General features: G+C 44.1%; 3 protein-coding genes across 3 annotated transcripts; all 3 read right to left on the bottom strand.

The window, feature by feature from the left end:
* Nucleotides 1-284: 284 nt before the first annotated feature.
* On the bottom strand, nucleotides 285-761 carry LOC136526036 (uncharacterized). The gene has a single exon (XM_066518824.1). The coding sequence runs from the start codon at nucleotides 759-761 to the stop codon at nucleotides 285-287; it is 477 nt and encodes a 158-aa protein (XP_066374921.1).
* Nucleotides 762-30304: 29543 nt separating this feature from the next.
* LOC136527831 (protein-tyrosine-phosphatase IBR5-like) lies at nucleotides 30305-35188 on the bottom strand. The gene is made up of 5 exons (XM_066520674.1): nucleotides 34719-35188; nucleotides 31866-31965; nucleotides 31701-31758; nucleotides 31497-31603; nucleotides 30305-30859 (listed from the first exon to the last, which is right to left on the bottom strand). Exons 1-5 carry the CDS (start codon nucleotides 34956-34958, stop codon nucleotides 30507-30509), a joined length of 858 nt encoding a protein of 285 aa, XP_066376771.1. The 5' UTR covers nucleotides 34959-35188; the 3' UTR covers nucleotides 30305-30506.
* A 1508-nt stretch (nucleotides 35189-36696) lies between these two features.
* Nucleotides 36697-41056, bottom strand: LOC136528070 (65-kDa microtubule-associated protein 2-like). The gene is made up of 10 exons (XM_066520965.1): nucleotides 40891-41056; nucleotides 40070-40130; nucleotides 39767-39970; nucleotides 39144-39401; nucleotides 38820-39035; nucleotides 38581-38736; nucleotides 38181-38492; nucleotides 37963-38050; nucleotides 37654-37802; nucleotides 36697-37291 (listed from the first exon to the last, which is right to left on the bottom strand). Exons 2-10 carry the CDS (start codon nucleotides 40112-40114, stop codon nucleotides 36947-36949), a joined length of 1773 nt encoding a protein of 590 aa, XP_066377062.1. The 5' UTR covers nucleotides 40115-40130; nucleotides 40891-41056; the 3' UTR covers nucleotides 36697-36946.
* Between the last annotated feature and the right edge of the window lie 31033 nt (nucleotides 41057-72089).

Here is a 72089-nt window from a genome sequence, read left to right as displayed (position 1 = left end):
TTATGCTTAATCAAATAAACAAGTCATTCGTCCTTTTATTTGCTATCATACATTTTTAAACTTAAGTCAAATTTTAAAACCCGAGAAAATCGTTTTAGAAATTTTTCTTAGGCCTAAATCATGGTACTAAACGAGCTCGTAACACCAGGGGTGTTAAAGTCGGCAGGCGGGCCTTGGCTCGGGAAGCGTCACTTTTGGACGAATGGCTCAGTGATGGCCTTCCCTCATGGGGAAAGGTCGAAACTGACCTCGATTGGGTCAGCCCCTTATGGGGGACTGAGCGCCTAGATGGAGGGGCCAGCCGAGCACCGCTGCCACCAGATGCCTTGGGCGCGTCGCCGATGCTTGGTTATTCGAGCACCACCGCTACCTTGGTTGCTTCCTCCACCGGTGCCCCTTCTACATCGCGGCCTGGGGGTGATGAGTGCAGCTGCATGGGTGACATAGTCTTGCTCACAGTAGTAGGCTTGCTCGAAGCTACCTTCAACGGTGATGTCCGCCTTCGGGCCAGGCATCTTGAGCTTCAGGTATGTGTAGTTGGGGATGGCCATAAACTTGGCGCAGCACGGTCGACCGAGGAGGGCGTGGCAGATGCCGGGGAAGTTGACAACCTGAAAGGTGAGTGGCTCCTTACGGAAGTTGTCTAGCTGGCCGAAGGTGACGCTGAGCCTGATGCGCCCAAGGGGCACAGTTTCCTTCCCTGGCACAATCCTGTAAAATGGCGCCTTGCTAGAGCGCATGCTGCTCCAAGGGATGCCCATCTTATCGAGGGTTGTCGACATGAAATTTTGTCCCGTGCCGAAGGCACATGAGCAAGCCAGAAGGGTCCGCTCTTAAAGGATCAAGATGCCCAAGAGGGGGGTGAATTGGGCTAATTCTAAATTTTCTTGCAATAATCAAATCCTACGGTTAGCCCAATTAACCCCTTGTGCCTAAAAAAGTGTTTCTATTAATTTAACGCACAACGGACTTGCAACCTATGTTCCAAACTTAATCTAGCATGGCAATTCTATGAATATAAAGACAAGTATTGAATTGCTCAAAGTAAATGCTCAAAGTAAATAGAGAGAGAGGAACGCGGCGATGTTTTGCCGAGGTATCGGAGAGTCGCCACTCCCCACTAGTCCTCGATGGAGCACCCGCGCAAGGGTGTAGCTCCCCCTTGATCCGCGCAAGGATCAAGTGCTCTCTACGGGTTGATTCTTCAACACTCTATCGTGGTGAATCACCCAAAGCCGCTCACAACTTGAGTCGGGTCACCCACAAGCTCCGCCGGGTGATCACCAAGCTCCCAATCACCACCAAGCCGTCTAGGTGATGGCGATCACCAAGAGTAACAAGCATGAACTCTCACTTGACCACTCGAAGCCTAATGAGAAGATGGATGCACACTTGACTACTCTTGATTCACTAACGAGGCTACTCTCTTGGATTCTCAAATCTCAATCACCTCACTAGGACCTTGCTCTTCTTAGCACTCACAAACATGTTTCTCAGCTGTTGGAATGAGCAAAAGTGACTCCACACACGAGTGGAGCTTCTATTTATAAGGTAGCCTAAAAAACAAACCGTTATGAGCTTCTACCGGGTGATCGAATGCTCCGGTCAGTTCAACCCGCATTCCAGTGATAATGTGTTGACCAGACGCTGGCAGGGTCCGATCACCACTGATCGGACGCGTCCGGTCGCATTAAACCCTTACTGGAACCTTACTATACTCGACCGGACACTGAACCCTCAGGGTCTGGTCAGCACTGACCGGACATGTCCGGTCGTAGATTCCCTTCTCTGGAACCTTACTGGAGTCGACCGGATGCTGCCTCTCAGCGTCCGATCACTTGACCTCTCCAGCGTCCGGTCATACCAAACGTAGTCACCTTGATCAAATGAACTGACCAGACCCTGCGGCCAACGTCCAGTCGCACCAGAGCCAGCGTCCGGTCAGCATTTGACCCTCCATTTACTTCCAACTCTCAATCATATGTGAATAAAGTTTGCTCCAAGGGATCTTAGGCATTCGTAAGAGCTACCTAGAGCTAGTTTTAATAAGTGTGCACCACACCTAACTCACTAGACTCACCTAGGTCAAGATACCCATCCATACCCCCCTTAATAGTATAGCCACAGGAAAAACAAAGTCCTAAACTACTCTAAGTGTAACTCCAACTCCAATCGACACTTAGAACTAGTTATCCTTAACCTTGTCGTCCATCCTTTGAAACCGAAACGATTTCCATCGTAGGAGCATGACAACCTTGATTGCCCAATCGATCTCCATTACCATGACCTAACTCAATTGCCTCTGCAAAACATATGTTAGTCATAGTAATCTTATATTGTCATTAATCACCGAAATCCAACTAGGGGCCAAGATGCTTTCAATCTCCCCCTTTTTGGTGATTGATGACAATACCACCTCGAGTATGTGAAAGAGTGAGGTTTTTGATGGGCTTGGTTCATATAAGCTTTTGTCGATAAGAACAAAAGTGTTAGTCAAGCTTATATGACCCAAGCCAACACAATGTACTCAAAGGATATGAATTAAGTAAGAGTACAAGTAACAAAGCTCATTTGCATCAGAGTATAAACGCGGAAGCAAAGGCAAATGAGCATAACACAAGTGATATGACATATAAATTAATGTAAAGTAGAGAGCACATATGTCATATATCACAATCACGTCGATATCACTATCACATAGATATAATAATATGCATGAAAGTAACACACGAATGCATAATAGTAATAGTGTATCACACAAATAAAACTCCAAATGTATATAATAAGCTAATACTAGATAACTAGCTCCCCCTAAATGTCGCTCCCCCTGAGTCTACATACTCGAACCCTCTCCCCCTTTGGCGTCAAACACCAAAACCTAAGGGTCGGTCGGCGGGGCTATAGCGGACGAGCCGGGCGCTAAGGTACGAGGGGCAGGCTGGAACTAGGCGCCATCATCATCTAACCCTGAGGTCTGTACTGACTGACCCTCTAGGGTAGGAAGTGTCGCTGAAGCGGTTTGGGTCTAAGCTGGGGTAGGTGCGGCCTATGATGCTGCTGGTACGTCTGTCGTAGGATCTAAAGATGCGATAGAAGACGGGAGCCTCTGAGTAGTCATGACAACTGGAGCTGTTGTAGAAGGACCGGTGGCATGCATATGTGGAGGTGTAGGCATGCCAGTCAACTCGCTAAAGGATGCTCTAAGACTCCTAGAGATTGACGTGTTAGGCACAAATAGCGAGGAAGATTGATCTAGTGAGAAGCCCGTAGATATGGTGTGAACTACAGGGCTACCTCTGGTGAGGACAACCACTAGGACACCTGAACTGTGGGTGAAGCAAACAGAGCTGGAGGCTGTCCCTGACTCTAAAGCCCACTAGGCTGTACTACTGAAGTCATCATAGTGGTGGCACGCTAAGCAAGCTAGGGCGAAGGCTATGGCTGTGGGGCCCCAAGTGCTATTACTATATGCTACATGAATCCCATAAGCTGCTGCTGCATGAGTAACTGCTACTGATGCATCTGCTGCTGCTGCTGCTGAAGGAGCTGCTACTGCCACTAGAACTCGTCCTGATGAGCCTGAAACTGTGCGAAGTTGGCAGCGGTCTTCTGAGCCTGTCGTGCCTGATCCTACTACATCCGCTCAAGAATAGCAATTAGAGCGGGGTCTGTCTGCGGTGCAGGTGGAGCTAAGCTAGAACTGCCAGCCTCTACATCATGTCTGCGTGGAGGCATCTGAGGAATCGGCTGATAGTCATCATCCGAACTGTCACTAGACTCGGTCATCTCCTGCTGTGCCTCAAGCTGCTCCTCCTTAGTAGCGGCTATGCCTCTGATGATCTTGTCCTACTGAGCTACTAACTCTAGAACATCTGGACAATTACTGGGCTGAGTGGGTGCCTGTGGTGTGTTGTGCCTGATCCTCTGTGCCATGTTATAAGCTGGAAACTCTATGGTGGCACCTCTATACTCGGCAACCATCTCTAGGGTCCTAACCTGCATAGACTAGAGCATCAGGAATGTAATCCAATGTGCATATGGAAGCTGTCTACAACCCTTGAAACCCTTAGCTATATATCCTCCATCTCTGATAGAAGGAGGTCCCAAATGTCGAACATGGTCTGCTGCATCAGGGCGTTGAGGAGCTAGAGCTATAAGCGAGTTAGACCCTCTCTGTATCCCAACCTAGAAAGTAGTGTCCTCCTGATAATAGCCTCTAGTACTCGAGCTATAGGAGTCAGGTCACTGGGGTTCCTCCTTGATCCCTCACCAAAGGGCTCCTTGAAGCAATGTCGCACAAGATCAGTAGGGGGCACTAAACCTCCATGAGGACGCCTGGGAGGCTCCTGCTGTCCATAACATACCTCATGCAATCTAATAGGCTGATCCGGTAGCCTAAGTATCTCCCAGGCCCTAAAACTCATCACCCTATAATCTTTGCCATTGAATGCAAAGTGTATGAAGTTATGATGCGGGTCAACGTAGAGCGATGCGTAGAACTGCCAAACCCAAGATGGTACATACACTCCTGTCCGGCCAATCAGATCTGTCAGCCCTAGAAAATATGATAAGTAGGGGCGGATATGCTCTACGGCTGCTGCCACAATAGACTCTATACTGCATACCTGCTGAGATCTAAACACTGCCCTACTATTGAGATAAGCATTGTAGAAATCCTCCTAGAGCGGTGTATAGAAACCCTCTACTGCTCTCTCATCCCTCCTCAGAGGGAACCACACGTCAAACTCAACAAACCTCAGTTGGCGAACCTGCCTGGCCGTAGCGGCCCTCAAGTCAAGGTGTACCACTAGAGGCAGACCCTGTGGTCTAGGCAGTGGGTGTGAACCCCTAAGCTATGTAGCTGGCCTCGATGGAACTGTAGCACTGGTATGACTAGAGCGGCGTAGCTGGGGTGCCGGCTTGGTCTCCTCGGCCTGCTGGCCCTCCTGAGTCTCCTGAGCTGGCTGAGGCTCTGCTGATGGGGGCTGCTGCTGTGACTCCTACTGAGACTCCCCCTAACGCTGAGGCTCCTCAATAGCCAAATGACGTCCTGCCATCATGACAGTCCCAGGTGGACTACCATGAAGTCACTCAATCTCCCTAAGTCTACCCTACGCGTCTGGTGCCAGATGATCTACTATGACAACTCCACTACGAGCACCACCTCTCTCAGCACGCTCTGCGGCCTCAGCGACTGCTGCTACTCTCGCTATCTCTGCGTCGGGGTACTTGCGCTTCTTGGATGTCACCTGCTTCGTTGCCTTGCCTTTCGGTCCTATAGGCTGGCGAGGCGGGGGCCTCCGATCGTCATCTCCTGGACCACCACCAACATTCTTTGTGCGAGCCATCTGATCTGACAAGAGGATGAACTGTCGCTAACGAAGATCAACTATCAAACTAACACTCCCGAGGCTTGGCCTCATTCCGTACTCGCGAGCTTGGCTCTGAGTTGACTGACAACTGCCACAAGAACCTCAATGGCACCGACACGCTGCACGATGGAATAGATGGATATACAAATAAATACAATATATCTAATAGATGTGAAAAACCTAGGAAGCAAGCAATGTAGGTACGAAATTGAAGCGACGGGCATGCTACTTGATGAACCGGCGATCCGAGAAAAGAAGAGACGTCACGCGGGGAACCTCGAAACCGGCTAGGGTTAGGATTGCGAACCACTTCAATGAATCGGCAGCCTTGGATGATTTGAAATCAATGCTTGGAAATTGATCTAGGTCATAAGCGAAGCAAATTGAGAACAAGGATTTGGCCTTACCAATGAGGAGGCAGGGCTAGGGCACAGGAACAGCGGGCTTGGATGGCGCTTGGTGGCTGGGGAGCCGATGGCGGCGCACACGGCATGGCAAGGTGGCGCTGGGTCACGGGAGGCATGCGGAATCAAAAGCGCAGGTGGCGGTGGTGGTTCAGTGCGGGACAGCGGCGGCGTGGTTGTGGTGGTGCGCGGTCGCGCTTGGCTGGCGGCGCGTGGAGCTAGACGATGGTGTTGGCACTGGAGGCGCACGGGAACGGTGGTGCGAGGTGATTTGGGATTTGCGGCGGCTAGGGTTAAGTCAAACGATGAGATTGAATCAGGTTATATGAGGGTCCCCTCATGACAGAAATGGAAACAGAGTTAAGAGACCTGATGCCGCACGAGATCCACTAACCAGACACTCTGGTGGTAGCGACCGGACGCTACCACCCAGCGTCCGGTCGATTCCAGAGAGGTCCAATTCCTCTAGAATCACGACCGGACGCGTCCAGTGGTCCATGACCGGACGTAGGCAAGGTCCGGTCCACACAGCCTGTTTCTCCTTCAAATGACCGAACGCAGGATCCCTTCCTAACCGGACACACAAATGCAGCGTCCGGTCACTCCTTCAGCTTCTGTTCACCTCCTGTGAACTGATCGGACACTGGACTACAGAGTCCGGTGCAGCGTCCGGTGGTCCTTTTCTAGCAAATCTTCAAAGTTCCTTTGCGCTGCCTATTCCCAATCAAGTCCCAACTTGAATAAGATCCAAATAAACACCAATTGGGACTGATGTGAGTGACCTCTCTCAAACCCTCATATTTTTTCAAAAATATTTTGGCTTAGGCTATAATTCTTTTTAAGAAAATAGGCAATAAGAGGGTAAATGGAACAAAATGACAAAAACAACATCTATGCATATGAAATACTTGTAAGTAAATCTAGTTGCTTGTCAAGTTTGATCCAAGGTTAAGTTTCTTCACACACTTTTTGGCGGTTATCTTAACCATGTTAGACAAGCCATATATGCATTACCAAAAATCAAACATGTTGTATATTACAATGAATGCAAGAGACAACACAAGCTCAATTTTTAGTGAAGTTGCTAAAGTCAAGCACATTGAGCTCATTCCACAATCTACAAAATGTAGCCTCATCTAGCGGTTTAGTGAAGATATCCGCTAATTGATCTTCGGTTCTTACACCTTCTAGTGATATATCATTTTTAGCAACATGATCTCTTAGAAAGTGATGGCGGATATCTATGTGCTTGGTGCAAGAGTGTTGAACCGGATTATTTGCAAGTTTTACCGCACTTTCATTGTCACACAAAAGAGGTACCTTTTCTAGAACTACACCATAGCCTAGCAAAGTTTGTTTCATGTATAAAATTTGTGCACAACAAGCACCCGCAGCAATGTATTCTGCTTCGGCGGTGGACAAAGTTACACTATTTTGTTTCTTGGAGGACCAAGACACAAGTGATCTACCAAACAAATGGCACCCTCCGGATGTACTCTTTCTATCCACTTTGCATCCGGCGTAATCCGAATCGGAATAGCCAACTAATTCAAATATAGCTCCTTTGGGATACCAAAGGCCAATGCTTGGTGTGTGCTTAAGATACCTAAGGATTCTTTTTACAGCAATTAAATGTGTTTCCTTAGGATTAGCTTGAAATCTAGCACACATACACACACTAAACATGATGTCGAGCCTAGATGCGGTTAAATATAACAAGCTACCAATCATAGAACGGTAGAGAGTTTGATCAACCAGGTTACCTCCCTCATCTAGGTCAAGATGTCCATTGGTAGGCATTGATGTCTTGATTGGCTTACATTCATCCATCTTGAATCTCTTGAGAAGATCTTTTGTGTATTTCTCTTGAGAGATGAAGATGCCTTCATTCATTTGCTTGACTTGAAAACCAAGAAAGAATGTAAGTTCACCAATCATGGACATCTCAAACTCCTTCGACATCAAATCATCAAATTCTTTGCATGAGTCTTCATTTGATGATCCAGAGATGATATCATCAACATATACTTGACAAATGAAGATATGCCCATCGAGCTTCTTGGTGAATAGTGTGGTATCGACCTTCCCAATGGTGAAGCCCTTCTCAATGAGGAAGTCCCAAAGGCGCTCATACCAAGCTCTTAGGGCTTGCTTAAGCCCATATAGTGCCTTGGACAACCTATAAACATGATTAGGATATCTAGGGTCTTCAAACCCGAGAGGTTGATCAACATAGACTAGTTCATTAATAAAGCCATTTAAAATGCACTTTTCACATCCATTTGATATAGTTTTATTTCATGATGTGATGCATATGCAAGAAGGATACAGATGGCTTCTAATCTTGCAACCGGTGCAAAGGTCTCTCCAAAATCCAAACCTTCAACTTGAGAGAACCCCTTTGCAACTAGCCTTGCCTTGTTCCTCACAACAACACCTTGATCATCTTGCTTGTTGTGGAACACCCACTTTGTTCCAATGACTCTTCCACCTTTTGGTCGCTCTTCAAGAGTCCAAACTTCATTGCGAGTGAAGTTGTTCAACTCTTCATGCATGGCATTGATCCAATCTAGATCTTTGAGAGCTTCTTCTACCTTGGTAGGCTCATAGCAAGAGACAAAAGAGTGATAAGCAATAAATGAAGCAAGTTTTTGAGATTGAGTCATTACACCCTTTGATGGACTCCCTATAATAAGATCTTGTGGATGATCTTGTAGGAGAGGTGTATTTCTTCTATTGACCACTTGAGGAGGAGGTTGTGGAGCATCAACATCTTGTGCTTGTACCACCATTTGCTCATGGGAGATATGAGTATCTTCATTTTCTACTCTCCCATCTTTTTCACCATCTTGTGGCACACTTGATGAAGAAGGTTGATCAATGACTCTTGCATCATCTTCATCATCTTTTGGCTTGATGTCTCCCACCAGAATGTTCTTCATAGCCTCCCTCAATGGTTCATCACCTACATCATCAAGATTCTCATGTGCTCCTTGGGAGCCATTAGATTCATCAAATTCCACATCATATGTTTCTTCAACCAAGCCGATGGCATGATTAAATACTCTGTATGCTTTGGACTTTGATGAGTAACCAACAAGAAAACTAATATCACAACATCTTTGGAACTTCCCTAGGTGTTGCTGCTTCTTATAGATGTAGCATTTGCACCCAAACACCCTAAAGAAGGAGACATCCAGCTTCTTCCCATTGAGCAACTCATAAAGAGTCTTGCCAAGGAACTTTTGAAGAAATAGGCAGTTTGATGCATAGCATGCGGTGTTGATTGCTTCCGGCCATAGAGCTTCGGGGGTGTTGTACTCATCTAGCATTGTCCGTGCAAGAGTGACAAAAGTCTGGTTCTTTCTCTCAACTACACCATTTTGTTGAGGAGTATAAGTTGCAGAGACTTCATGCTTGATCCCAACTTCATCACAATAGGCTTTAATGTTTGTGTTGTCAAATTCTTTTCCATTGTCACTTCTTATCTTCTTGAGCTTCACTTCAAATTCATTTTGAGCTCTCTTGGCAAACTTCTTAAAGCAAGATGCAACTTCGGATTTGTCATGAAGGAAGAATACCCATATATACCTTGAATAGTCATCAACAATCACAAGGCAATAGAGATTCCCTCCCAAACTCTTGTATGTTGTTGGTCCAAATAAATCCATGTGTAGGAGTTCTAGCACTCTTGTGGTTGACATGAAAGCTTTGGTTGGATGAGTATTTGCAACTTGCTTGCCGGCTCGACATGCACTACAAAGCTTGTCCTTTTCAAACTTCACATCCTTCAACCCTCTCACCAAGTCATTCTTTATAAGCTTCTTGAGTGAGCTCATCCCAACATGAGCAAGTCTTCTATGCCATAGCCACCAAGTGTTGTTTTGGTGAATAGGCAAGTCTTCAAATTTGCATCTTCAGAGGTGAAGTCCACTAGATATAAGTTATTGTATCTAAATCCATTGAATATCACTTGATTGTCATCTACCTTGGATACAACAGCCTCCTTCTCAGTGAACAAGCACTGGAAGCCAAGATCACACAATTGTCCAACGGATAGCAAGTTGAAGCTCAATGAAGCAACATAGAGCACATTAGAGATGAAATGATCATTTGATATTGCCACTTTGCCCAATCCTTTAACCTTGCCCTTTGAGTTATCTCCAAATGTTATTTTCTCTTGTCCATCTACCTCTTCATCTAGTGAGGTGAACATATGAGGATCACCGGTCATATGTTGAGTGCAACCACTATCAATAACCCAATGACTTCCACCGGTCTTGTAGTTCACCTACACACAAGAGATTCAAGCTTTAGGAATCCAAACTTGTTGAGGGCCCTTCACCTTCTCAACAAGTGACTTAGCCACCCAAATCTTCTTAGGCCTATTCTTGTTAGGGGGTCCTAAGAACATGACTTTCATCTTTCCACTAGAGTCATTTCTAAGCATATAGTGAGCATTGAAGGCAAAGGGTCTAGCATGCTTGGGCAAGGGTTGTGGCGGTGGAGTTTTGCACTCATGAGCAAAATGGCCTTCTTGTCCACACTCAAAACATCTCTTTGGCTTTGGCTTTGGCTTTGATTGTTGTTGTTGAACTTGAGCCTTCTTCTTCTCTACACTTGCCACATATCCAATGCCACTTCTATCCATCTTCATGATAGTGTTCATGAGTAGCTCACTTTAGAGGTGCTTGCCTCTAGCAAACTTGCTCAACCCAATCTTGAGATGCTCTTTCTCCAACTTGAGCTTCTTATTTTCTTCCTTTAGAGCATCATCTTTCTTTTCTTCCTTGAGCTTCTTATTTTCTTCTTTGAGCTTCTCATTCACAAGGATCAACTCTTTGTCATGATCAAGAGTTTCTAGCACAATGGTGTTGTGGCTTTTCATTTCTTCAAGATCTTTCATGAGCTTTTCATTTGTGTTCTTGAGCTTGACATATTCATCATAGTCATTGCACTCAACCACTTGCTTGCCTTTGCCACAAGATCCTTGCTCAATGCTCTCATCAATCAAATCATCACATGATGTAGCTATATCAATCTTAACAACATGGTTAGTAGCATCATGTGGCTCATTTGGTAAAAATTCTTAAGCAATAACAAGAGTATCATGATTGATCTTAAGAGTTGTATATTCATCTTTTAGCTTGTTGTGGCTAGTGATGAGCTCATTGTGCACCCACTCAAGTTTATCATGTTTATCATTAAGCTCTTTCTTAGAAGATTTGAGCTCCTTGAGTTTGGATGATATAGCATCATTAGTTTCTCTAAGCTCATCATTAGCCTTTTCTAATGTGTCGCACTTTGCTAAGAGTGAATCATTTTTAGCATCAAGCTTTTCATTTGTAGCTCTACTCTTTCTAATGATCTTAGTGTATTTTCTTAGTATTTTGACAAGATCATCATATGAAGGTGAATCATCATCATCGCTATCGCTATCATCATCACTAGCTTGCTCATCATTACTACTATCATCATTCTTAGTTACCTTGCGTTCACCCTTGACCATAAGGCATAGGTGTGTAGAGGATGATGGCGATGGTGGTGGTGAAGATGGAAGGTCAATAGCAATGGCGGCCACCTTCTCATTGTCACTATCATCATCGGATGATCCACTAGATGAATCAATGTCCGTGAGCCAATCAGCGATGATGTAGGCCTTGCCACTCTTCTTCTTCTTGTAGAAGTCCCTCTTTTTGCCATCTCTCTTCTTGTATGGCTTGTTCTTTTTCTTCTCATCTTCATCTTCATTGCTTGAGTCATCTTTCTTGCCCTTGTTCTTGTTCTTGAACTTGTCTTTCTAGGGCTTGGGGCATTGATGTGCTAGATGACCAAGTTCACCACAATTGAAGCAATCCATTTCAAAGATTGGCTTTCTTCTAGAGCTTGTGAAGAACTTCTTCTTGTCATCGAACTTGATACCACTCTTGTTTAGCTTCTTTAGTATCTTGGTGGCTTTCTTCACCATGAGAGCGAGGTTTTCATCTTCATCTTCATCATCACTTGAGCTCTCATACTCAAGTCTTGCTTTGCCCTTGTCTTGACTAGCTTTGAATGCTAAGTCCTTCTCTTTCTTCTTGGTAGAGGATGAGCCATCTTATGGTGTGATGTGCATGCACATCTCATGAGCATTGATCTATCCCAAGATTTGTGTTGGTGTAGCGGTGGAAAGATCATCTTGGTGTAGCACGGTCACAATATGCCCATATTTGTCAATGGGGAGGACACTCAAGATCTTTCTCACAATGTCGGATGGTGACATTTGAGTAAGTCCAAGCCCATTGACTTCCTCTACAAGAACATTCAAATGTGAATACATCTCATTAGCAAATTCTTTGGGAAGCATCTCAAATGAATTTAGCTTTTTAATCACAAGATGATAGTGTTTCTCATGCTCACTCTTGGTTCCCTCATGGAGTGCACAAACATCCAACCATAGTGTATGGGCATCTTTGTGGTTCCTTATGCGGTTGAACACATCTTTGCAAAGGCCTCTAAAGATGGTGTTGTGAGACTTTGCATTCCATTTTTCATAATTAACCTCATCGCCTTGTAGGTTAGTAGCATCCTGAGGTTTTGGGAAGCCTTGTGAGGCGGCTCTAAGAATACCAACGTCTAGAGTTTCTAAGTACGCCTCCATGCGGATTTTCCAATATGGAAAGTCATCTCCCTCAAAGATAGGAGGAGGTCCATCCCCGTGAGACATCTTGCTCTAAGCGGTTAAGCTTAAAAACGTGAGCACGAGGCTCTAATACCAATTGAAAGGATCAAGATGCCCAAGAGGGGGGTGAATTGGGCTAATTCTAAATTTTCTTGCAATAATCAAATCCTACGGTTAGCCCAATTAACCCATTGTGCCTAAAAAAGTGTTTCTATTAATCTAACGCACAACGGACTTGCAACCTATGTTCCAAACTTACTCTAGCATGGCAATTCTATGAATGTAAAGACAAGTATTGAATTGCTCAAAGTAAATGCTCAAAGTAAATGCTCAAAGTAAATAGGGAGAGAGGAACATGGCGATGTTTTGCCGAGGTATCGGAGAGTCGCCACTCCCCACTAGTCCTTATTGGAGCACCCACGCAAGGGTGTAGCTCCCCCTTGATTCACGCAAGGATCAAGTGCTCTCTTCGACACTCCATCGCGGCGAATCACCCAAAGCCGCTCACAACTTGAGTTGGGTCACCCACAAGCTCCGTCGGGTGATCATCAAGCTCCCAATCACCACCAAGTCGTCTAGGTGATGGTGATCACCAAGAGTAACAAGCACGAACTCTCACTTGACCACTCGAAGCCTAATGAGAAGATGGATGCACACTTGACTACTCTTGATTCACTAATGAGGCTACTCTCTTGGATTCTCAAATCTCAATCACCTCACTAGGACCTTGCTCTTCTTGGCACTCACAAACGTGTTTCTCAGCTGTTGGAATGAGCAAAAGTGACTCCACACATGAGTGGAGCTTCTATTTATAAGGCAGCCTAAAAAAACAAACCGTTATGAGCTTCTACGGGGTGACCGGATGCTCCGGTCATGTTGACCAGACACTTCAGTCAGTTCAACCCGCATTCCAGTGATAATGTGTTGACCGGACGCTGGCAGGGTCCAATCACCACTGACCGGATGCGTCCGGTCGCATTAAACCCTTACTGGAACCTTACTGTACTCGACCGGACACTGAACCCTCAGGGTCCAGTCAGCACTGACCGGACGCGTCCGATCATAGATTCCCTTCTCTAGAACCTTACTGGAGTCGACCAGACGCTGTCGCTCAGCATCCGGTCACTTGACCTCTCCAGCGTCCGGTCACACCGAACGCAGTCACCTTGATCAAATGAACTGACCGGACCCTACGGACAGCGTCTGGTCGCACTGGAGCCAGCGTCCGGTCAGCATTTGACCCTCTATTTACTTCTAACTCTCGATCATATGTGAATGAAGTTTGCTCTAAGGGATCTTAGGCATTCGTAGGAGCTACCTAGAGCTAGTTTTAATAAGTGTGCACCACACCTAACTCACTAGACTCGCCTAGGTCAAGCTACCCGTCCATACCCCCCTTAATAGTACGGCCATAGGAAAAACAAAGTCCTAAACTACTCTAAGTGTCACTCCAACTCCAATCGACACTTAGAACTAGTTATCCTTAACCTTGTCGTCCATCCTTTGAAACCGAAACGATTTCCATCGTAGGGGCATGACAACCTTGATTGCCCAATCGATCTCCATTACCATGACCTAACTCAATTGCCTCTACAAAACATACGTTAGTCATAGTAATCTTATATTGTCATTAATCACCAAAATCCAACTAGGGGCCTATATGCTTTCACGCTCGATGGAGCTAGAGGTCCGCCTAGCTTCATCGTAGGGATGGTCAATTCTGCGCACTCCTCACGAGACATGCCAGTCAATTTGACCCTGCAATTGATAAGGAGAAAAAAGCTAATCAGTAATTTAAGGCAGAACATACCGGTGTTGCCAGATAGTCCCGAATGTGTGGCTCTAAGAGCCAATATGGAAGAAAATCGACTAAACAGTCGATTCCAGTATACTCATAAACATAAATCAATTAAAACTCATAAAAGGTAAATTGGTTATAGCTCAGGATAGATCTCGTTATTTAGACAAATATTAGTCAATGGTAAGAGGATGTCAATAATGATTAGTTTATGCTAAGCCAATGATTATAAGTAACTGAATCCCTTTTGTATAAATGACATAGCTCACCGTCATTTAACCATTTAATAAAGATAAATCTAATGAACATATTAGATCTCATCTATTGCTATGACCAGTGGGGCATGAGGCAGACTCATGCAGGCCATAGAAACAATAATAGATTCAACGACCCTAACCTATTACCAATATCAGTGGGGCATGAGGCAGAATCATGTAGGCTATAATACCATAATAAGATTATGGGGCTAACACATCGTTCAACCTATCTTTACTTCAACAGTCTCGTAACGTGAATTATTCGTGAAAGCACTCGATATTGGCTAAAACAGTTGATTCAGGCATAGCGCACAGTTAAGGTCATGCCCTATCAGGAACAGATCTACCAACTAACGATCCTCACTCCATGGTGCTAACAATGGGGTGTGAGGCAGAATCACATAGACCGTGATAACGGGCCATCGAATGGTTTTCACTAGCCAATAGATCTACTCAAGATCAGACATGCCTTAACTGTACACTATGCACGATCAAGATTGACATAAAACAGCCGATAAAACATAACTCATCGTTTAAAGTACAAATTAGATCAAATTTGGATTAACAAATGATGAGTTAAAAAAGATATAAGGCCGATCTAGATCAATTCCAACCAGGCAAAGTGATATTGCTGTAATTAAATAAATAATGGAAGCAATAAGCAATATCGGTAACTTAATGAATCTATCCGAAGGAATGCCACCCTTAGATAGAGCTGATAACTTGACCTTAATCTAGTTCGAGCAGTGGAGGTCGACCGGATCGATGTAGCCATACTTGAACTAGACAAGAGTCGATAACTAGCTTATACCAGAGTCATAGTGGAGGTCGATCGGATTGATGCAGCCATATGAACAGAAGTATGAGTCATGACGGTACTTACAAACAAGCAGTGGAGGTCGACCGGATCGATGCAGCCGTACTTGCTGAAGAACTCGCCGAGATACAAACAAGCAGTGGAGGTCGACTGGATCGATGCAGCCGTACTTGCTGAAGAACTCATCGAGATCTACTCTACTCCTACTCCTAAGGGGTCGCCAGAGCCGAAAAAAGTAAGTAAGTTGTATTAGATTGATTGTGTCCTTTACAATAGCCGGGGTCCAATATTTATACCCAAAACCTACGCATGAATCCTACTTAAGCATGACTCATTACAATTTCTTGGCCTAAGAGAAAACATTCCTAATTTAAGATAACTTGGACTCTAATCTTTCCCTTTTTGTAGAGTCCAACATGCTTTGTTCCAGCGCCGATCGTAGCCTTCGTCGTTATCTGTTGGTGCAATCTGAAGAAAGCCGATTCTAGTGTTGCATTCGAATCAGCTAATACCAATCTGCACGCAATTGATTCCTTGATGACATGATCTTGGGAGCTTCTGAGTTAATGTGAATCTTCTTCCAAATTCTGGTGTAAACACATGCCTCCCAACTTTGGGATAAAAGTAATTTTATTCCAAAATTTTCACGTCTATACTCCCAATAGGTTCGTAGTCATGGGTAGAGAATCTTAATCTGGGGTCTATTGTTTGTCGCCGTCTATGTCAGCTCATGAGCTCATGCTTCAAAACTTTTACGAGAGCATCATTGCTTCATGGGCACTTGGATTCATCTTCCTAGGCCAGCTATAAAATCTCTATCTGACCCTGGCAAGAGCAACTCAACAATTCAGCTATGTTTCTCTTTCATATGCCCTCTCGAGTGCTTCTAACTCCGCTGGACCCTCCATGGTCTATCCTTTTGCTATGAAGATCTTGAGTGGTTAAAAGAATTCTTGTGCATAGGGTGATTGTGTCTCTCATTCTAGCGCCTTGTCGAGCAAGAGGATCAGCCACTGCAGTTAGAAGAATTCTTGTGATATCGCCTGAGTCTTCTCTCCATGCTCGTAGAGCTGTTCTAGTGTTTGCAAGGGCTAAAATGTGTGGACAACTTCCCCTTGTTTGCTCCACCAAACGCCCACCAGGAAAGCCACATGCTTCTTTCCCATGGTTCCCAGTTACCGAGAAATCAGCTAGGCATCTGTTAGGCAGGCGGCCTTTCCCCTTCTCCTAGCATAATTTTATCAACGGGCCAATGTGACTTGGTTCATGATGACTTTCGGCCTTGTGGGGTCCCGGACTCCCTTCAATCCAAAGAAGCCTTGGTGGGTTGATCTCTGGTCAATTAAAATTCTTCATATCCATCCCACGATATCTTGTAATTTGGGGAAGCAATAAGTCTGAATATGTTATCTCTTCGTTATCTGTCCTCTGAATTTCCGGAGTGTCGATCTATTTCCGTATCTGATCTCAATTTCACACCCCCGATGAAATCACTTCTCGGCCTTCCCAGGCTATATATACGGGCTACGGCTGTGGATCAAAAAACAAATCGCTTTGTCTCAAACCTTCTACATCTTTAGTATAGTTCCTGCTTTTTCGTAGGTTTGAGATCATGGAGAATAGCAAGAGGTCTACTGAGGAGGCCCTCAACGGATCTGCATCATCGCGCCAACACATCCATCACCAAGTGGGTGCAACTTGGGGTGCTTCAATCATTCCGAAGTAGAGGGCCGACTCTACCCAGCCTTCAGGGTCATCTTTAGCACCAATTTGCCACCAACTCCCCCGCTATCTGAGGAGGCAGAATGACAATGACGATCTGCTGGCCTCCATCAATCAGATTGATCAGAATCTAGCCAGCTGCCTCTCCCTTGTAGAACTAGCTCTGGCCATGATTCAAGGCCGATCACCCCCTGAGGCCAGCCTAGTGGGGGAAAGGTTGGCCAAGGCTGAAGCTAGAATCATAGGCGAGACGTCTACCACAATTTCTCTGTCTTCTTCTTAACTTTGCCTTCAAGATTTCTGATCATTCTTTCCTTAAATCTTTTAGATCTAACTGCTTAGTTGGAAATCCTTCGATCAACTGTGGATCACGTGATGGGATTTGTCAATGCCAGGGGTGCTGTTCTAGTGGTTCGCTTGCATGACATCCTAAATCATGTCAGGGAGGTCGCTCTTCATGGCGTTCATCATGGTGCTGCCATGGCACTGGCTGCTACACAAGCCCGCTCTGGCCACAATCTTTGTCTTCTTTCCCATGGTTTTTCGGATGCGGCGTACCCTAGGGAGCATGAGCGCTTGGTTGAGGACTTCCTTAGCGCCGCCAACTCTATAGCCTTCAACACCCTGGCTGATGATATAGTAAATAAAGTGTTTTTCGGCCCGTAGCTTGTAAAAGGTGATATTTAGCAAACAATTTCCTTGTATTGAGTGATTTCCTTTGTTTCGTACTTCATATTATGTGCATCACTTTGTCCATGTTTGCTTCACTCCTATAGGCGATACACATCGTACCGGCTCTTACCCCTTTGGGTTTATTTTTTTCACAGAGGCGATACCTTTCCAATATCGGCTATTAGAGCTGATGACCGAACAAATCAGTTATTAAGTATTGATCCAAACGCTAGGGTAATATTTCTTTAAATATTTCCTGTTGATTGCTCGGCCAAATTCTTCCTCTCCTCTTAGTGTTTCCAAAATATAAGCGTTACTAGGCGCACAATGTTTGATCCGATAAGGTCCATCCCAAATAGGTGACCATTTGCTAAATTTACTGTCCTTCGACCCGATCGGCAATTTCACTTTCCAGACCAAGTCTCCTTCAGAAAATTGCTTAATCTTGACTTTTTTATTGTAATATTTTGCAATCCTCAATTTATTGGCTTCAATATTTTTAAGAGCACGCAGGCGAAGGCAACTCAAGTCCTCTAAGCCATCTATCATAAGATTCTTATAGACTTTGGCTGACAAATCATTTTGCAATGTAACATGCCTTGATCCAATCTGAACTTCCCAAGGAAGAACTACATTATGGCCATACACAAGTTCATAAGGCGATGTTTTAATTGATCCATGATAGGACATCCTATATGCCCATAGTGCCTCATTGAGCATTGAATGTCATTTCCTCGGCTGTTCTTTAATCTTTTTCTTGATCAGCTTAATCATAATCTGATTGGACGCCTCTACCTGGCCATTAGCCTGAGCATAGTAAGGAGAAGAGTTTAGTAGCATGATTCCCATACCGGTAGTAAAATCTCTAAACTCCTCTAATGTGAACATTGTCCCCTGATCGGTAGTTGTAGTTTGAGGAATCCTATGTTCTTTGAGGTTACCGTCTTCAAAGGAATTACCTCAACCCATTTAGTGAAGTAATTTGTTGCTACCAATATGAACTTATGCCCTTTGCTTAAGGGCAGAAAAATCTAGCCAATTAAATCAATTCCCCAACCTCGAAATGGCCATGGCTTGATTATTGGATTCATGGCCGATGCAGGTGATTTCTGGATATTACCAAAGCGTTAACAATCCTGGCACCCTTTGTAATATTTAAAACAGTCTTCCAATATAGTTGGCCAGAAATATCTAGTTCTATGAATAATCCACTTCATCTTATAAGCCGATTCATGATGTCCACATATCCCTTCATGCACCCCGCCCATCAACACCTTAGCTTCTTCTTGATTTAGGCATTTGAGTAATACTCCATCGACTGTTTTGTAATACAGTTGATCATTCGGTAAAACATACTTAGTTGATTTATACCTTAGCTTTCTGGTAACTTTCTGTGATGGATTTCTAAGGTACTCGGCTATTTTGACTCTCCAATCTTCATTCGAGGCTTCACTACTCAAGACTTCTCGAAACACCCAATATCCTAACGCACTTTGAGCTAGACAATTAGCCTCTTGGTTTTGTGATCTCGGAATATGTTGGAAAGAGACATGAAGAAATTCTTTGAGCAACTTTTGGCACTCATCATAGTATCCTTTCAAAGTATCTTCTTTACACTCATATAGGCCGATCAACTGATTAATAATTAACTATGAATCTCTAAATACTTCAATTGCTTCGGCCTTTACTTCATGAAGAAGTTAAAGTCCCTTAAGAATAGCTTCATACTCCGCTTGATTATTGGTAATCATTGGTTCAGTTGGAAGAGCAAACTCAAAACTTGCCCCCTAAGGCGAAATAATAACAATACCAATGCCACCACCTTGCTTGCATGATGATCCATCAAAGAATAAGGTCCAAGGCATCAGCTCTACAAAACCAATGTTTGGCTTATGATGCTAGGTGACAAAATCAATCATTATTTATCCTTTGACTGCTTAGCCTAACGCAAGGATCCACTTTCCCACTCTCCCATTCAGTATTGGCATTGATAGCATGTGCTTGATCACATCAGCCTTGGAAACAACCATACATTCAGCTGATAATAAGTAGTGTCGCAACTTAGTGCAAGAGAAATATAAGCACAAGCATAACTTTTTGGTGGGAGAATATCTTGTCTCTGGATCCAGGAGCCTTCTACTTAGATAGAAAACAACTCGCTCTTTTCCTTCAAATTCTTGTATCAAGGCCGATCCAATTGTCTTGTCATCAGCCAATATGTACAACTTAAAAGGCTTACCTTGCTGAGGAGAGAGCAGCATAGGTGGACACTTCATGTATTCTTTTATTTCTTCAAACGCCTTTTATTGTATGTCACCCCACTTGAATTCTTGATCATTTTTCAACTTCAACAAGGGAGAAAACGATAGGAACCTTTCTGACAAATTTGAAATGAATCTTCTGATGAAATTAATCTTACCAAGCAGAGATTGTAACTCTATCTTGGTAGTCGGGGGAAATGCCTCATCAATTGCTTTTACGCTTTTTTGACCAACTTCGATTCCTCTCTCGTGGACCATAAATACCAAGAATTGTCCAGCCGACACTCCAAAAGCACACTTATTATGATTCATCTTTAGACCATGTTTTCTTGTACATTCCAGAGTCTCTCGCAAATCGGCTAGGTGCTCTTTGTACCCTTTGGATTTTATCATCACATCATCGATGTAGATTTCAACAATCCTGCTGATCAACTTATGAAAAATATAATTCATCGCCCTTTGATAAGTTGCACTGGCATTCTTCAGACCAAAGGTCATCACAACCCACTAGAACAAACTGATTGCGCTGGGGCATCTAAACATGGTCTTTGCTATCTTTCTCGGCCATGAAAATTTGGTTGTATCCTGCATTGTCGTTCATGAAACTAATAACCTTGTGCCCAACTGCTATATCTACTAACATATTAGCTATCGGCATCGGATAACCATCCATGGGTGTGGCTTTGTTTAGATCCCTGAAATCGATGCAAACTCTTAATTTTCCATTATTCTTATATACAGGGACAACATTCGATATCCACTCTACATATCAGCATGGTCGGATGAACTTTGCCTCCAGTAACCTTTCAGTCTCCTTTTTGATATCATCAAGCATGTTCGGGTTGAATCTTCTTGGAGCCTATTTAAATGGCCAATATCCAGGTTTGATTGGCAATCGATGTTCAATAATTGACCAGTCTAGACTAGGCATCTCATAGTACTCCCAAGCAAAACAGTCTTTAAATTCCTTTAATAAATCAACTAACTCCCATTTATACTCAGGGTCCAACTTGGCACTTACATATGTTGGCCTAGGTCTATCTCTAGAACCAATATCTACTTCTTCTAATTCATCGGCCGATGTGAAACCATGTCCCAGCTTGCCATCTGTACCATCTATTGGATTATCCATTAAGACAAATTTTCAAAACCAGCTGCTTGGATCGGCTGTTGGCTTTCATCGTTGATTCTAATGAAGCCTCCTTCCCATAACTTGCCAGAAAAGCATTTGAAGCCTCCTAGCTCCCAAAAGACTAGATCGGCTGTTGCGATACTTACAGACTTATCAGCACGAACCAGCTCGACATCATCTCTATGCCATTGAATCAAACATTGATGCATGGTCAATGGTACACAATAGTTTGCATAAATCCAATCATGACCAAGGAGCAAACTGTACGACCCTTTTTCCATCAATGACGAAGAATGTGGTGAGCAGAGTCTTACTCCCGATTGTTAGTTCGACATTCATTGCCCCCCGGGTCTTAGACACATTACCCCCAAAGTCTGTAAGCATCATGTTGGTCTCAATCAGATCTCCTGGTCCCTTGCCAAGCTTACAAAAAGTGGTGTGAGGCATGAGATTAACATAAGCACCTCCGTCCACCAACATCTTGTTCATTGGCTTCCCATCAACCAAATCTTTTACATATAAAGCCTTTAGGTGTCGATGCTTGACTGGTTTATAAAATATTGCTTGCTATATAATCATTAACTTGGCAACCATCTCCTCATACTCCGATTCATCAAAATCCGAATAAACTTCTTGATCTGCCAGAGCTCTGAACTCTGATGGCAACAGAAAAGTCATTTGAATATTAGCCGATGGTCGCTTTCTATCGGCTGTTTGCTTAGCATGCCATACTTGAGGTTTACCGGATGCCTGAGCCTATTCCAACTCTTTATTCCTTAGGCGTTGCACCCTTCTGTTCTGGCTTCTTGTTAAACCTCCTGGACACCATTGGCCTTCCTACCAAACATATTCTCTCTTGTTGCCTTCTTCATAATTAGCCCAATCTTGATCGACAACTCTTTTTCCCAGCCGATTATGAATACTTCCATTTTTTAAGCGCTGGTCCATGTTATTATGGAGATATGCATCTTGAGTATGGATAGACCGGCGGTTGGCTTGAGATTTCCTAAACTCTCCATACTGATCGCTGCACTCTGGACAATACTCCTGATAGGCAACTTCAAACCTTCATTCTAGCAATGTCTGAAGAAAGGACAATTCCAAAGCAATTCGGTTTGCTTTCTTTCATACCTCTCTTTCTCCTACTGACGCTGGTATTCTTGCTTTTCCAACCAATGCTGAAAATCCTTTTCCCTCTACCGCTGCCATTTATTCAATAGAATTTGAGATGTAACCCATGGCTTTATCGCCCCTTCCTTTGATGTTTCTCCTTGCTCACATCGGCTCTTTTGCTTATCGCGACATCTTTTAATTTCCCTATATTCATCGGCTGATATTTGCTTCTCAGAATCGACTGTTCTAGCTTCTCTTGATTTGGTTGATGTTAGGACCTTAGTCTTTCCCTTGAGCAGTCTAGCATCAACCATGTTTTAATCTCCTAGGAAAGGATTACCATCAACTTTCATCTTCCAAGGCGTGTCAAATTTGATCCTTCCTTGCTGAATAGCCCTCTGTATATGCTGCTGGAAAATTCTACATTCATTAGTAGAATGAGAGGTAGCGTTATGAAACTTGCAAAACTTCTTATTCTTCAACTGATCAGAGGGCAACATAACATGATTATCAGGCAACTTGATATGCCCCTTCTCAAGCAAGAAATCGAAGAGCTTGTCTAATTTTGTGACAACAAAGTCATAGTTCTCCTTGACTCCTCTTCCCCAAGGATTTGGCACCATTACTATCTTTTTGCCCTAATTCCATTCAGCCGCAGCAACCTCTTCATCTTCATAGCCGTCATTGACTGAGTCTTCGACCACTATGGTACTCTTCTGGAATTGGGTATCTCTGCGCATACTCTGGAATTGGCTATTGAGCGTTGCCACTCGTTGAGCCAATTGACCCAAGTTGTCAAATTCTTGTCCTAATAGTTTTTCTTTCCACATTGGCAGCATTCCTTGAATGGCTAAAGCAGCTAGCTGATCATTAGTTAAGTTTAATGAGAAGCATAGGTTCCTAGTCTCTTAGAACCTCTGAAGAAACCCAGTGCCCGATTCATTAGTCTTCTACCTTATAGTTGTTAGATCGGTAATCTTCTTTTCTCCAGTCCTAGTATAAAAATATGTATGAAATTTCTTCTTGAGGTTAGCCTAGTTGGCAATGGAGTTGACCAGCAGTGATGAAAACCAAGTGAAGGCTGGCTCTGACAGGGACAGAGAGAGGAAACGAACTCGATGGGCCTTCTCAACTGATGCCTCGCCCAATTGTGTAAGATACCAACTGACATGTTCTATTGTGCTTGTACTATCTTGGCCAGTGAACTTAGCAAACTCTGGAAGCCTATAATTTGCAGGAAGAGCGACCAAATCATACCATTCTGGGTATGGACATTTGTACGAAAAGGTCAGCCCTTTTGGCTTCAGACGAACTAATTCTTCATCATCTCGGTTACCTTTAGCAACAACTCGTTAGCATGTGATTTTGGATTTGTCTACACCTGCTGACCCATCTGTGGATTGAAATCACGTGTGCCTTGATACCATGGATTTGGAATCATGTGAAGGGTGTTATAATCTGTGCCATAATGATACCCTTATTGAATCTCTATCTACTGGGTCCTTTGTCGGTTCGCTGCTTGAAGTCTCTGGTTATAGACATGAGGATCTATATCTCTACGGATCCTTTGAACTGATGGTGCTATTTTTTGAGCCGATGATGGTATGTGGCCTGATGTGCCAAAATTAATCACTTGGTTCTAACCTTGCCCCGCCGGCTGTTGCACATGTTATACTGACGGTCCAGGATTATACTGTGTTTGATTTGTAGTAGTACCTTGAGCTTGTTCAGATGAACCCTAAACTGCTTAGACGTCATCATTACTAGCTGGTGCTGCTTCTTGATGGCTGGTACTGACTTAATTAGTCCCTTGGATCGACGGATGTGGAATGTTGTAATACGCCGGCCCAACTTGACCAACTAGAAACCCATGAACCGCCTCTTTCATGGCATTGTGGAATGTGTCCAAGAAAGCTTCATTATGGCTTGATATGGCATCATGAACAGATTTGTTTACAATTTTTGTAAAGAAACATCTGTCTTCAGCTTCAATTGTATCTATCTGCCCGTGTAACAGAACTCTTGGTAGTGGAAATTTCTAAACAATTGTGTTGTCACGTGTTTTGGTGTAGGACAACAAATACTTGTTCTGAAATTATTCTATAGCTTTGCCAATGACATCTTTATCTCCATCAGGTAGATCTTTATAATATACCATAAGGATGGCGTTGTTGTGAACCGCCATGACGATTGTGGTGTCCCACCGAGCGTGCCAAGAATGTGTGTCGGCATGAAATTTTGTCCCGTGCCGAGGGCACACGAGCAAGTCGGAAGGGTCCGCTCGATGGAGCTAGACTTCAGCGCAGGGATGGTTAACCACGCCCGGACCACCTCCAGCATCTCACTCTCGGCCTTTGAGGTGTCCCACTCTGCCATTGCAAGATGATCGGGAACAAACATAAGTGAGCTCGGTGGTGTGAAGGAAGGAGGCGATGGGAAACCTAGGAGTAGAAGGTATGACCACTCCCCCTGTCCTACCCTTTATATAACCCGAGCACGCAGGAGTGGACGTGAGCTAACCCAAGCGCGCTACCCACTCCACGCACGCCTACTCGTGGGACTTGAGGGGATCCAACTTCCCTTGGGCCCACCGACCACCATCAATGGCCTGGATCCACACACACTAAGTGCCACGCCTTCTCCTCTGCCAGATCTGGTCCACGTGACCCAATGTCCCATCTCCTAGACGAAGTGGGACGGCGTAGGAGTGCACGCCATAACTCCTCCACCGTGTGTGGAACCCCAGGTGCCATCGACCACCTGCACAGAGCGTCAGCGGAAGGGATGTGCCTAGAAGCCGCCACACCCATAGACAAGTAGGCCCCACAATGGCCTTAGGGGCTACACTGGCTCCCCAGATAGAGTAACCCGACCCCTCGATCGATGGACGATCGAGCAGCGCACCTCCAAAACCAACCAATCCTCGGAGTTGGGTTAGGAGCCACTGAGTGGTGGGCCCAACGAGGGTCCCTCACCTAAGCTTGATGTGCTCCCCATGCCCAACCTATGGCTGCATAAGGTCGGCCCAAGAAGGCCAACCTAAGAGGATCAGGGCCTATTACTGAAGCCTCTAGAAGGGTGTGGCGCGCCAGGTGATCAGGTGGCCTCGAGCCAGAGCCCAAACGCTCTTGATCACCAGACCCATGGCAGGCTCTGACCAAAAAGAAGGGTGCCTTGGGCCTAAAGTCAGTAACTCCCAAACGAGTTCTTCGAACCCTTGCTTGGGCCACAGACCTAGGCGACATAGGTCCAAAGAAGGGGTCAGCACCACTACCGCTCGGCCTCAATAGCCAACCACCCCTTTTCACTTAGGGAGAAGGCCTCATGTAGGGCATCGAACTCTCATTAGCGGAAGGCATCCCTACCATGGCTAGCTCGGTCACCAGAAGATCAAATTCAACCCTTTGTCGCCATCACGAACCAGGCCAAGTGAGGCCATGAAGGGCTCGGGGGCTCCTGACGAGATCCTAACATATGGGTATGTTAAGCCTCGGGATCAATGGTTCCCGACTGACCCCTCTAGGATCGCCCTGGGGCTCAGGGGCTATACCCATCGGGTACGCTTGAGCGCACCCTCAGACCAAGAAACTCGCTCGAGCCTAAGCATGTCGCTACCTTTGCTCGGAGCTCAGGGGCTTGCCCAAGCCTCAAACTCCCGATCAATGCGAAACCTAAGCCCATCCCTTGGCTCCTGCTCGGTCGATGACGCCAGCCAAGGCCCGGGCACTAGAAGATACACCCTGAGCCATCGAGGCTCGCGAACTCTGCGACTCAGCACTTTGGGCATGGCCTCACTGTCTGCTCCCCTGATAGGGTCACGCATGGGGCGTGACACAAGAAGACAACCTCTCCTCAGTCTTTGGGGGCTCAGGGGCTTCTAGGCCCATGTGTCAAACCCTCGAGCCGACCTCCCTCACCACCAAGAAGACTCTAGAAGGTGTGCCTAGGGGAGGCCCGTCCAAGCCAACACAGCCTAACACTCAGTGTGTCAGAACAAGATGCCCTAGGCTTCTTCGGCTTCACAACACCGCCATGGTCCACAGATCACCGCTACAAGACCCTCCTAGACTCCGGCGCATGTAGACCATAGGCTGAACCCCCCAAACCACCATGTACCTGACCTATCTCGATATATAAGGATAAGGTCGGACCCTAGAGGGGGGAGGATGATCCTAGATAGATCATTCCATTCCTCATCGATCTGCTCCTACTCAGCACCAAGAGTAGAGCAACCTAGAGAGGGGCACCGAGAGCTCCTCCACCGCACCCATCGGCTCCCTCCTCTCCGACAAGGGGAAGGCTCCACCGGCAATGAGACAACCTTGGGATTAGCACCGAGCTAACCCCTCAAATCTCTCTCTACCTCCTGTACACTCTATTGTAACCCCCAATTTTGGGTGCTCTTGTGTATAAGGATCATCAGCTGCTGGACATAGGGCATCGATCGGCCTGAACTAGGATAAACCGTTGCGTCCTCTCTGTGATTCTTATGTTCTTGAGTCCACCCGAGACACCAGAGACACATACTCTGACACCGACTCAAACAACAATGCTTGTCGTGGTTCCGACCCCGCGACAGGTGGAAACCCTAATTTTGCAATATATACAAGACATGAGCTCAAATCACAACAACAAGAGGCAAGACACAAGATTTACCCTAAGGTTCAGCGAAGCCACCAAGGCTTGCCTATGTTATCATTGTTGAGGGAGCCACATAGGCTTGGAGTCTCTTCTAACTCCTACCTTTTCTTAAGTGAACCATAAAGATCAAGCTTGAGGGTTTCCGCCACTAGCTTCACAAAGGCAATACAAACTTTTCAGTGCTCAACCACAACTGATTGGGAGCTCTCGGGCAACGTACCTCTAGCCATCAAGGAATCTAAGCTCCAAGAGTAATGAACTCAAACCACAAGCTAGAGGGAGAACCAAGTGCTCTAGATCTGAAGCTCTTGCTCTTTGGCTCTCTAATCCACTCCCTAACCCAATCTCGCAAGGGGAAATCACTTAGAACTCAAGGTGGAGGTTGGGTGGCCTTCAATGGAGAAGAGAGACCTTGTCCACGAGTTAGTGGGTGTCTAAATGCAGTAGGTGACCGTTGGAGAAGAAGGGGAAGAGGTATAAATACCCCTCCCCTACTTTCCAAACGGTACAGTTTAAGTGCGAAGGTTCCACATAAAAACGCAGAACTTCCGCATATATCCAAGTAACTTCTATGGAGGTCAGAAAGAATAGGAATTGTCTTTTCTGGCTTTGGTTTGTCCTAGGGCTTTTGATGTTTTGCAAGAACACATGGTTCCCTTAACCTTGCCATTTGTGTCCTCCTTTATAGTACGGCGCTTCCTAGACTCAAATTCAAAATAGAAATTAATAGAGTAAGCCTTCAGACATCCATACGCCGCTATGATTTGAATTAGGGGGTCTCATTGTGTTGTCATACTCCTTTGCATGATTACAACCTGTCCACACCTAATAGATCTCATTAGACCCTTAATTGTATCGTCATCAATGCGCCAAAATCCACTTAGGGGTCTAGATGCACTTTCAGTTATCAACTGCACGCGCAACGACTTATCTCGCCATGAAGGCTTATCCTTAGATGCGAACCAAGAACACAAGCAAGACACATAGAAGATGCAATCTAAAATATTTCTAATATAAATAAGCTCATAAGATGGGGTTCCACAAACCAACACGCAACGAAATTGTTCAATGACAGATTAATTTAAACAAAACTCAAGTCTAAAAGTGACTGCAACAAAGTATACAATAGTATGGTCGATGTCGGTGGCGAAGCAGCATGAGGTGGCCAAGGGGAGGACGTCCTAGGGCACCCTTGGGGCGTGCTCCACCTGGTTGGGGGCATGCTCCCACTTAGAGTAGGATCCTAAGGGTGATTATAAGGCTCAAGGGCCGATAAATGGTGACATAGGCACCCGACATAACACAACAATAACATGTCATGATGATTTCGAAACATTGCCAACGGGATAATGAGGTGGAACTAGATCCATTGGAAAGCTTATCAATCCATCAAGTACTCATGGGCCTGAATGAACTTTGGTGAAAGAGTTGTGGCTTTCGTAATAAAGTCGAGATGCTGGCAAGCCCAATGTTGGACTTTGGCATTCTATAATAGACCTTGCGCGTTGTGAATCTACAGCATATAAGCTGTACATAATTTTTTTCACTAATCTCTCCTTAGTTTGCTTAGTTGGTTGAGGTTGATATTCCTCATGCCTTGTTTCAAGAACAAGGCCAAGTTTTTTATGAAGCCAACAACTTTCTTAATGAAATACGAACTTTTATGGAGCCAAACTTCTGCAGCTTCAGGTACTACACAGTCTAACAATCAACTAATTTTCAACCAATCCTTTCTGAATGTAGACTTATTGATTCCTGCAGGCAGAAAATAAGGTAGATAAAGACCAGATAGCATCCCTATTGAACCAGAGGCCAGTTCAGACATACCTAGAAGATGAGAAGGAAAATATTACAAGAATCATTAAAAGATGCAGGCTGTTGGTGATATTTTCAAATATGAGAATTGGGTTTTTCTTTTTCTTTTTTTTTTGTTTGGGGGGGGGGGGTTAGGATGATAATCACTAGAACCTCCCAGCTTTCACCTTTGGTTGCAGTATCTTTTATCAGCATTTACTAATAACAACAAACCATCATGCAGTACTCAACTGAACAGCTCATCAAGGAAGCTGAAAAGTCTGGCAGAGTTCAAACAGTACAATCAAGACTATGCGTCAGGTAGCAGGTGTTTAATTCCTTGATTTGGGTATTTCTGGTTGAGTTCCTTGACTAAACTGCAGCCTAGCTATTCTTTCTGATTTAATTGCAATTTTCATTCTCTTGATATTATTTTTAGCATCTTTTCATCTCACGAGCCAACTATCGGTGAAGCATAAGTTCTATGGAAAAGGGGATTATCTTCCCAACCTTAATTTTTCCATAAAATGGAGAACCTCATTTGTGTGTATTTATGTGGGATTCAGTGATGCAGGTCAGGATGTTCTAAAGGCAGCGAAGGTGCTTGAATGGCCCAAGGAGACGTGCACGATCGACTATGTCAGGCGATAAGTCTAATGCTGCCAGGTCAAGGCCATGTTTAGTTGGCCACCGAATCGGTGCCGCCGGATTTCCTGGTGCTACAGTAACGTTTGTTTTTATTTGGCAATAATTGTCCAATCGTTGACTAATTAAGCTCAAAACGTTCGTCTCGCAAAGTACAACCAAACTGTGCAATTAGTTTTTGATTTCGTCAACATTTAGTACTCCATGCATGTACCGCAAGTTTGATGTGACGGAAAATCTTCTTTTTGCATATTGCCAAATTCAGAAATTGGGGGGAACTAAACATGACCCAAGGCTAGATCACTCTTGCAAATATACAAATAAAGGGAATCAAGAGTTCTACATCGGCTATGGTGTGACGTCCCCTTCTTTCTCTGGTGTGCTGTGATGTGGTGTGCTGGACTATGTGCACGATACTTTCTTTTGTCTCCATGAAAATGTAGAAGTGGATGCATGTGGCTGCTTGCTGTTGCTTCCCCTGCAATGTTCTTGGGCGCGAACAAACATTACAAGCAGGTTAAATTTCAAAGAGGACACAAGAGACCCACAAGAAGCGGAAAATTGTCTACAGACCCTGGCGATCTCAATTCCCAAGTATGGGTGCAGCTAAGCCCTACGCATTACCCAACCCTATGCATGTGTGAAGTCAACCTTTCACATGGCCACCATGCTGTAACACGGTCACACAGGAAGGAGTTTTTCTTGTGAAAACTCAGGAAGAGCAACAAAATCTAAGCAGTTCGATACAAAAGGAACATTTTTTAAGAAAAAGGAAATCCACAGAAAGCAATAGCAACTCTGCAAGGCATTCAAGTTGTATCAACAATCCCCAAATATGAACCTTTGTATTTATTTTCAGCACTATTGGAGAAGTTTGCAGCAATTGAGTTTTCTTACTGTATACTGCAATAATATGTAATCTGAATCTCCTATTGATGATGACAACTTGGTATGGATTTTGATTCATAGTTTCTGAGCCCACAAATCTGTACGTCTTAACAAGCACATGTGTAGCTTTTTGTTCAAACTATCCAGCGTAATTTGTTCACGTGAATTACACTAGAAAAGTTCCATAAAAAAGCACACTCATGGTTGTTAAAATGCACAGCAGCAATTGTAATAATACTGGCAAATATTGCGACATCCTATTACAAAAATGAATTTCTTTCTCAGAAATCAAAAACATCCCGAGAAACCTGACTAAATTTGCAATTGAGTCATTTCTTTTGTGTATCAATGAAGGCAAAACCATCGTAGGAGCTGTCCATCATGCTATCACTCCCAGACGAGTTTATCACACCGAAATTGTTGCTATCTGGAAGTTTCGCCTCATTAGTTCTTTCAGCTCCGAATGTGAAATTACTAGGGAAGCTGTTCGGGGTAACGCGCTCAAAGACAGATGCTGGAGCCTGCTGGTTAAAGGTAGGCACTTGGATGTCGCCTGCTGGTTTTGGAAAACCAAATCCAAGAGAAGGGAACGAATCCACTGGTGGAAAAGGTTGAGCTGGTATGCTGACATTATTAGAACCAAAAATCTTCGTTTCATAATCAATCAGCTGCTGCTGTGCTGCTGCAGAAAGCAAGTTCATCACTAATGTTAGCACTTGGTAAATGCACTATTATTTGTGTGGCTAGAAGGTCCGAATTTAAGTGTGAGAATTTGTATTAGCTAAACTACTGAGTTCATTCAGATAGTAATTCAACTCAGTAGTTGCAGCCTCTCCATGCTTTCAGTAGCTAGTAGACTCAAGAAGTCGTAAGGATTACTTGCTATACTTTAATAAACTAAATAAATATGAACTAATTTCACCTTACTTTGCACTTACCATGATAAGCTTTATGCTATTTATTACTGTGGTACTAACTGACATTTTCAGATCAGGGCTGGGTTCGACATGTCAGTTTTTTTCCCCTCAAACACCCACATGTCAGTTGTCAGCCAATGCAGAAACAGAATTAACATGAGAACAAGCCACTACAATAAATTCTGTGTTGCAACGAATGATGATGTATCATTTCACCTTGATATGCATACATTTGTGCATGCTAAGGGGTGGCCCAATCTTATTGTGTAATTCATACGCTCATGTAGCTAAGCATAACTATTTTTGTAATAAGAGCCTACTTGAGCATCAATCATCCTATTTTTCTTCAAGGTATCTGAGAACAAAAATGACAGAAAAGGTATGTGCAATTCATTAAGTTACCATCAGACAGTTGCACTTGTGGTCTCCGCTCTTTCACCCACTGAAAGGATTGTGCCAATCTCCAACCTCTTGACTTCATCAAGAAGGCTATTACAAATGCTGCCGATCTGATAAAGTGTTTTGATAACATTAGTCAAATCAGTGCCAGTAATATGAAAGATTATAGCTCCCAAATGGAAAAATATATATATGTACCATACACACCTACTTTTCCCTGACATGCAATGGACTAGGACGCGTGCTTTCTCCCTCTCACATTGCTCTGAAGTTCAACGAAGCATTTAATTAGGAATAGAATGAATGAACTTACCGGGGAAATGGTTAACCTACAATCAACAGGTACAGAGAAAAAGAGAATAGTGTGCGTACCTAGAAACTGATTTGCATCATCAAACTGCAGAGTCTTATCCTCTTGAAGGCAGTGATAAGTGAATGAATTCCGGTAAAGATTTTGGCATAAAGGTACAGTCTGCAAGTAAAGGGACATCAATGCCATTTCACATTCAGACAAGAACAAGCATGATGTGAAGTTTCATATGAAATGTCTAGACAATAAGGCATCAGTAAACTCTGATATTGGCAATCTAGGAAGCTCAAGTTGGTTGAGGATGTGGATGTACACAGTATGCCCAGACCAAACAGGTTAATTCATCATCAAGGCAAATATGGGAGCCTATTTTCTTCTTAATATAAAGCCACCTACTTCCTCCCAGATTGGTCTATTGACACATTGGTTATCTGGTTACTGTGTGCCCAGTTGTCACTGTAACTTGCAACAGCAAGCTCCCTGCCAGAAGATCAGCTTACTTCCAAATATACCTTTTGACTCTAGGTGCATGTAATGTTGAGTAGAGGTACATTGTGAAAATATTCGACGGAAACCACCCAGTAGAATCATGAAAACCCCGTAAAAGTCTAAAACATACTTAGAAGTTTTCAAATATTCAAAACTTGGCATATCCATAGTGCCATCCTAACTTCTGTGACATGTTGCATCTATGGATGCACTTTGGATGTGCCAAGCTTTGTTTTGTTTTTAAACTTGTAAGTATGTTTTTTAAGGGGTTTTCACAGTTCCACTGAATATTTTCCTGGTACTTCAGAGTAAAAGACCGTCAGAACCATCAATTGGTGAATGGTACCAAGTATGATCAATGGAATAATTTAGGTCACTTCAAAGTCAGAATTTGGCACAGCCATAGTGTACCCATAGATGAGACATGTTGCAAAAGTTGGGATGCAAACTTGTTTTAAAAAAATCAGAAAATGACAGATTTCAGGTGCATATGCACTAGAAATTTTGTCCTCTAGTGCACATGCACCTGAAACTGATCACTTTTTGTGTGAATTTTTCTAAAATGGTTTTGCATCCTAACTTCTGGGACAGTCCCCATCTGTGGATGGCCCAAGTTTTTTTTTTTTACTTTTAAGTATGTTTTTTTAGAGCCTTTCACGAATTCCATGTTTTTTAGAGGCTTTCACAATTCCACCACCAAGGTGGTTTCCACCGAAAATTTTCCTAGGTACTTTGACGGAATAAGTTAGGCCACTTCTCTGTTGCTTCAATGCAAGTTAATGCTACTCCGTGACCTATTATAGAGGATGAAACAGTGTAGTTGCACCCATAGGCGGAAGGGATAGCTTCTAGTACGCCATCTTCCAATTGCTTTTTCCCATGTTTGCATATGATTTTGAAAGGAACCTGATTCCCAGCTGTAAGATTTGGTTCAACAACAAAGTTTGCTTTTACCACATAATTAGTTAGGCTAGAATGTCTTGGGGGTTATTTTGATTTGTAATTTCTTTTATTTCTTCAAACTTAGCAGATTGAATGCTACATTTTTATTCAACATGAGATATTCACAAAAAAAATGATCTAAGTCGGTCTGTAACCAACATTGTTGCTGACCCACTAATTTTTTAATAAACTCTTCTTTAGTTTAGGTATTACTGTAAACAATACTGAAATGGTATACATGGTTAGTATCTGTGATGGTATAAATATGCAAATAGTGAAATGAAGTTGAGAATTTAAAGTGCAACATTACTGAAGCAGATGAAATGGATGCATAGCAGATTAGCAGTATAACACCAGCTTAGGCTTCCTGCAATCCAAGCTTGATTGCAATCAAAATCAGGATCACTAACTGAGGTAACATCAGAATGTGGTGAGATAATTAAAGATTCATTATCTATGTTGTCGTAATCAGCTCCACATTGTAACTATTATAAAAATATGTTAACCACCATCGATAGAGCACAGTAGATGCTCTGCCAGGAGCAGCTTTAACTTCCACTATGTTTCGACTTGTATTAATTAGGGTCATCTTGAACTTTTCTATGGCTGAATGGCGATTCTTCAAACAAGCATGTGCACACAATGAAACTATGAAAATGGTTCAGAGGCATCACTGCCGCACCAATATGGCAATACCTGAATATTCCATGCAGTGGGAAACCAGTAAAAGAGGAACAAGTACAACAACAACAACAAAGCCTTTAAGTCCCAAACAAGTTGGGGTAGGCTAGAGTTGAAACCCAGCAGAAGCAATCAAAGTTCAGGCACTAAAAGAGGAACAAGTAAAAAAGAAGAATAGAACAGTTCCCCAAGGACAATGCTAGTTCCATAAATGCTAGAAAAGCTCCAATGCAAAATCTCGCAATCTCAACCACCAAAAATTAAATGTTTCCAACTTGCATTTCACTTCTGAATTCATAACATCAGCCTTAACTATTAGTACAAAAAAAGATGACAACCCAATACTTAGTATCACAAAAAGTAAAAAATGCAGCCCATACTATCACTATCACCATGTTTGCTATTTTCCAATAGAATCATTTTCTGCTTATGCAATCCACCATCTGTGCCTCACCCAATCGTACCATGAAATCCCTCTATTCCATATTATTTCCAATACTTTAACCCACTGGACATTCAGATGGCACCTTACCAGTTACACATAGCCGAACTAAGCTTCAGCCCATCCACAAGAAACCAGGTAACCTTCCATCTTTGTGCATGCATACTAACTAACCCCTTTCATTGATTTGCTTACCAAAGCAAGCAACGAACAAGGGCTAGCATTCAATTCAACTCAGCCTCAAACCCTAGCACTAATCAGTCCTCACCGGATCAAGCACGAGTGCATTAAATTAAAGAAAACAAAAAGAAGGCTACCCATCCATGCAGGTAATAGTAAGGTGCGGTGTGAATAAGCATACATTGAGGATGTGCGAGACGCCGATGGTCTTGAGGAGCTCCGAGCGGGAGGCGTTGTCGTAGCTGCCGAGGAAGAGGAACTCCTTGAGGATCTCGGACGGGAACGCCGAGTCCTGCTGCCTCGCCCCAGCTGGCGACGCTGCAGGTGGGCGGTGCCCGCAGACGCCGCACACCTCCCCCTCCTCGTACTTGTGGTAGTGCCCACAGATCCCGCACGGGTTCTCTCGCTCACGCTTCCTCATCTCTCTCCGCCGCCGCCGCCGCCGCCGATGGAATCAAAGGAGATTGCGAAACGCTGTCGATCGAATCGGGAGCCCTCACGCACGGAGGAGTAAATGGAGGGAAGATCGATCGAGGTGCTGCCTTCTCCTTTTCCTGAATAGGAAGGGAGAGGAAGAGATTTTTTAATGGAGCTGAGACGGATAGGATCGGTTGGGGCGGGCGCCCACGGGGACGGCGGTGGAGTGACGGGACGAGGGAGACGTGACGCACGCAGACGCAAGAGACGGGTCAAAGGGCCTGTTTGGTTGCCAAATTTTTTGACGGAATATTACTGTAGTATTTTCGTTGTTATTTGACAATTAGTGTCCAATCATAGTCTAATTAGGCTTAAAAGATTCGTCTCGTAAATTTCGTCTAAACTGTGTAATTAATTTTATTTTTTATTTATATTTAATGCTTCATGCATGTGTCTAAAGATTCGATGTGACGGGAAATCTTGAAAAATTTGGCAAAATGAGATGGAACTAAACTGGCTCAAAGCACGGAGTCCGTAGAGAAATCCGAATCATTGGCAGGGGACGGGCATGATTACACGAAGTAGATAGGCCCGTGGGCCCGTGGGCCCGTGGGCCCGTGGGCCGTGGAACTGGCGTGCAGGTAGGATGGATGAGGATGTCCATACATCCGAAACATCTATTCGATTTAATCATGAATGTTAAAGGGATGTATCTAATATTCGTTTTTAAAGATTATTCTCTATATGATTCTACATCCGTATTCGATAAAAATGTACAATATATGATATTATTCATACCGTGAAGTACAAATCATTTTAAAACTATCTAAATCTTATAACTATGACTAATTAACTATGTAAATAAAAATAATTTAACGTAGTTTTAGTATTTTATTTATATACTTCTAGGATTTAGTTTTATTTATTTAAATTTAGTAATTAAGATATATTATCTATAGTTTCTTATATTTTATATATTTAATTATTGAAATATTGATGAAAATACTTTATTTTTCGTAGTTGTCTTTAACCACGGTGTTATATAGCCGGTGTATATAGCTACATATTTTAACCTTCATTTATAATTATTCTATTATACTATGAAACTATCAATAAGCAAATAGATACATTTATCTTCAAAATCAAGTAGATATTCAAATTTGAATCTGAATTCAAGATATCTGTTTTGTATTAGCATTCAACAATATTCGTATTCGAATTTAAATTGGGTAAATAGTGGTAGAGTCGGATTGCTTGTGTCCGCAAGCGTGCGGGGGGGGGGGGGGCCATCCTAGAGGCAGAGGAAGAAGTAACGCTTCCGCAGCGGCTGGGCTAAACAAGCGCAAGCCCAAACATCCTCCCAAACAAGTAGCCCCGCCGTTGTTCACATAAATAGAATAGATAGATATATCATAATTGCGTATACCAGTAAGCTGCTGATGTAGCTGGCTTGGATGTTAAGATAAAAGACTGATGGTACCCCAATCCATTTCAAAAATATTGATACAACTTTTTTTTTCCTCAACAAGCTGCTATGTCATTCAAATATCCGACTCATTCATTCCTTCAGAGTTAAGATCACAGGTAGCAAGACTTCAAATATTACAAGTATAGCAGCTTTGTGGAAGCAATCATTTAAGTGTACCTACAGAAATGAAATGCGCAATCCAGTTTGCAAAGAATATTGGAAGTAAGCTACGCTCACAGGGGTGCAAAAATCAAGGACGGGCACAACAAAAACGTTAGAACAGCTTATACGTCCAGCACACTGATTAATGACAAAACATCTCAGTAAGACTATACTACACCGTCTGACAAGTCAAAACAGCAAGGCCGAGCGGAACTAAAAACAAGAATTACACAATAAGTGCCAAAGCAGCTGACGGATGGGCATCATAATTACTCTACGAAGGCATTACAATATATTACCACAACAATAGAACATCAGAAAAAGGGGTCCCTTATATCTAATATACGATGCTAGGTTAAAGATCATGGTGTGCTCAGAACCGGATCGGTGACAGAAACTTGGGAGGCCGCGTCTTCTTTGGCTGTTGCTGCCACACCAACAGGTACAGCTGCAGCTGCATTGTTCCCAGGAGATGCTATCTTCGCGGTGTCTTTCTTGCTATCCTTCCCTCCAGACCTGCCATGGCCACCACCGTTCTGTTGGCCACTGATTGAGAGCCTTCTGTTTAGAGTGCCGTTTGAGATGCTGCCGTTCAACTTTGGGCCAATGGCCTTCTTCGAACTGGCAGGCCGATTTGGACTCACTCGCGATCCGAATGGCCCTTCATGATCAGTGTTCAGTTGCTGCTCAATGTAGCGCTTTTGTTCCTGAGATGTCGGGACACCATAGACAAAAAGGAGTGCTGAATCAGTTCATGTTCCCCAAAAGAAGGGGCGAAAATCACATACTTCAAATTGAAACAATCAGAGCATTCTCTGTCAGCATTTCCACAGCAATAATTAGATGTAACACCACCATCCAAAATGGAATTGAATTCAAAGAATAGCAAAATGCCAAATTGTTGAAGTCAAATGCAAAATGGAAAATGCAGTTATATAGTACCAAATATCAGCAACAGAAAAAAAATGACCAGACTCCAGCATAGGTCCAAACGGAACTTAATGGACAATAAATGAATTGGAATTCAGGTGATAATAGCTTCTAGATTTAAAGAGCATATCACACTAACCCGCATTCTTTTCTTCTCTTCTTCCCTTTCCTGCCTGAGCATAACATACTCATCCAACATAGCTAGAAGAGGTACACCATCATACATAAAGGACAGACCACGGTTCTCCTCCCATGCCCTGGTCTTTGCCACCAGAGTTTCAACAAGTGCTAGGATGAAAGAAGACATTTTACATCAGCAATCAATGGAACATAAAGCATACCTATCAGATCAAGATACAAGTCCATTGTACATAAAAGAAAATTTTCACGGCACAAACTTCTTCGAAGCTAAAGTAAAGGGCATTCATGCTATGATTTGAACTGATACCTGGAATCTTGTTAACAAGAATACGAGCTTTTTCTGCACGCTTCAGATTCAGGTGGGCACCTCGGGTAGAGTTATACCTGTTGTCATCCTGCTGAAGGCATTTTAATTTTGTGGTTAAAAGCTACTCCACAGCCAGCACAGCTTTGGTATTATCACATAAATGATCACAGGATACATGCAGCAGTAATTTTGACTCGCCGAACCAATTATTGCCATACCCGGTTATAATCTTCAAGCCAGCTCTCTTCTTCACACGCAGACATCCATCTTTCTACTTTGTCAAGAATGTCTTTTCTACTCAATGCTTCTTCCTTTGCTTTTGCTATCTGGGCATCCATATCTGCAATTAGTTCTGATGGTTCTATGTTACCTGCCTCAATCAGCGCCAATATTTTCTCATGAGCAGCAGCTGTGTCTATTACTATATGAGCACCAGCGTAGATATCTTCCAGCTCAGTTTGCTTCTTGAAAGCTATTTCTTTCATCTTGCTGTATTTCAGCTGGTCTAACCTTTGAACCTCAACCTCAGCCTTAATAAATGGAGAAGTAAATGTCAAGCAGGCCAAAGGAATAGTTCATATCAGGTGATGGCACCAAAAAATTATTACTAAGACTCACTTGTTCAATTAAATCTAGAGCAAGAGATCCCGGTGCTGTGACTTCATCCACAGATGCTGATCTGTTGCAGGTAACATGATCAAACATGCGCCTTTCTTCCTTGGGGGCATCCATGAGATCCCAAAGATCATAGAGCTGACCAGCGAGTTCTTGAAGCTGTGAATGTAAGCCAATGGTAAGATCGTGCACGTAAGCAGAGGGTGCAATTCACATTTATAGACTAGGAGATGTGCATTTACCTTGCTTAGACGCAACTTCTTATCTTCATTAAGTGTAGCTACCGTCTTGTCAAGTTTTGACAATGTATCATTACTAATGCTCTTACAGTTGTCGCCAACAGAGTCATCTAAACTGGGATGAACTTCAGTCACTGTGCTGAGAAAATCCATCCCCAAGACGGTACAAAGATCATGTACCATGCTCACATATTCAAGAACCTTCTCCAACCTATTACTCTGCAAACCAAATTATTTTCATGAATAAGAAACCAATACTAAAGCAATGGCCAAGTATGAAGCGCCATAACGTCATAACCAATAAAAAGGCAAAAGATAGAAAAATACCTTCTCTTTCTCAAGCTCCTGGAGCTGAGACCGAAAATCCTCAAGCCTCTCAAGTGTCAAATCATCCTCATTGACTTGGGGTGTTGTCACCTGCTCACCCACCTCTATGGTGCCAGCGATTTCACCACATATTTGATCAATTTGTGATTGTACATTAACAAACTCTCTTTTTCTTTCATTTTTCTGTTTAGTCAACTGCTCAAGTGTTGGCGCTATAGCAGCAAGCTGCTGCTTGATTGTTCCTGTTGTCTTCTCAGGCTGCATGGATTGAATATTCTCAATTGTATGCCCAGCAGTAAAGCAAATAGATTCAATTCTAAACACTTGGAGTAAGGCTCCATATGATTTCTGAGCTAGAACATTAAATCTGCTGCACAAGGCATTCAGTGGCAAAAAAATGTAATGCAGCTAGTTTCATAAGTAGACGCCAAACGCCAAAAAGACATACAATGTGATGACAAAATCTATAAGTAAAATAGGGCTATATAAGAAGGCAGCTAAATCATGCATAAAGATATACTGGTATTAGTTGACTGCTCTGAAAAGCATGCTATTGGGGTCAGAGTTACGGAAGACAGAAATGAAGCTGTGAATTTTCCCAGCATAGGCATATAATCACTTACGGTTCTTGCAATAGCTTTTTCTCCAAGAGCAGAAAGAAGCCTAGCAAGTTCTATCTTTGAGTCATCCAGCGCCTGGATCAGGAGATCCCTAGAGTTAGTTGCTTGGTCAACTTTCCTCTTGTAAACATCAAGGCATTCCTGGTCCAGCTGATAAAGAACCTTGTCACGGTCCTCCTCAATCTCGCCAACTTCATCCCAAATCAACTACAGTAGAAGTAGAAGCAAGCCATCATCAGCCACACTGTATCAAGCAAGAAACCATAGAATTGCTTGCTATTTGTGGACAACAAAATGCGAACATACCTGCAATTTTTGCAGCAAGGATCCGCATGTAATGTCACCGGCCATCACTGACCAGAGCAACCTGTAAGGAAGAAACATTACTTCTGAAAATTATAGCTTACCAGTTAGTACTACTAGAACAGAAAATGCATTTCCAAACTTGATGATTCCAAGCTTTTATCAAACAAAAGTGATGCAATAATCATGTTGGTCTAAAGTAGGCATTAAATCCACCACGTATAGGGAGCAAGACAATGAGAGTGGCATTCATGCTCCCTATGCTAACTAACTCATCCCCAAATTAGCATCACAAGTACAATCAAACACGGCTAATGACCCTACTGACACTAAACACACAGATAATGATCCCACTAACACTAAAATCCCCAATCATTGGCAGTATGAAATAATGATAGAGACCTAAAGTTTAGTGGGGTTACGCATCTAGGATTTCAGCTAAACCCCAGCAAACAACTCTGGTAAAACCCCCCAAAATCCCACACAAAAAACCCATGTGAACTCGCAAAACTGAAGTATTTGACCAAGCAAGAGAGCGCCCAAAAGAACGCAATCTGAACATGTCGCTATCACCTTTCCTTTACCGGATCAAATCCTTACGCCAGAACCCAATCGGAAGCAGATCCCCCAGTCAGGCATCAAACCCACCTCCTAATGCCCAACAAAACCGCCTAAAACCCACACCATCCGGAGCCGTACCACCGCATTAGTGCCCAGGTAGCCAGATCCCATCCTCCAGCGACGCCCCCCGACCCCCACCTCCGCCACCACCACGAATTCTGCTACGGGAAACAGAGAGAGAGGAAGCAGCCGGACGCTCTTACCAGATCACGCGGAGAAGACGAAGGCAACCGCGGAGCGGTGAATGCAGGTGCGCCGCGTGGTTCAGCGCTCCACTCCACGGGACTCAAATGCCGGAGGAGCTCGCCGGTCGCCGGCCGCCACCGCTGAGAGCTCTGAGCTGGGACTGGACTGGAGTGGAGGCAGTAGTACTACTGCTGCCGCTGCTGCCACACCACGGGGCAACCGAATTAATTGGGGGCGTTGAGGAGCTGGTGCGCGCGCGGCGGGGCCGCTGGATGCGACTGGTCGGGTGATCGGACGGCCCCGGTCGGCCCAAGGATTTACCACGGGTGTCGGTGAAAAAAGGTACTAAGACCATCTCCCACACCTTTTTTTTATATCTTTTCGTTCTCCGACTATTCTTCTATATCTCAAATGAGTCATTATTATCTTCTATTTTTAATTAGCAAAAAATTTGAAATAAAAAATAGCTATATTTAGATAATCGTTTGAAAGAGCTATTGAAGAATAGTTTTTTATTAAAATCTTTATTCCTTGAGTTTAGAATGGATATGAAAAGTCGTTGGAGATGCTCTAATACAGTGATCAGAATATATACGCGGGGACCACGTAGGCTAGGGTGTACTGTACGCAGGTGAGTTAATTTTAGGCGTTCAAAACTTTCGTTCTTGGTTTGCTGCTGCGCCTTCGGGAACTGTTTAATTACAATTTGTGGTGAGCGTTGACCGGTCAAATCTGTCTCCTTCCGTTCTGGGTTTGCTATCCTGAGGTGTTTTAGGGCCTGTTTGGTTCCAAATAAGTCATCTATTTATAAGTTAAAAAGTAAAATAAATGACTGATTTTGTCAAACACCACCAACTTATAAGTCATCCCTGCTTATAAGAAATAAGTTGTTTCACCCCTACTTAAAATTTATAAGCCACCCTTTTCCGAGTGGGGCCCACACCTTTCATTTAACAGGCATAAGCTTATAAGTCATCTACAACCAAACAGGCATGACTTATAAGTCACTGGTTTTCAGTCACCTGACTTAATAAGTCATCTGACTTATGGAAACCAAACAGGGCCTTAATGGGATTGTAAATTTAACAATTGGGTTTCCGAGGTTAGAGCTTGGAATTTCGTAGCGCCATAGTTGTCAAAGTACCATTGTCAATCAAGATTTAAAACTGATAACGTATATATCAGAAATTTGATCCACGGGGATTCATATTTTGAAGCACTTTCATATCAATAACATGTGACATATTAATACTTCCAAATTACGAAGTCGGTAAAAAAATGTTTCTTTTGTTCAAAGTCAACAATGGCACATTATGGTTATACGGGTTGTGTTTGAATATTCAAAGATCCGGTAAGTAAGTTTGTACCGAAAATAGTTTCAAAATCATATATATTTGTTTTGTGTGTTGTAGTACATATGTCCAAAGGAAAAATACAATTCTAGCAGAGCACCAAGTCAAACTATCTTAAATTTCACTGACTATAGATAAAAAAAATATCAATATTATAATATTAAATAAACATTATTAGATTTGTCAAGAGATATGGTCACATGCTATACTTATTTTGTGCGTAAACATTAATATTTTTACTTATACATTTGATCAATTTTAGAGACGTTAATTAAAAAACACCTAAAATCTTTTGTGAACAGAGGTAGTACATCCAGCAAAGCTAGTGGTTTTTTTAGATAGTGATCAAAAGTTAGCTCTAGAAAATAAGATTTGCAGTTTTCCTCTAGCAATCGGAGCCTGAGATGATGCAGTGTCACGGTGAGAAAGTCGGTACTCGGTTGACGAGGAGAACACAAAAACGTTGTTGCAGAGTCTAATCTAAAACTAAATAAAATACAAAGTGTCCCACAGACATCCTTCGTGTGAAAAGAGGTAAAGCCACGCAGTTTCTCTCGAACGGAGTGAGGCTCGCTCGGCCAAAGACGGAGCAAATTATTTGTACTAAGGCCGGTTTAGATTCCAAAATTTTTCACCATAAAGTGTCACATCGAATCTTACGGCACATACATGAAGTACTAAATGTAGACAAAAAAAACTAATTGCACAGTTGGGTGAGAAATCACGAGACGAAACTTTTGAACATAATTAATCCATAATTAGACACTAATTACCAAATACAAACGAAAGTGCTATAGTAGTCAAAACCAAAAAATTTCGCCATCTAAACGCGCCCTAAAAGGAACCGGAGGAGAGAGGGCTTTGTCACAGTACTGCTCCTCTGCGTAGGTAAGGAATCCGGGCCAGCCGATCAGATCGGTAGGCTTTTCAGTTGAGCACGAGATCAGATCAGCGGCGGCTCACCTTTGGTTCTTTATTAAGGGCCTGTTTGGTAGGGCTCCGGCTCCTCCAAAAACAGCTCTGGCTCTGGATCTTGTGCTGGAGCAGATTCTCTGATGGAGCTGGAGCTGTTTTGGGAAACCGTTTGGCTGAACAGCTTCTCATGTCTGTTATGATAGGGACAATATCCAAAATGCCCTGGCTGCTCATGTCTCTCCAGCCCCAGCTCGCGCCGGCGTCGCCCTCCGCTGCCCCGTCGGCGGCTCTCCCCTCCCCGGCCAGCCCCCACGCCGCGCTGCCGTCGACCATCCTCGGTCTGTGCAGCCGTCTGCCATCCCCGGTCGGTCCGCGCCGTCGTCGGCCCTCGGACACGAGCCACCTCCTGTGCCCGCGCCCGGCTACGGGCCACCTCCTGCGGCAACGCCCGGCCACGTACCGTCGGCCGGGGGCGCTCCCGGCCATGCGCCACCGCCCAGCCACGCGCCGCCGCTCGGGGTCAGTGCTGGCCAACCGGGGCGTGCAGCCGGCCATGCGCCACCGCCTAGGACCATCTTGCCTCTCGGGCTGCCGTGCATCCATGGAGGGAGGACGGAGCTGCTATGTATCCATGGCTCGCCTGATGCAAACGACCAGATAAGGTTTGGATGGGGGAGACGATGGCAGATTCTCTATTATTTCTCGTGAACTTTAGGGGCAAAGATGTACCTTGTCTGCTGTGTCTGACAAGGAGCCGATGAAAGCTACAATTTTTGGCTCCGGCTGACTGCACTCGCAACAGAGAGCGCAAAACCCGCAGCTCCTTCGTGGGAGCACCAACCTTTCTACCTGTTTGGCTGCGGGAGCCAAAAAACAGATCTTGGAGCTGGGTGAGAATCCCTACCAAAGGGACCCTAAGACTGTCTCCAACAACCTTTATCTAAAATACAAGACACATTCTACATTTAGATAACGCTACTGTCAAATAGTTCACTATCTATTTTTTTTTCTTCTCCGACAATAAAACCTAAAAAAGAACCCTTTCTACAAATAAATCTTCAGGAAAGATGATACTCAGATTTGGGTTATACCTCTTAGAAAATCTAAAATGTGTCTTTCATGCCCTGTTGGAGGCAATAGGTACCTTATAGATCTTCCGTTGGAGGCAGCCTAATCACAGCCAAAGTGCCTCATGTAGGCCTCGTTCGGTTTACCCCTATATTCGACTTGTTCGACTTCTTTTTTTAACCGAAACAGTGTTTTTCTCTCACAACAATTCAGTCAGAACAGTGTTTTCAGTCAAAATTCTGTCAGCCGAACGGGGCCATAGTAGGAGTAGATCAATCATCCAAAAAGCGATTACCGCCGGCCTGCCGCTCCCAACCAGATGCCGTTCTGAGCCACGCAAAGGCTCCTATCACTTCGCTGAAAAAACAAATCGAAACACTGTTTCAACTGATTTATTATGAAAAAAATACTGTTTTAACTAAAAATAAACTAAAACCAGGCCCGGCCCTGAGGGGGGGCGGGAGGGACGGCCGTCCCAGGCCCAGGAAAGTGATGGGCCCCCAGCCCCAGGTACGTATACATATACACTAGTAGCAATAGGAGATGACGAGATCCTCCGACTCCCTGTTTCCTATGACCGTGATCACGCCCGCAGCACCGCTCCGCACGGGTCGGGTCGCGACGCAACACGCGACCTTCCGCTTTCCTTCTGCGCTTGCGGCGTGGGAGCGTGAGGGGCCTGGCGGGTGGCGGCGTTCCAGTACCAGAGCAGAGAGGCGAAGCGAACAGGCAGTGGCAGCAAGGGCCCTCACGTGACGTGATCCCTAAATCCTGATTCCTGATCATCTAAATCCCTAAATCTCTAATTCCCTGTTAGGCGTCAGGTATGGAATCTGAAATTTAGTTACTAATTGACTAATTGTTTCTCACGTGATCCCTATTTTATTAATTTGTAGTTACTAAATGTTTCTCTAAATTTTTTAACAAAACAAGAGATACATTAGTTGAGAAGGGACCTATAAGAGAAGAGAATCTTGATTTTCCCTTGGGATGCCAATGATAGACATTTTCCCTATGCCTATTACTCTAGAAAAACGAGCAAGGAAGAGGTATATGATAGAAAATGGTTAGTTTATTCAAACACTTGGACATAGCATTTTGCTTCTGTTGTAAGTTTTTTGATTCTAACAAATCCAAGAGTTCATTGGGGAATGATGGGTTTAGAGATGGGAGGCATGTCAATAAGAGGTTGAGGGAGTATGAAATTTTTAAGGTAATTTAATATGTATATACAAATTATTTCATATGAATATTGTTTTTGCATTCAATTAACTACTTATTACTAACATTTGTATATGTGTGTATATAGTACCAATGGGTAGTATTAGTAGTATTATCATGTTCATATAAAAAGGTCCAAAATTTTAGCTTCGTTCTAGATCAAAATTTAGTTAATAATCACAGTTAATAATTGTTTCTCTAAATATTAGCAGGACCATGTCATCAAGAAAAAATGCTTCTCGCAATAAAAAAAGAAAGAAGAAAAAGCGAATAGATGATTTGGTAGAATCACAGATAGCGGCTCTTCATAAATTTTTTAAAGAGTAATACAAGCACTTCATGAGATCCTGATGCATATTGGCGATAGTTGTTGTGGATGGGATTGATATTGACACCAAAATCAATGACTTCATATCGAGAAATGTTAGAAAATTTTTTTGAGGTAATTTAAAATGTATACAAATTATTTCATATAAATTTTGCTTTTGTATTTAGTTAACTGCCTATTAATAACATTTTGTATATGTGTATATATACTATCAATGGATAGTACCAGTAATATTATCATATTTGTATAGAAAGGTCCAAAATTCTAGGTTCGTTCTAGGTCCAAAATAACTCAGGACCGGCCCTGACTAAAACGTACGGATTATAAGAAGCCAAGCGGACCCAAAGGCACAGCCAGCGGACGAGTCCATCCGTCCGGCTCCGGCATCAGCTTCCCGTTTTTTTACCGTCGATTCACCGGATGTCCGGCTGCCAAGCTGCGGTCCTGATGCGATGCGAGCAGGAAACTGGGAAAGACGAAACAGAAGGATGTGGATGTGGATGTGGGTGTGTGAGGCAGCTGGCGGGGCGCGTGAGTGAGCAGGAGAACCCCGCTTGTCTTGTCCTCGTGCGCGGGCGCGGGGGGAAACGGGTGGACGCCAACGAGTGCGTGGCGGGGCCCGCGGGAGCCCGGGGGAGGGGCGCCGAGCACATGGCCGTCCACGTGCTGCTGCAGAGATCTACCACCGCCACTCCCTCAATAATAATAAAAAAAGATCTGCCACCGCCACCCTCGGCTCCGCGCGAGGGCGTCGAGAGCCCCCGCGCGCAACGTACTATCGTGAGCCCGTCGCCGGTCGCGTCGCGTGACCGCAGCGACACGGCACTGCCACGAGGATTTTTGGCAGGAGAGAGCCGTCCGCCGGGTGTGCCGGCCCCGCGCTTCGGCCTTTGGCTTGTGGTTCGTTGCCTCGTGCTAGGAGTACCCGTGCAGCTGCCGTGTGCGATGGCCGCCTGATGCCAACGCCACGCACGGCGCGCGTCCTTTGCCTTGCCAGGGTTTCCTTTCGGGCTGGAGTACGCTGTTCCGCGAGCTGCCTTTTTGCTTGGCAGCCTCTGCACGTCGGCTTGCGTTGCGTCCATCATGTCATCCAGGAACGGCCGGAGCCGGACGGACGGGTGGGGACGGCGCCTGTCTGTTACTGCACCTGCATGGTGCGCTCCGTATCTGCCCGACCGGCTGCTCCTATCCTGGCGCTGGCTTGGTGCGCCTTTGCTTCGGCCATGGGTTTGGTTTCTTTTCTGCCCCACAGTCCACGTCACCAGTACAGCGCCTTGTTTAAGCGCACTGCAAAAGGAAAACGGAAGAGATGTGGCTCGTCACAAAGGCAGAGGTGTAGTGTAGGAGTAGGCGTGTAGTATAATATATCTCCTACATACATATACATATAACTAAAAAGAACAAAGTATAGACATCGTTTTAGTGCGTCCGTCTGCCACTCCATACGATCGATCCCACCTCCCACGCTGTCAACGGGCGAGCGAGATAAGGAAAGACGCAATAGAAAAAAACTATCATCCCTACAATCCCCGTCTGCTTTGAAGAAAACAAATCAATCACCAGAGGCCGCATGTATGGAAGGAAACAATAATCATGCATGGAAGAAAATAATAATCATGCATGAAACAATAATCATGCATGAAGGGAAACAATAATCATGCATGGAATGAAACATCAGTGGTGCCGAATAAAAGATGTGCAGGTTATACATGATGAGACTGGTGAACCTTCTGCAATTTCTTAAACGAATATCTCCACCATTAATATATAGGTCCATTTCTCTGCGTTTCTTCGTGCTCCCATTAGTATATAATATGAAAGTATTGTTGTGTTCATCACCCCTTCCAGTTGACTACTCCCATTAGCATATACTTCCTCTACCTAAAATATAAGTCGTTATGGAATGCGTGCAGATCAAACTTTCTCAACTTTGTCTAGGTTTGTAAAAAATACATGCAACATTTATATCTCCAAATAAGTTTATTATGAAAATATATTCAATGTTCTATGTAATGATATTAATTATGTATTATAAATATTAATATTCTTTTATATATAATTGGTCGAAGTTAAAAAAAATAACTTCTCGGGAAGCGAGAATTAATTCTATTTTGGGACAGAGGGAGTATATGAAAGCAGTGTTAAAAATATTTTAACAATCAAGTTCGTCTCATTCTGATTAGTAAGTTTAGACATCATAATGGCATCAAAAATTTCGACTCTCATAGACACCCTCATGGATAAGTGCAAAACATCACAATCCTACAGCATACATAAATGGCAACCTTAAAGTTATGGTATTTTCAAAGGGTAGACAATAAAGACCATCTTAGATGTTCTGGCATTAGAGTATATACGTGCAGACACATAGATATGGTGGTGTAAGTGAGTAGCCAGCGGAAGTCGAGAGTCAAGGGTGTTTGGATCCTAGACTAAACTTTAGTCCCTGTCACATTGAATTTTTAGATATCAATTAGGATGACTAAACATGAGCTAATTATAAAACTAATTACATAAGTTGTGGCTAATTCGCTTGCCAGCATCGTGTATAGGATGGTATAGAGATGTGGTGGAACTTATTCGTGGATTTATTGGCGCACAAAAGAAATGGATATCATAAATCTCTTCTTGCCGGTATAAAAAATGATCTTAGCCGCATCACGGAAAGATCTACACAGTAGAGTTTGTGAGCCGCGACGCCACGCTCTCTGTGACTGTGTAAATTTCACGAACTTAGCTTTTTATATTAAATATCACTTTAACGTCGGTCATATGTTTTTACAGTATTGTTATCTTATCGTGCGATCCGTGTGTTTTTAGTACAAAAGTTTAGCTGTCCTATAGGAATGCACGGGCACGAACCTATTTGCATATATACTCGAACCTGTATGTACATGATTATATGGAGATGCAGCAGAACTTATTCATAAATTTATTGGCGCATGAAAGAAATGGATATCGTAGAATTCTTTTTGCTGATATAAAATATTATCTTAGCCGTATCACGAAAAAGTCTATACAGTAGAGTTTATGAGCCAGCAACATCGCGCTCTCCGTGACTGTATTAATTTTACGAACTTTGCTTTTGAATTAAATGTCACTTTGACATCGGTATTTAATTTAACAGTATTATTATCTTATCGTGCGATCCGTGTGTTTTTAGTACAAAAGATTTAGTTATCCTGTAGCAACACACAGACACGCTACCTAGCTATAAAGATTAGCATGTGTAACAGTAATCGTTTGTCCGTTCTCAGGCTGTCTGCTCGGAAACGAATGGGCCCAAGGCCCAAAACTGAGATGGATAACGTGCTCACCTACCGGGAGCACAGCCCATTCTTCTTCTTAAAAAAACGAAGACAAGTCGAGCTGTTGGTTTCGCAAAGTCTAAGTCGCAACTGGTCGTGCTCGTTGGCGACCGTGCGACGCGTCTATAACAAGCCGGCCCAATAGTTGCTCCACGCCTTCATGCGACCTTTCTCATCGTTTCCATTACAGCCTCCTCCTCCTTTCCGTTTCGGCAGCACAGCCGGCCGCGGAATCCAGCGACGTAGCTGTCAGAAGCCGAGCAGCGAGCGGTGGGTGGGGCAGGTTGCTGCGGTTGCGGGCGACGGCGGAGGAACTGCTCTGATTTGTCGTCGAAGGTCTACCCTCTCTTCGCCCCGCGTCCAAATCCCCCTTCTTCCTGCATCTGGCCCGTCGTGGTTGGGTTCTGCATCAGCCATCCACGGCTCGTTCACCAGTTGCGGTGGACGACGATGGAGGAGCTGCTTCGACTGTCATTGAAGGCATCCCCTCTCTCCACTGCGCGTATTAATCGCTTCTCCTTTTTCTGCATCCGCTCTGACGTGGTTGTAGCTCCTCCAGGTGCCATCCGCGGCACCTTCAGCCATCCCATCCATCTGATTTTCAGTCCTTGTTAGCAAAATCAGTTGTCTCTTTTCCATTGAGCATTGTCTTGTGAGTTCTCACCAGACACAGCGTTCCAACCATCCCAAGAATCTGATTGCTTTAGCATCTGAAATTGCCCACCGGTGTTGCAACCAGATTATCCCAGGAGTTTTGTGCAGCAGAATTTGGGGCCTTCGTCTGCTACATTGTTCCAAGAATCATTCTTCTGCATTGTCACATTACTCCATGATCATTTATAGCTACTACCTTTTCCTATGAACCATCCTGAGTGTTGTTATTTTGCGAGTTGCACTGTTAACGTAGGAATCCTGAAGTGCATTAGTACCCCTTCTACCTTTTCAGGTTCACTATCAGGTAGTGCTTCACCTCCCATGATTGGTAGGTATTTCAATGTTTTCATGATTTCTTATTTTTCAGTTTTAGAGGTTCAGTTTCATCATTTTGCTTTGAGTTTTTTTTAGTTCGCTTTCAGTTTTAGAGTATCAGTTTTCGGTTAACTTTTTTTCCTAGTTTTTTAAGTTAGTTTTTAGTCATTTTTTTAATTTTTTAGTTTTAGTTTTGAGTCACTTTTTTTAGGTTCGGATGTCTTCTAAACCCTGCATATTAGTTGTCTCACCTACAATATATAAGGTGTTACAAAAGAGTAGCCATTGCACACATAAGTTGCCACAAAAGAATTTACCCCCACTTTAAGTTTTTAGTCAATATTTTTTTTTAGTTTTTTTTAGTTCTAGTTATTAGTCATGTTTTTTAGTTTTAGTTTTCAATCAAGCTTTTTTTAAGTTTTTTAGTTTCATTTTTCAGTCAAGGTCTTTTAGTTTCATATTTCAGTCACCCTCTTATGTTCGAATGTCCGCAATGTACCTCGAACCAGTGTACGGTGGCCACTGCCCCTCGTCTAGGTAAGGCTCGAAATGGGGAGACCAAGCAAGTACAAGGCTATCAACGTTGAACTCCCACGGTATCTTGGTCTCATAGGCAAAGTTGCGATGCTGAGATGCTACAACATAATGAAAACAAGGAAAGTGGTACTGTATGGTTCTCCCACATCTGCATGAAAAATTACTAAGTACTACAATATAACTCCTTAATGGCCGGACCTTACCATCGGACGTTGTACCACCCCTTTCCGTGACCTGGTACTTGCCACTGTTGTGGTCAAAACATTCGACATAATGTGTGAGAGCCCTTTCCTTTACCTTCTCTAGATGCTTCGTAGGTTTAGGTGTCTATGCCTGATTATTGTTTGAGCGTGTCTCTCATTAAATCATGCAAGCAACATATAGAAGGTGAATGATACAATGGCATTGATGGGCATGGCACGTATACCTTTAAGCACACTATTAAATGACTCCGTCATGTTGCTAGTCTAAAACTCGTATCTCCATCCACCATCGTCGTAGGCTCTTGTCTATTTTTCAAGTTCTCTCATCAATCCTCTCAGCCACTGCCGACCTTCTCCATTTGTTGTCGTTTTTAGCTGCTCCAAGTTCTCCTCGAAGAATGGCACCTCAAGCATGCGAGCAATTTTCTCGAATAGAGGAAAGTTGTCCTTCGTACCATCCTTCCAAAGTAAATTCTCAGCAAGGTGCCGAATGCACCAACGGTGGTGCAAAGGTGCATATCCCAGAATCTGCTCCTGTACGGCACTGAGTATACCCCGGTGTCTATCAGATATGACACCAACTTCCCTACTAGGGTCAATGACATGTATCCGAACAAGACGCAAGAACCATCCCCAGCTGTCTTTGTTCTCCCTCTCCACCAAAGCAAAAGCCAAATGAACCAATGTATTGTCTATGTCACAGGAAATGGTTACCAATAGTGTGCCCATGTACTTGCCAAGCAGAAAAGTACCATCATTGGATAACATTGGACGACTATGCCTGAAGGCCTCGACGCACTAGGGAAAAGCACCAGAATTCACGGAAGAATATTTGCCTTCCGTCCTTCCATTCATTTAGCTTTGGGATGTACTCATAATGCATGTCTAGATTTACTGCTTTTATTACATTGAACACTGAAGGCAACTGCTTGTACCCCTCCTCCCAGTCCCCATATATCATCTTCCAGGCCCATTGCTTTGCCCTTCATGCTTTCCCATACTTTATGTCATACTTAAATATCTCCTTAGTCATCTCCATAATTGTCTTGACCTTCAAGTTGGGCTGACCCTTCAATGTTGTGTACAACCTTTTGACAATGAGGGTAGAGGTCAACTGTCGATGCTTCTATTTTAGATCTTTCTTGAACTTCCCTGTGGCCTTCTGTTTTTTAGCACAAACCCTCCAATTGCAATCTGCATCCTTGCACACCACTATATAACTGTAACACCCTTGGTGTTACACAGTAAATCATTTACTAAAACATGTCATGAGCATCATGTTTATGTGTTAATGCATATGATAGAATGTGTAGATAAATTTTTGGTAACGGAAAATGATCAATAAAAATGTTAAACGAAAGTTGATTCAATAGTTCATATATATCAAGTAGGGTTTAAAACTAATTTTTAGTGAACAAAAATGCTATAAAACATGTGTATGCTACTTTAATAAAGTTTAAAGTACAAACTTTGTAGATAACAATGAAATACTTGCTGTCGAAAAATGATATTACTAGCTAATATTTCTACTAGCCTAGAAATTATAAATTGAAATAAAGTTCAGCTCAAAAACTTAGAACAATTCTAAGTTTGTCAATATTTAGACATTGCTATGTTTAGCAAATTATTTTGAGAGATTGGGCTAAGGGGTGGTGTAGTGTTATAGCTCATGGTGAAGATGGTTTGGCTCCTGAAGCAACCGTTTATTTTTTATAGGCGCTTTAAAATTCATGCACGACATGGTTTTGGGTTGGTTGGCCGCGTGGGCGCAGTCACTACTCTCGGGCGCTCGATGTCGTCGCGTTGGTTGCACGTGCACGTGCTGCCGCGTGCGGCCGGCCGTGGCCACCTCTGGCCTGGCTGTGGCTCGCCAACTGCTAGCCCCACCGCGCAGAGCTGCTGTTGCCCGCCTGTGCCACGACGAAGTCACTGCCGACGCTATCACCTCGCCATCGTGTCTGCCCACTGCTGCCTCGCCGCACTGCCAACCCACCTCACGTCGCGACGCAACCGCTGCCGTCGCATCATCATCGCGTCCGCGCCTATCTGCTGTACCCTCTGCGCTGCTACCGGCCTAGTGTGTTGCCACCTCTGCCGCGCGCACATGGTTAGGCTCGTCGTCGCCTTGTCATTTAAGACACTACGGCCGCGCGGGCCACGCCGGTCGGAAGCGCTCACGCCTATCTGCTAGCACCTACGCGTGGCCCTTCACGATCTCGCCGACCACATTCCACCATGACAAGGATGAGCCGAGCCTACCTACCGCGCCCCATCTCTCTCTTTCTCCCTCTACTGTCGCCATGAGCCATGCCATTCAATTTACCCAGTGAACGATCACCTCCATTCAATTCAGCGCATCCACATCTTCACCATCACGTCCTCTCCCTGCCCAACCCTACCCAGCTTTGAAAGTGAGCACGGCCAAGCCCTAATTTGGAGTTTCTTCTGCCGCCATGCCGATAAGGTCGCGTCCGGCCGTGGATGCGGGCAGCCCTCTCACCGTCCCTTTCGAGCCAATGCACCTGCACCACTAGCATCGCCTTGACTCCCTCTTCACCCTACGCACCTTAGCTAAACCGCTATCGCCCTTGCTTCATCGCGGACACAATAGGGCCACCGCGGTGCACCGCTGCACGGTTCAGCCACACGTGGCCAACCTTCCTCCATCATCCTCCGCTCCAATCGTCACCTTGGACTGGTCCATGGTAGCCTCCTAATGCTCACACACTAACCAATTAGGCCTGTAGCTACCCCAGCCCACCAAAACAGTGGCACCACCATCGTGGATGGCCACGCACCGCTGCAGCCTTCCCCAGTCGGTCATGTCACCCTACACCACCGCTTAGCATAGCCGCTCAGGTCAAAGATGGTGATCGACCCGTTAGGTGGGCCCGAGCAGGTCCTAGGTGGCCGGCGTAAGCGCCTAGCGACATCGCTCGCTGCGCCGCCATGCACTGAGTCGTCGGGGGTGCATGCGAGTGAGGGGTTAAGTGAGAAGTTTTGAGACAGGGGGAAATAGCGCTGGGACTTAGTTGTAATTCAGGAGAAGTGCGAGGTCTCTTTTGCAAAGTCGTCAACGCGCGCGAGATTCCTCGGCGCGGGTCGTCTTCGTGTGGGCCGCATCACGGGCCGCATGCACTCACGTGCACGCGCTGTGTCATCCAGGCCACGCGGGAGATTTCATTTTTTTTTCATAAGGAATTAGAAATAGTTTTCTAATTTAATTTTTGAGCTGATCTTTGGTAAACCATATAAAATCATGTAGGTGTCCAAAAATTGTGAAACAAATTTTGTTAGGTTCCTAAAATTGTGCTCTATTGGTTAGTGTATTTAGTTCATATATATACATGTTGATACCAGGAGCTATTTAATCATCTAAGAGTGCTTAATATTGTTAGGTTAAATATTGTAGGAATTTTTTATGGTAAATTGGTGATAGCTTTGGTCCTAAAATTTTTATGGTAGCTTCATTGTATTATTATGCGCTCACTATAATTTTTATAGCCTTAGAATACACCAAGCATTAGGATAGTTAAACACTCTTTGTTTCAATATGCATTAAATCATTAGTACAAATAAAGATATATCCTTCATTTGTAAAGTTAGGTGTTTGTTAGTTGAACCCAACACTTTGCTTGGTAAAGATGATAGTTAGCTTAGTATCTTAGTCGTTAGAGCTAACTTAGTAACTTAGTATGTGTATTCTTATTTTAAGAGTTGCTGTTGCATAAATCCTAAGTGTTGTATCATCATTGCATGCATGTAGAGAATGAGTTGGTGGAGATCATGACCATCGGCGATCACGAGTTCGAGGAGATCATCGAGGAATACAAGGAGATTCTCGTGCAGGAGGAGGTTCCAGAGCCACCACTGACTGACTCAGTTGACACCGCACCTGCCCAAGGCAAGCCCTGGTGCATAACTCTTATTTTTTATAATCACTATATATATGTGTATGTGTGTGATGTGCATTTACGTTACAAGAATTTTATGAAAACCACATGCATAGATATACCTGTCCTATGAGTCCTACTAGTACAATTTCGAGTAGCTGCTATACTTAGGTTTTTGATAGCGTGAGTAACCTACTGTTACTCACATAGGTGATTATTACAATTACTCTCATAATAAAATGATAAAAGGAAAAAATGAAGACAAGGCAGGGATATGGTATGGATATTGGTGGGTGTAACAGGTTGTGTCTTGTGGCCAACGGGGCTTTGCTTGGTCACACTGTTTTCTCTGTCCATATCGATTAAGGACCGTCCATTGCTGTGGATGGTAGTCAGGTCACAAACTTACTATCCTGAGCACATACTTGCTTATGGGAGCGAGAAGGCTCGTTACGCTCTTGTCGTGGGTTCCAGCTCTTTCTGGACTGACTAATTAGAGGCAGGGAAAGGTGGAGGTCTAAGCACCATACTGAGACCGGGTCTCAAGTGTGGGGGCTTGGAGTCTAAGTTTGGATGGGGATCTGGACCCCGTGATAAGAGTGGAATGGGTTGGTCTTGTTTATGCCTGGGGTACAAACAGGGCGTGTGTTTTGAGGTACCCAGCTGGGATACGTTGGTTCGTGAATCGTCGTTTTTGTGAGACGATACGACTTGGCTATGGTCTAGTATCATAGTAAAAACTGAAAGATGAAAGATGGTGAAATGGTTCTGATTGCTCAACCCTTGCTTGAAAGTAGAACAGGTGCTTACCTAGAATGGTTAGCTAATGAAGTAATCATGACTGCTAATAAAACTTAACTGTAAGGATGAACTATTAGTGAAGCTTTTCGCAAACAAAAAGAAAACAACAAACCCATATTGCCTATCATATCCTTGAGAGTCGGGAAACTATTCCTACTAGTCGGGTAAGTCTTGCGAGTACATTATGTACTCAGGGTTTATTTTACTCCTGTTGTAGGTACAGCTTGAGGAGTAGCTCTTGTGTGGAGGATTCTTCTGGTGGACACAGACGGAGCCTTGTATCGATTCCGCTAGATATTTATTTTCATCCCGCTGTTTAATTATCACACTCTGAACTCTGGTATTGTAGTAAATGATTTTCGAGAACTCTTGTTGTATGAAATGGACTAAGTATTTTAAGCTTGTACTCATTATTGGATTTTGGCTATAAAACGTGGATTGTTTCGAGTTCTCTCTTAGGGTGTGTTCGATAGAACTATCCGATGTAGCTCACTTTCGAGGTGCTTAGTGTCTAGTGGAAGACGAGCGCCTCCTAAAGCATGTTATTTTGGACGGTTCTGCCATAGGTGGTATCAGAACTAATAATGAGTCTATGAGTTTAAAAACTCTTTTTAAAACCTAAAATTTGACCAATAAAAGCTTTGCGAAAAGGAGGATATGATAAATTATGTAAATAAGTATAAGCCTTAGTAATATGGTCTATCTAGGACAGTGGCACTGGTTTTATCTAATCAATCTTCTATAGGTACACTAACTTATGCTGCGTAAGAATCGTTTAGCGTACGAAAAGTGAGTATGCGTTGTGCCAAAAACTATATACAAATGCTGCTATATTCTGGCCTGAGTGAACGAATAGGTGGATCCATGCATCATGAAAAGAGAATCTTGTTTAAACTAAACTCCCGCACACGTATAATTTTTGGATAGTAAATTGATATGATAATAAATAGAGAAACGCTTTAACTCTTAAGGAAAAAGTCTCACTAGTAACCATTTATCGGGCCTTATCATCTCTTTAGCCTTTTGTTTCTAAATATGTAGGCCTTGTCCCTAATGGTGGGTTCCTATCTGTTTATAGATGAACCTGAGGTCTGGTCGCAGGAGCACTTGGGACGGGCCGTGGTCTTGGTGAAGACCAGGGCAAAAATGGTCATGGCAATGATCATGGCAATGCCAACGGGGAGAGACACGAGGCTCCATTCCATGGTCCTCCTCTGCCACCACCGCCTCCGATGACCCATGCCAAGATGATGGTTGAGATGTTGGCTTCTCGTCGCGAGTCAGGTCGTGCCTTGGAGATGCTAGCATAGGCTATTGGTGGCTTCGCCCGTGGAGGCCCCGGTGGCAATGGTGGGAACGAGGGTGGTGCCCACAGTCTTGAGAGGCCCTGTTCCTATTAGGACTTCTTAGGGACACACCCTCCCACATTCACGCCGACAGCTAAGCCTCTAGACATGGAGCATTGGCTTTATATTCTAGAGCAGAAGTTTCAGCTGCTCAATGTGATTGACGAGCAGAAGGTGCGCTTCGCCGCATAATAGCTTCTGGTATCTGCTAGTGCTTGGTGGGACACTTTTAACGCCATACAGCCTATGGACCACCATGTGACTTGGCGGGAGTTTACCACTACTTTCCGTTAGTACTATATTCCTGTTGGTTTGTTGAACAGGAAGCTATTCGAGTTTCTGGAGCTAAAGCAAGGAAACATGACTATGATGGAGTATGTGAACAAGTTCAACCATCTTGCATAGTATGCTGAGACTCATATGGATACTGATGAGAAGATGGACCATTTTAATCATGGTCTCTCTTGTATCTTGTAAGAGAAGCTATATACAGGGGCTATCAGACCTTTGGTGCTTTGATGAATGCTGCCATTGCTATGGAGGGACTTCAGCGTGACTCTCAGGCTATGTGGAAGCACAAGAGGGTGATCACTGGGTCTTCTAGTCACCCACAGTCTCAGAAGGTACAGGTTGTGAGGAGGGTGTCCTATCACTCTCTAGATGGATAGTCGTCTCACCAGACTCAGCAGACTCACTTGGCACCTCCCACTCAGTACCATGCACCTACTCATCAGGTGCGGCAGCCTTAGGGACAACAGGTTCCACCTCGTCAGGGATAGGGGAACAAGCCGGGTGCTTGTTTCAAGTGTTGCAAGGAAGGCCACTATGCTCATGAGTGCACCTAGAACCAGCTTTCTCAGTCTTCTCAGCCTTCAGCCAACTCTTGTTTAGTCAAGAGGACTATCATCAGGAAGAAGGTGCTCGTGAGCCGCTTAGGATAGGTTAGCTCCACCGAGGCTAAGGAGATTCCGCAGGGAGAGCCCATGATGGATGGTATGTGAGAGCCCATGATGGATGGTATGTTCACCATTGATTCCCACCCAGTATATGTATTATTTGATTCTGATGCATCACATTTATTTATGTGTATGGGGTTTGCACAAAGGCACAATATATCTACTATGGCTATTCCTATTGCCTATAGAATCTATAACACCCTCAGTGTTATACTGTAAATCATTTACTAAAACATGTCATGAGCATCATGTTTATGTGTTAATGCATGTGATAAAGTGTGAAACAAAAGTTGATTTGATAGTCATGTTATATCACTTAGGGTTTAAAACCAATTTTTGTTAAGCAAAAATGCTATAGGACATGTATGTGACGCTTAAATAAAATTTGAAGTACAAACTTTGTAGATGACAATAAAATACTTGCGGTCAAAAAATGATATTACTAGCTAATATTTCCACTAGCTTAGAAATCGCAAATGGAAATCAAATTCAGCTCAAAAACTTAGAAATTTTCAAGTCCACCAATAGTTAAGACACTGTCAAGTTTAGCAATTGATTGTGAGAGATTGGGTTAAGGAGTGGTGTAGTGTTATAGCTCGATTTGGTAGTCTCATGTTCCATCTTGAGCATGGTAAAGATGGCTTAGGTCCTAAAGCAACGGTTTGGTCGTGTTGAACGCTTTAAAATTCATGTGTGTCACTATCTCGAGCGGTCTAGCACTGTGGGCGCGGTAACCGCGTGGCCACCCCGCGTTGCGCCTAGAGTCACGCGTGCGGCTGGCCGTGGCTGCCTTTGGCTTGGCCAGGGCTCAGCTGCCGTTGGCCCATCACGTGGAGCCGCTACTGCTGCCGCCAGCCCCGTCTCGTGCTACGCTGCCATCGCGTCCGCCACTACTGCCTCATGTCTCGTGCGCCGCGCTGTCACATTGGGTCGATCGAGCCACCTTAGCTTGGTTGAGGCTAGTCACAGCAGACCACTAACCCCATGCCTTGCCCATTGCCCTACCTCATGTTGCTGCCCTTGATGCCACCGTGGCCGCGCTGCTGTTGCCTTTCGTGTCGCATCGAAGCGCAACTGCTATCGCGGTCTTCACGTCACCTCACTCCTGCTGCCCTCTATGTCGCATCGCAGTATAGCCGCTGTCACTATCATCACGTCACCACATTGTGCTGCTGCTGCTACCCTCGCTGTCTTGCGTCGTGTTGCTGCTACCCGTCGCATCTCCAAGCACGTGGGTTTGCCCCATGTTGTCTCACATCGTCGCCTTGCCATTAACGGTGATGCAGCCACGCATGCCATGGTACCCCACCGCCTACACGCACACATTTTGGCTTTGGCTCCTATGCACGTGTCGCCCTAGTAGCATCGACCGCTCCCTGCCAAGGCATGGATGGACTAAGCCGGACCTACCTCTTCCCCCTTATTGGCTTTTCTTCCCTATCACCATGGCCAGCAAGGCCACTTTCTTAAATTTGGCAGATACAGGTACCTCATGTCGATTCACTGCCTCTTTGGCTCAGCCTGTGAGTCGTCTAGCCGCCTGACCTTACCCCGCCTTAACTCGTGTCACATCGAGCTCCAATTTTGGAGTTTTCCCTCTGCCGTGCCGTTAAGGCCAGACTCGGCCGGGGATGAGGGCAGTCACCCACCGCACCATTCCACGCTAATCCACCTGCCTCATGAGCTTCACCTCCACCTCCACTTCACCCTGTGTGCCTCACTTGCACCTCTACTGCCTCACCATAGCCGCTGATGTGGCTACACCATCTCGGAGGGCCGCCACACCCCTTCGGTCATGCACGGCCAACCCTTATCCACTAATCGTTCCCTCCACCATCACCACATCCATGACCGGTGTAAGCTGGGGTTGCTCATGTGCTAGCCAATAGCTATGCGATGGTCTAGGATGGCCAGTACAACCGCGCCACCGTCGCATGCGACTGCCTACCATGGCCACCGCTCCCGCAAGCTCCATTGCTCCCGTAACTTCATCTAGTGTAGGCGCTAGGACCGTAGATGCAGGTCAGCCCATTAGCGGGGCCACTGCATGCCTTAGTTGGTTGGCGAGACCGTCCATTGCCACACCTGCATGCGTAGGGGTGGCCGAGGGCCTTACCGTTGTAAAGAGGTGAAAGATCCAAGGGTTTCATTGCAAAGTCACTGTTTGTAGAAATAGTAATATGGACTGTGGGTTGGTTTGCTCATAGTCTTGGGGCATTTTTGCTAGAGTACCAGCACGCGTGGGCTTCCTCGCCGTGGGCCGCGCCGCGCCTATGGGCCACCGTGCGCTCGCGCACGCGCGTTGTGCCGTGTGGGCCGCGTTGGGCCAAAATCAGTTTAGCTTTTTCATGGAGAATAGAAATTGCTTTTCATTTGTATTTCTGAGTTGATCTTTGGTAAATGATATAAAATCATGTAGGTATCCAAAAAATGTGAAACCAATTTTGTTAAGTTCCTAAAATTGTGCTATATCTGTTAGTGTATTTAGTTCATATATATACATGTTAATACCAAGAGCTATTAAATCATTTGAGAGTGCTTAATATTATTAGGTTAAGTATTGTAGGAATTTTTGTGGTGAAATGGTGATAGCTGTAGCTTTGAAAATTTTAAAGTAGCTTTATGGTATTATTATGTGCTCACTATAATTTTTGTAGCTTTAGAATAGACTTAACATGAGGGTAGTTAAATGCTCTTTGTTTCAAATATACATTAAATCATTAGTAGAAAGAAAGATATATCCTTCATTTGTAAAGCTAGGTGTTTGTTTGTTGAACCCAACACATTACTTGATGAAGATGACAGTTAGCTTCGTATCTTAGTCATTAGAGCTAGCTTAGTAGTTTACCATGTGCATTCTTATTTTAAGATTTGCTGTTGCTGAAATGCTAAGTGTTGCATCATCATCGGATGCATGTAGAGAATGAGTTGGCGGAGATCGTGACCATCGGAGATCATGAGTTTGAGGAGGTCATTGAGGAGTATGAGGAGGAGATCCTTGTGCAGGAGGAGGTCCTGGAGCCACCACTGACTGACTGAGCTGACACCGTGCCTGCCCAAGGCAAGCCCCGATGCATCACCCTTATTTTGAATAATCAATGGATATATATATGTGATGTGCATTTACATTACAGACTTATTGTTGAAACTATATGTATAGATAAACCTACCTATGAGTCCTACTAGCATAGGTCGAGTAGCTGCTATGCTTAGGCTATCGGTAGCATGAGTAACCTGTCGTTACTCGCAATAGGTGATTATTATTATCACTCTCAGAATAAAATGGTGAAAGGAAAAATGGAGACCGGATAGGGATATGGTACAAGTATTGGTGGGTGTAATAGGTTGTGTCCCGTGGCCAATGGGGCATAGCTTGGTTACACTGTTTTCCCTATTCGTGTCGGTTAAGGACCGGCCGTTGCATTGGATTCTAGTTAGGTCACAGACTTATTATCCTGAGCACATACTTGCTTATGGGAGCAGGAAGGCTCATTGCTCTCTTGTCATGGGTTCCGGCTCTTTCTAGACCGACTAATTGGAGGCAGGGATGGTGGAGGTCTAAGCACCATACTGAATCCGGGACTTGGGTGTGGGGGCTTGGAGTCCAAGTTTGGACGGGACCTGAACCCCTTGACGGGAGAGTGGTGGGTTGGTCCTGCTTGAGCCTAGGATACAAGCGGGCTGTGTGTTTTGGGGTACCTAGCTGGGCTATAATGGTTTGCGAATCGCCATGTAATACATAATGACTTGTCTATGATCTAGCACCGTAGTAAGAACTAGAAGATGAAAGGGAATGAATGGATCTGATTGCTCAACTCTTGCTTGAAAGTAGAATAGGTGCTTACCTAGAATGGTTGGCTAATGAATTAATCATGACTGCTAATAAAATACATACATCAGGATTCACTACTAGTAATGCTTTTTGCAAAAAGGGAACCTAGCAAACCATAAAGTTTATCGTATCCTTTGGAGTTGGGAAATTATTCCCACTAGTCGGGTAAGTCTTACGAGTACGTTGTGTACTCAGGGTTTATTTAACCATGTTGCAGGTGCAGCTGAGGAATGGCTATTGTGTGGAGGATTCTTCTAGTGGGCACAGACGGATTCTTATATCTTATCGTTAGATGTTTAATTTTATTCCGCTGTTAAATCCCGCACTTTAAACTTGGTATTGTAATAATGTATTTATGAGAACTCTTATTGTATGAAATGGACTAAGTATTGTAAACTCGTTCTCATTATTGGATCCTAGAGGAAAAACATGGATGGTTTGAGTACTCCCTTGGGGTGTGCTCGATGAAACCGTCCGATGTAGCCAGCTTTCAGAGTGCTTAGTGTCTAGTGGAAGACAAGCGTCTCTAAAAGCGTGCTATTTTGGGTAGTTCTGCTACAGGTGGTATCAGAGCCAATAATGAGTCTACGAGTTTCATAACTCTTTTCAAAACCTAAAATTTGACCAACAAAAGCTTTGCAAAAAGTAGGATGCGATAAAATTATGTAAATAAGTATAAGCCCTAGCAATATGTTCTATCTAGGATAGCGACACTGGTTTTACCTAATCAATTTTCTACTGGTACACTAACTTACGCTGCGTAAGAATCATTTAGCAGGTGGAAAGTGAGTGTGCGATATGCCAAAAAAATTTACGAATGCCGCTATATTCTGGCTTGAGTGAACGGGTAGGCCGATGCATGCATCATGAAAAGAGAATTTTGTTTAAACTAAACTTTCCCCCACATGTATAATATGGATTAGTGAATTGATATGATAACCTAAAAAGAATGCTTTAATAAAAGTCTTATCATTTCTCTAAGTCTCTTATTCCAAATCTAGAGGGTTGTTCCTAATGGTTGGTTCTTATCTGTTTATAGATGAACCTGAGGTTTGGATGGGGGAGTACCAGCGCTGGGGCAGACCAGGGTGATAACAACCGTGAGGGCATTGGCAACACCAATGGGGACAGCCATGAGGTCCCACTTCTGGCTCCTCCTCCGCCACCACCACCTCCGATGACCCATGTGGAGATGATGGGGGAGATGCTGGCTGCTTGGCGTGAGTCCATCCGTGCCTTGGAGATGCTAGCCCAGGCTATTGGTGGCTTCGGCCGTGGAGGCCCTGGTGGCAATGGCAGGAACGGGGGTGGTGCCCGTGGTCCCGAGGGGCCCTATTCTTACTAGGATTTCTTGAAGACGCACCCACCCATAATTACGCCGACTGCTGAGCCTCTGGATGTAGAGCATTGGCTTCGTATTCTGGAGCAGAAGTTTCTGCTACTCACTATAACTGAAGAACAGAAGGTGCACTTTATAGCGCATCAATTGTTGGGTTCTGCCGGTGCATGGTGGGACACGTTCAATGCCATGCAGCCGGTGGACCACTGTGTGACTTGGCAGGAGTTTACTGCTGCTTTCAGAGAGTACTACATTCCTGTTGGTGTGCTGAATAGGAAGTTGACTGAGTTCCTAGACCTAAAGCAAAGGGAGCATGCCTGTGATGGATTATGTGAACAAGTTCAACCATCTGACTCAGTATGCTAGGATCCACATCGATATTGATGAGAAGAAGAGAGATTGTTTCTATTGTGGCCTCTCTTCTAGTCTGCAGAAGGAGCTATACACAGGGAACTACCAAACTTTTGGTGCTATGATGAATGCTGCTATTGCCATGAAAGGACTTCAGCATGACTCTCAGGCTAAGTGGAAGCACAAGCGGGTGATTACTAGGTCTTCTAGTTGCCCCTAGGTTGAGAAGGTACAAGTTGTCAGACGAGTGCCCTATCAGTCTTTGGGTGGGCAGTCGTTCTGTTAGCCTTAGTAGACCTACCAGGCACCTCCCACTTAGTACTGTGCACCTACTCTATAGGTGCAACAACAGCCTTAGGGACAGCAGGTTCTGCCTCATCAGGGGTAGGGGAACAAGCCTAGTTCTTATTTTAAGTGTGGCAAGGAAGGCCATTATGCTTGGGAGTGTCCACAGAACCAGCCTACGTAGTCTTCCCAGCCTTCAGCCAACTCCCATCTAGTCAAGAGGACAATTATCAAGAAGAAGGTGCCCGTAAGCCGCTCTAGACAAGTCAACTTCACTGAGGCTGAGTAGATCTTGCAGAATGAACCGGTGATGTCTGCTATGTTTACCATTGATTCCCACCCAACATATGTGTTGTTTGATTCTAGCGCATCACATTCATTTATGAGCATGGGGTTTGCACAGAGGCACAATATATCTCTAATGGCTATTACTATTGCCTATAGAATCAGTACTCCAGGTGCGCAGTTGTGCGTTAATACTCGGACAGACATAGTCGGATTAGTGCTAGCCACTCACACTTACCATCTCCAGTTCATGGTGCTGCCTGGGCAAGGCATAGATGCAATTTTGGGCATGAATTGGTTGTGAGTTTATGGGGTAGTCTTAGACCTTAAGAAGAGAGTTGTTGTGTTACGGCTTTCTTCTTCCGAGGATAGGATGTCTATCCTTATGCCCTTAGATCTAGCCTTACCAGTTGTTGTTCATATTGAAGCTTCTCCTGATCTTGTCTCTATTCCTGTAGTTTGTGAGTTTTTGGATGTCTTACCTGAGGATCTACCTAGGTTACCACCAGATAGGGACGTAGAGTTTTCCATTGAGTTAGAACCTAGCACTGCTCCTATTTCATGGCATCCCTACTACATGGCTCCTAAAGAACTAGCAGAAATGAAGAAGCAGTTAGAGGAATTATTGGAGAAGGGATTTATCTGTCCTAGCTCTTCACCATGGGGTTGGCCAGCTATTTTTGTGAAGAAGGACGGCACTTTTTGGATATGTGTGGATTACCACCCTCTCAATGTGGTAACCATTAAGAACAAGTATCCTTTACCTCATATTGATACTTTGTTCGATCAGTTGGCTGGTGCCAAGGTGTTTTCAAAGATTGATCTTCGTTCTGGGTATCATCAAATTAAGATCTGACCACAAGATATACCAAAGACAACTTTCTCTACTAGGTATGGGTTGTATAAATACCTAGTCATGTCTTTTGGTCTTACCAATGCTCCTACATTCTTCATGTATCTCATGAATTCAGTCTTCATGTTGGAGTTGGATAAGTTTGTAGTGGTGTTCATTGATGACATTTTGATATACTCCAAGAACAAAGAAGAGCATGCACAATATCTTTGGATAGTACTGACTCGATTAAGGGAACACAAGTTGTATGCCAAATTCAGCAAGTGTGAGTTTTGGTTAGATCGAGTATAGTTTTTGGGACATGTTCTAACACCTAAAGGTATCTCTGTAGACCCAAGCAAGGTGCAGGATGTGTTAAATTGGAAGTCTCTAAAGTCAGTGCATCAGATCCATTAATTCCTTGGTCTTGCTAGTTTTTATCGATGCTTCATTCCTGACTTCTCCAAAATATCCCAACCAATGACCAAGTTGCTCTAGAAAGATGTCAAGTTTGTATGAAGTCTGGCTTGTGAAGAAGCTTTCCAAGCCCTGAAGAAGTTTCTTACCTCTACTCCTGTTCTTACCCAACCAGATATTGACGGGCCATTTTATGTGTATTGTGATGCCTCAAGGACTAGATTGGGATGCATGCTTATGCACGATGGGTGTGTGATAGCTTATGCTTCATGCTAGCTAAAAAAGCACGAGGTGAATTATCCTACCCATGATTTAGAGCTGGCTGCTGTGGTGCATGCTCTAAAAATTTGGAGGTATTATTTGTTGGGAAATAAAGTGTATATTTATACGGATCACAAGAGCCTCAAATATATTTTCACTCAGTTTGAGCTGAATATGAGGCAACAGAGATGGTTGGAGCTAATCAAGGATTATAATTTGGAGATTCATTACCATCCTGGAAAAGCTAATGTGGTAGCTGATGCTTTGAGCTGAAAGTTTTATCAAGTTGAAGAAACACCTTTGTCTCAACCATGCTGAGGTGCTAGCCCATATTGCTCTAGTCTCGGATTTACTTAAGCAAATTATAATAGAGCAAAGGCAAGATGTTTTGGAAATCCTGCATATCAAGGAGTTAATTGCCGAAGGGCGTGGTCCACATTTTAGTATTGATGATCAAGGTGTAGTGAGGTTCAAGAACAAATTGGTTGTTCCATCAAGTCAGGAGCTTAGGAGAAAGATTTTGGATGAAGCTCATAATTCCAAGTTATCCATTCACCCAGAAAGTAACAAGATATACCATGATTTGCGCCACTTGTATTGGTGGTCAAATATTAAGTAGGATATCACCAAGTACGTCGTGGAATGCGACACTTGTGGAAGACTTAAGGCAGACCGTATGCGTACACCGGGATTTTTGCAGCCCTTGCCTATCCCTATTTGGAAATGGGATGATATTTCCATGGACTTTGTTGTAGGTTTGCCTCACACGGCAAAGGGGTATGACTCTATTTGGGTCATTGTGGATCGCCTTACCAAGTCCGCTCATTTCCTTTCGGTGGACACAAGGTATTCAGCCAAGAAGTATGGCAAGTTGTATTTTGACCGGATTGTGACCCTGCATGGAGTTCCTCTTACTATTGTCTCTAATAGAGGGTCAGTCTTTGTCTCTTGTTTCTAGGAGCAACTTCAGAAATGTCTTGGTACTAGTCTCCTCAGAAGTTCAGCTTATCATTCGCAAACTGATAGTCAGACAAAAAGAGTCAATCAGGTACTTGAGGATATGTTGAGGGCTTGTGCCATTTCTTTTCCTAAAAAGTGGGACAAATGCTTGACTCTAGTTGAGGTTTCTTACAACAATAGCTATCAAGAAAGCATTCGTATAACACCTTTTGAGGCCTTGTATGGCAAGAAATGTAGAACACCACTTCACTGGGTGGAAGTGGGAGACCGTGGTTATTTGGGACCTGATTTTATCAAAGAGGCTTGAGAGCAAGTTAGCATTATTCAGAGCCATTTGAAGGTAGCTCAAAGCCGTTAGAAAACTTATGCGAACAAGTGAAGAAGGCCCTTGCAATTTGAAGTTGGTGATCATGTGTATCTCAAAGTATCTCCCATGAGAGGTGTACATCGCTTTGGTGTACGTGGAAAGCTAGCCCCTCGCTATATTGGACCTTACAAGGTTTTGGCCCGGTGTGGTTCTGCTGCCTATCGTATCTAGCTCCTGGATATTTTGTCACCAGTACATAATATCTTCCATGTTTTTCAGTTGAAGAAATGTTTGTGGGTCCCCGATGAAGCGGTGGAAATTGAAGGACTCACTCTCCAACCCGACTTGTCTTATATTGAGCATCCTGTCAAGATCTTAGATGAAAAAGAAAGAGTGACTAGAAACAATGTGATGAAGTTTTATAAAGTTCAGTAGCAAAATCACTCGGAGGACGAAGCAGCGTGGGAGCAAGAAAGCTATATCTTGAAGCATTATCCCCACCTTCTCTCTAGTTCACCGAGGTAATTGTTTAAATTAGAATTTATTTCTTATCTCTTTTCCCACACTAGGCACATGAAATCTCAGGATGAGATTTTGTTTAAGGGGGATAGATTTATAACACCCTCGATGTTACACCATAAATCATTTACTAAAACATGTCATGAGCAACATGTTTATGTGTTAATGCATGTGATAAAGTGTGTAGATCAATTTATGTAACTCAAAATGATCAACTAAAATGCGAAACGAAAGTTGATTCGATAGTCATGTTATATCACTTAGGGTTTAAAACCATTTTTTATTAAGCAAAAATGCTATAGGACATGGCCAGGGCTCAGCTGACGCTGGCCCACCGCATGGAGCCGCTGCTGCTGTCGCCTGCCCTGTCCCACGCTGTGCTGCCGTTGCGTCCACCACTACTGCCTCGCATGTCACGCGCCGTGCCATCATGTTGGGTCGGTCGAGCCGCCTTGGCTTGGCTGAGGCCAGTCGCAGTAGGCCACTAACCCCATCCCATGCCCATTGCCCTACCTCGCATTGCCACCCTTGATGTTGCCGCTGCCACGCTGCTGCTGCCCTCCGTGCCATGTGGTAGCACAACTGCTGCTGCGGTCGTCACATCACCGCGTTGCTGTTGCCCACCGTGCCATGTCATAGCATAGCCGCTGCCGCTGTCATCATGTCACTATGATGTGCTGCTACTGCTGCCCGTTGCATCTCCGAGCATGTGGGTTTGCCCCTTGCTGTCTCACATCGTCACCTTACCATTAACGGTGCTGTGACCGCGCATGCCACGCTACCCCACCGCCTGCACGCAGACATTTTGGCTTTGGCTCCTATGCATGTGTCACCCTGGTAGCATCGACCGCTCCCCGCCAAGGTGAGGACGAAACAAGCCGGACCTACCTCTTCCCCCTCATTGGCTTTTCTTCCCTATTGCCATGGTCGGTGAGACCGCTTTCTTGAATTCGGTAGATACAAGTCACCTCATGTCGATTCACTGCCTCTCTAGCTCCACTTGTGAGTCGTCTAGCCACCTGACCTTACCTTGCCTTAACCCATGTCACGCTGAGCTCCAATTTTGGAGCTTTCCCTCTGCCATGCCATTAAGGCCGGACTCGGCCATGGACGAGGGCAGTCACCCACCGCACCATTCCCTACCAATCCACCTACCTCACGAGCTTTGCCTCCACCTCCACTTCACCCTGCACGCCTCACTTGCACCTCTACCGCCTCGCCGTAGCTGTTGACGTGGCTACGCCACCGCACCCCTCCGGTCGCACGTAGCCAACCCTTATTCGCTGACCGTTCTCTCAACCATCACCATAGCTGTGACTGAGGTAAGTCGGGGTTGCTCACACACTAGCCAATAGCTACGTAGTGGTCTAGGATGGCCGGTATGGCTACACCACCATCGCACGCGGCCGCTCGCTGTGGCCACCGCTCCCGCAAGCTCTGCTGCTCCCATAACTTCATCAAGTGTAGGCACTAGGACTGTAGATGCAGGTCGGCCCGCTAGTAGGGCTGCTGCGTGCCTTAGTTGGCCGGCATGACCATCCATTGTCATGCCTACCACGCCGACACGCATAGGGGTGGCTAAAAGGTCCTAATATGGCTAGAGGGGGGTGAATAGCCTATTTAAAAATCTACAAATCAACTAGAGCAATTTGATTAGTATGACAAATAGCGAAATGCAAACTTGCTCTAGCTCTACAAGGGTTGCAAGCCACCTATCCAACAATTCTAGTTGCAATGATAGCTAGACACATAATTTGCTATGATACTACTCACTAAGAGCTCTCAATCTTTCTACTCTAAAGAGCTCCACTAAGCAAACTTAAATAGCAAAGCAAGCTCTCAAATCTAATTACACTAAAGAGCTTGCTATAACTAATTTGCAAGAATGTAAATGAGTGAGTAGGATGGTTATACCATCGTGTAGAGGAATGAACCAATCACAAGATGAATATGAAACCAATCACTGGGAGAATATCAAATGGCAAGAGACAACCGATTTTTCTCCCGAGGTTCACATACTTGCCAACACGCTAGTCCCCGTTGTGTCGACCAACACTTGGTGGTTCAGCGGCTAAGAGGTGTTTCACAAACCTCATCCACATGATAGGACACCGCAAGAACCTACCCACAAGTGAGGTAACTCAATGACATGGGCAATTTACTAGAGTTACCTTTCGGTACTCCGCTGGGAAAGGTACAACTCCCCTCACAATCACCGGAGACGACCACGAACAATCACCAACTCACGCCGATCCTTCACCGCTGCACCAAGCCGTCTAGGTGGTGGCTACCACCAAGAGTAACAAGCGAAATCCGTAGCGCAACATGAATACCAAGTGCCTCTAGATGCAATCACTCAAGCAATGCACTTGGATTCTCTCCCAATCTCACAAAGATGATGGATCAATGATGGAGATGAGTGGGAGGGCTTTGGCTAAGCTCACAAGGTTGCTATGTCAATGAAAATATGCAAGAGAGTGAGCTAGAACCGGCCATGGGGCTTAAATAGAAGCCCCCATGAAATAGAGCCGTTGTACCCCTTCACTAGGTACTGATTGGGGTGACCGGACGCTCTAGTCTAGTTGACCGAAAGCTGGATCTAGCGTCCGGTCGCCTGATGTAAGCCACGTTCCATTCTAAGTTAAACCTGAGCTACCAGATCTCAACGGCTATTAATTGACCGAACGCTCCGGCACAAGTGACCGGACGCTCAGACCCCAGTATCCGGTCGTTTCTAGTAAGCTCCCAAAACTATCTTTTGCTTACCAGACGCGTCTGATCAAGCTTGATCGGACACAGACCAGCGTCCGGTGCTTAACCCTAGTCACTGTGCCATCTGACAACACGACTAGACGCAACCCTTCAGCGTCCGGTCGCTGGGTGATCCAGCGTCCGGTTAGTTGACCAACGCCAACATCTTTGTGCCCAACTCCATTTCACTTCAAACTTCTTCACCCTTGCTCATGTGTGCCAACCACCAAGTGTATCACCATGTGCACATGTGTTAGCATATTTTCACAAATGTTTTCAAGGGTATTAGTACTCCACTAGATCCTAAATGCATATGCAATGAATTAGAGCATCTAGTGGCACTTTGATAACTGTATTTCGATACGAGTTTCACTCCTCTTAATAGTATGGCTATCTATCCTAATTGTGATCACACTCGCTAAGTGTCTTGATCACCGAAACAAAATGGCTCCTATAATTTTACCTTTGCCTTGAGCCTTTTGTTTTTCTCTTTCTTCTTTTCCAAGTTTAAGCATTTGATCATCACCATGCCATCGCCATTGTCATGATCTTCGCCATTGCTTCATCACTTGGAGTAGTGCTACCTTTCTCATAATCACTTTGATAAACTAGGTTAGCACTTAGGGTTTCATCAATTAACCAAAACCAAACTAGAGCTTTCAATCTCCTCATTTTTGGTAATTGATGACAACCCTTTCACAAAGATATGAATTTAAATTTAATTAAATCCACGTTGCTTGCCCAAGCATATCTATCATGTGTAAAAGAGTATGGACAAGTTTCATGAATTCCAAATGGTAGTAATTACTCACCCTACATATGTGCTGAGAGTTTGGATTGTAGCTTGCACATATGCTTAGATAGGAAATATAGGAGTCAATTTCTACCAAATGATGCTAAGGTATAAGAGATGGACCTTTGAAGCATGATACCAACCGGAGTGCACCAATATACCATCCTTAGCAACATTAGTAACTAGACATACACAAAAACTAGAATACCCCATGAGATCAACATTAAAAGTAAGGGTCTAGTTTTCATAATGAGCATGAGTCTAGTTACTTAGCCTATGCATGCTAGTTTTTCATTTCATCATTCAAACCTATAACTAGCATACACCACACAAGTATGGATATTGAAATTAAGAACTTGTACTATGCTAGCAAATATATGAAATGCACATCAAAATGCAACATACAAGTTTATAAGCTTGCTCCCCCTACTTGTGTGCTCAAAATTTTAATTGATCCCTTTCCTTTATCATATCTCTCTCTATCACTCATATCTTTGTTTCTCTCCCCCTTTGTCAATAATTAGCACAAAAGGTGAGCTCAAATTATAGATAGGTTGGACTGAAACCATGTGAAATGAGGATCATTTTCCCAATTTGATTCAAACTAGATTACTTGCAAAAGATATTTAACTCGGTTTGATCCAAGGACAAGCTTCTTCACACCTCCAAATAAGGGTTATCTTGTACCATGTTGAGTTAAACACTTATATCTCATTTTCTAAATCAAACACTAGGTTTACAAGCCCACAAACATGTCATATGCTACCACTAGATCATTTCAAACATACAAGCAATAGTGGTACCATATAAGCATCAAATTCATTTGATTTTCATGAATGAGCCTAAGACATGATAGGAATGACTAGATGCACTAAACAAGTCCTTAGCAATGGATGGATGACATGTCAATCAAATTTACCTTGCTTTGCTCGAAGGAGAGGCATGTCATATAGTGGGGGTGCATCAACACATATTGGAGAAGTCAAGTATGTTTAATTCATTCCTTAGCTTGCAAAACCTCTTCTCATCAAGTGGCTTAGTGAATATGTCGGCAAGTTGATCTTTGATGCCCACACTCTCTATGCAAATGTCTCCTTTTTGTTGGTGATCTCTTATGAAGTGATGACGGACATCTATATGCTTTGTTCTTGAGTATTGAACCGGGTTGTTGGTGAGCTTTACGGCACTTTTATTGTCACATAGCAATGGCACTTGCTTGAACTTGATTCCAAAGTCACTCAAAGTAGCCTTCATCTAAAGTAATTGAGCACAACAACTACCGGCCGAAATGTACTCCACTTTGGCGGTTGAAAGCGCTACACTATTTTGCTTCTTTGATGACCAAGATACAAGTGATCTTTCTAATAGTTGACATGTACCCGATGTG

The sequence above is a fragment of the Miscanthus floridulus genome, chromosome 19 (assembly GCF_019320115.1).
Source record: "Miscanthus floridulus cultivar M001 chromosome 19, ASM1932011v1, whole genome shotgun sequence".
In the NCBI taxonomy this organism is placed as follows: domain Eukaryota; kingdom Viridiplantae; phylum Streptophyta; class Magnoliopsida; order Poales; family Poaceae; genus Miscanthus; species Miscanthus floridulus.
Note: the sequence above shows the minus strand (reverse complement) of the source record. Positions and strands in the feature narration are given on the sequence as shown.

Coding starts and splice junctions, on each gene's coding strand:
- LOC136528070 (XM_066520965.1), bottom strand. CDS start 40,114: ATGGCCGGTGACATTACATGCGGATCCTTGCTGCAAAAATTGCAG. Junction 39,971..40,069: donor CCTTGCTGCAAAAATTGCAG/GTATGTTCGCAT, acceptor CTTCTACTGTAG/TTGATTTGGGATGAAGTTGG. Junction 39,402..39,766: donor AAAAAGCTATTGCAAGAACC/GTAAGTGATTAT, acceptor CAATCCATGCAG/CCTGAGAAGACAACAGGAAC.
- LOC136526036 (XM_066518824.1), bottom strand. CDS start 761: ATGGGCATCCCTTGGAGCAGCATGCGCTCTAGCAAGGCGCCATTTTAC.
- LOC136527831 (XM_066520674.1), bottom strand. CDS start 34,958: ATGAGGAAGCGTGAGCGAGAGAACCCGTGCGGGATCTGTGGGCACTAC. Junction 31,966..34,718: donor GCGTCTCGCACATCCTCAAT/GTATGCTTATTC, acceptor CTTTACTTGCAG/ACTGTACCTTTATGCCAAAA. Junction 31,604..31,700: donor TGCATGTCAGGGAAAAGTAG/GTGTGTATGGTA, acceptor ACACTTTATCAG/ATCGGCAGCATTTGTAATAG.